The sequence below is a fragment of the Euphorbia lathyris genome, chromosome 10, assembly GCF_963576675.1.
Source record: "Euphorbia lathyris chromosome 10, ddEupLath1.1, whole genome shotgun sequence".
NCBI classification, from domain to species: domain Eukaryota; kingdom Viridiplantae; phylum Streptophyta; class Magnoliopsida; order Malpighiales; family Euphorbiaceae; genus Euphorbia; species Euphorbia lathyris.
In genome coordinates, this window is record NC_088919.1 from 36,967,872 (window position 1) to 37,039,960 (window position 72,089).

At 36.4% G+C, this 72,089-nt stretch overlaps 3 protein-coding genes across 7 annotated transcripts; 2 read left to right on the plus strand and 1 right to left on the minus strand.

The window, feature by feature from the left end:
* Nucleotides 1-3,211: 3,211 nt before the first annotated feature.
* Nucleotides 3,212-32,703, minus strand: LOC136208666 (uncharacterized). 5 transcript variants are annotated; one of them, XM_065999765.1, is made up of 23 exons: nt 32,252-32,703; nt 31,966-32,176; nt 31,761-31,842; nt 30,673-30,946; nt 30,143-30,245; nt 29,919-30,055; nt 28,536-28,709; nt 27,461-27,663; nt 27,209-27,352; nt 27,031-27,119; nt 24,627-24,771; nt 24,427-24,470; nt 15,625-15,680; nt 14,431-14,594; nt 12,461-12,645; nt 11,134-11,194; nt 10,970-11,042; nt 4,678-4,779; nt 4,456-4,552; nt 4,252-4,377; nt 3,938-4,176; nt 3,719-3,859; nt 3,212-3,552 (listed from the first exon to the last, which is right to left on the minus strand). In XM_065999765.1, the coding sequence occupies exons 1-23, from the start codon at nt 32,528-32,530 to the stop codon at nt 3,370-3,372; spliced, it is 3,312 nt and encodes a 1,103-aa protein (XP_065855837.1). In that variant the 5' UTR covers nt 32,531-32,703; the 3' UTR covers nt 3,212-3,369. The 5 variants fall into 5 exon arrangements, with proteins under 5 accessions (XP_065855837.1, XP_065855835.1, XP_065855834.1 ...); XM_065999763.1 differs by having other exon boundaries at nt 12,461-12,648; XM_065999762.1 differs by having other exon boundaries at nt 29,919-30,062; nt 30,147-30,245; nt 32,252-32,702.
* Nucleotides 32,704-36,098: 3,395 nt separating this feature from the next.
* On the plus strand, nt 36,099-39,389 carry LOC136208257 (putative pentatricopeptide repeat-containing protein At5g52630). Its single transcript, XM_065999057.1, has one exon. The coding sequence runs from the start codon at nt 36,101-36,103 to the stop codon at nt 38,075-38,077; it is 1,977 nt and encodes a 658-aa protein (XP_065855129.1). The 5' UTR covers nt 36,099-36,100; the 3' UTR covers nt 38,078-39,389.
* Nucleotides 39,390-52,913: 13,524 nt separating this feature from the next.
* LOC136208287 (uncharacterized) lies at nt 52,914-55,864 on the plus strand. Its single transcript, XM_065999100.1, has 3 exons — nt 52,914-53,191; nt 53,944-54,105; nt 55,467-55,864. Exons 2-3 carry the CDS (start codon nt 53,954-53,956, stop codon nt 55,540-55,542), a joined length of 228 nt encoding a protein of 75 aa, XP_065855172.1. The 5' UTR covers nt 52,914-53,191; nt 53,944-53,953; the 3' UTR covers nt 55,543-55,864.
* Nucleotides 55,865-72,089: the final 16,225 nt, after the last annotated feature.

Consider the following 72,089-nt stretch of genomic DNA (forward strand, 5'->3'; position numbering starts at 1 on the left):
TGGGAAAATTATAAAATTAGGTCAAATGAGAGACCCATTTACTCAACCTACTATATATCTAGATTATGTTTGTGTGACTTTCCCAAAATACTCTTAATATATATATATATATATATATATATATATATATATATATATAACACTTAAAAAAAATTAGCCTTTCGTTTTTCTCCCTCTCGTCTGACTTCGCAGATTTCGCAATATGCAAAGTCTGGGAAGATAATATTTGAGTTAGTAGATGATTTTAATTCGCATATTGTGAAATCTGGACGTGTTTTGCACAAAATTTGTGAAGTGGTATATAACAAAAAAAAAACACAACAATAGGGGATTCTAACATTAAAATCATAACATTATCAAAATTTACAATAAGATTACCACAATAAACTCCTAACAAATCACTTCAAAGTAAATGTGACCAATCTTGACAAGAATTTTCCTCAAAAAAAAAATCTTGACAGGAATTTCTCCTACCAGAAGGAAAGTCATCTCCTCTACATCCCAATACACCGTCTTCCTAAAAAGGATGTTATGTATTCAACCACCTTTAGAAAAATTTAATCGTGTTAGGCAGAAAAAAGACGATTTGGCTTCGCGAAAAGAGGATTCGCGAAATATGCGAATATAAATGTGCAATGAAGATGATGATTTTACTTTGCGAAACGATGATTTCGCAAAGTTTATGAGGAGAAACGTGATGATTTGACTTCGCCAAAACGGATTACGCGTAGTCTGCAAGGGAAAAATCATGAACTTTTCTCTTCGCAGACTTCGCGTAATCCGTTTTCGCGAAGTCAAATCGTCATATTTCAGGCTCGTTCTCTTCGCAGACTTCGCTAGATCATTGTTACGCGAAATGATTTTCTGGAGAAAAACGCAGAAAAAAGAGTAGATACTTACATTTTTCCTGCCTTCCACCATTAAAATCGCCAATAACAATATGATAAACTGAGAAAAACGAAGAAAATAACGTAGAATAACCATTTCTTCGATCCGCACAAGAAGAAAGAAACCAAGAGACGAGCAGAAATAGGAAGATGAAGAGCCATGGTTTCGTTTTCTAGGAATAGGAAGATGAAGAATCAAGAGATGAAGAGAGGGAGAAGAGAAAGACATTATGATGTAGAGAAATTGTGCATATTTCGCGAAATATAAAGGAAGGGAGAAAGATCAAAGGTTTGGGAATCATCTAGGAAAGAGCAACCGTTCAGGAAAGATGAAAAGTTAAGAGTATTTTGGAAAAGTCACACAAATATAGTCTAGATATACAGTATGTTGAATAAATTGGTTAAATATGTAAATAGTTCTCCCATTTTATCCAATTTTATAGTTTTCCCTACTATCTAATCAATAGAAAGGAAAAGTTAGAATAGAAAGGGAACACAATTGTCGGTATACAAGAAAGAAACAGTAGCACCCAAATCATACCCAATTTTAATACCCTTTTGCTGTGTTAAACCAACAACGGATATACATACCTTTAGTTTTGTAAATGGCCAAACAGTATTGACCTTTTCCATTATTAATCCAAACATTATCAATTTTCAATGGATAAGTAGTTTTAGAGTTCTTAAACCTGAACTCAATATCAGGTAAATCAACATTCATCCTTTCTTCTTGTGAATAACACAAGCTAAAATGGTAATCACTTTCATCTATTTGATCCGCCGCTGCGATTTGTTCTTTCAACTTCAGCACAAGATTATCAACAATACCATAATAAAACTCAGAATAACTAGTTCCTGTGGCCATCAATACTCCTCCAAGACCTCCTTCTGCATATTGGAAAACCCATTCAGGTCCTTCCATCTTATCCTCATCAGAATACAACCCCTCTACATCTCTAAAGATGCATAAACCGTCTTTATTGGGTGCTAATGGAGTTGAGTCACCATCAAGAACACTTGCTGTTACACCAAATTGTATTTGGATTTTTGCATTTATTTTTCCTCTATCTCTTGCTATACAATATGAGAACAACTTCGAGGTACCCCAAGTCAGCTGCAAGACCAGCGAACTAGGCCAGCTATTCAACCCCACAACTCCTGGAGTACCGTATTCGCCTAAAGGATTAGAATTGTTATACCCACATCTGAAAATTCCATCTTTAATTGTAAAATTCCCAAACCCTTCAATATCCTCAACAAATGTGAAAACATCTTCGCTGACTATGCCTAGTAAGCCCCGTTACTAAATGATAGCCACATTTTTGAAGAGCATATGTGCATTTGTCATTCATACCCAATACTGCTGATATGTAATCAGGTTGCTACAAAGGAGAGCTTTATAAGTTGTGGATTTGGTTGGATCAAAATAAGGGATTCTTTGCTTGTAACAGTTAGTGCAAGGAGAACCACACTGTAGCCAAATGAGATGGCTAGCAGTGTCAGGAATTGCATAGGTATCAAAAGGTGGAGTTCCCACACTAAGTTTCATTACATACTCTCCGTCTCTGAAGGTAACAGGAGAAACTGGCCATTTCCCTGAATAATTACCTGATAGGATGTTGTTAATGTGTTTGGATCGAGCACGAGAAGCGTGTACAGATGCTTGAATCAGCTGCGCAGGTGTGGCATTTGGTTTGTAATAGGGAGATTCAGGGGATGACCAGTGAAGGAGAGGTGCTGTCAGAGTCACCCCTTTCTCTCTTGATTTTGCTATTACTGTGTATGCAATCACAAACATTAACAACACAATTGCAGAAAATGAAGCCATTATCTGTTTGTAGTATGCTATGAATTCGTCCAAAATCCACAACTTCTTATACTACTGCTTGCCCAAAAATGGAAAAACATATAATATATTGAATCGGAGATTCAGTATTTGTTTTGTAATGAATTGTCACAATTCAAGATTCTTACAGAAAACTTGGAAGGATATTTTACAACTTTTCTTCTAAAATTGCTTCTACTTAATACAAAGATTTTCTTTCCTGTTTTTTTTTTTTTTTTTTTTTTTTTGGTGTTATCCATAACAATTAGAGGAATCAATTAGTGACAGACAAAATTTCCTTTTGTTTTAAATCTAATGAGTGATCATTTTTCCTTTTTTAATTATTACATGTGCATTGAACCTGGAGTAACATTCACTTGGACTGACCAAATTCATTTGGTCACTCAGGTCCATGCGAACGCTATTAATTGAACCTTATATATAAAGGAAATAATACATGGTATTTTTTTAATCATAAAAATACTAAAGTTCTATCCAATAAGCAAAACACAACTCTGCAACTCTATTGACCATATGCAAAATTTACATTAATTTACAAGTATGATATTAGAAAAAAAAAAATTGAACAGATACCAAATTCTGAAGTAATTAAAGTGAAGAACATGATAATCTTCAACCTAATCCTATTAGGAATGTTTAGGAACAAGTTATGCATGCCAACAGCTGCTTGCATACCTTTCGCAAATCACGTGACGTGTCTGAAGATGATATGCCTGCAAGAACTTGTCTTGCTTCCACCAATCCGCCTGCTATGCTTCCTAAGATGGCTTCTTCACTTCCCATAAGCGATGTCATTAGCTTTGCACCACCCATTATTTCCTAATACACAATTGGAAAGCCAATTATAACAGTGAGAATGGAAGACAAACTCTACAAATTCATACAGAAGTAACAAAAAATTCTTTTCCTTTTTTCTTTTATGGGCTGCATAATTGAAAGAAGTTAAGTGATGTGAAGTAAATTGTTCAGGAACGGGATTTGATACCTTCTCGGATCCCTTTTGAAGAAATTTCAAGGAGAGTTTGAAAAGGTCAGCTGAATATGGAAGGACCGCACACTTTAGATGGTACACAGCTGAGAACAAAACTTGCACACAAGCAGCTCTAATCTCTGCATCTGTTATCATCTGCACAATGGAACAGAAAGAGATTAAAGAGAATAGTTTTATTTTATGCATTGAACTCCAACCGATAAGCAAACAGACCTCAACAGAAGAAATCAGCTTTGGAATTGTTCTCTGAGCAAAGGGTTTCTTGACAGAGTCTGATATCTTCTGGCAAGCACTTATAAGAGCATTTGCCATACAAAGTCGAAAAGAGAGAGGAAATGGTGCCTCAAATTCACAGTTATCACCACTTGATACGGAGGCAGAAAATTCATTATTATCAATTGTCAGTTGATGGAGCACATAAGAAAGAACAGAGTTTCTCAATGCATCGTTCCCTGCATTTCAAGCCCAAGGGGTCAATGTCTATATGTTGGTTAAATAGATGGCCATATAAGAGTTAATATACCAACCACAAACACTGCTCTTCCTGACAATGCTTAACCTCTCCGAGGAATCTTGAAATGATTTGAGAGCTTGCTGTTCAGCACATATCATCAATGCTAGGCAGTCAATGCACCCATGCTGAGCTTTAGACACTGAAAATGAATGAAAAATTCTCAGCCACTGAATTTGAAGGAACTGTGTTGCAGTATGAGCAAGACAGGAATTTGTACCTTCATCTCCATCTAATGATGGCCACAGAAGAATTGCTTGTATTGTTTTTCTTATTTGAAGAGTAATGGGATGAGAAACTGAATCCCCACATCTAACCTTCAGAACATGAACATACTTGGAAATTAGATGCTTAAAAATTACAAACGATGAATAAAAAAAATTCAACAGTTCCCATTGCATGAGATGGTGCAACTCTAATATTAACAGCAGAAGATATTTACCACGAGAGAAGTGCAAATGGAAAAGAGACAAGCTTTGATCTGCAATATTTCATGGCATTTTGTAGCACGTTCTAGTACTGAAGAAACAATTGGAAAAAGTATCTACAGAAGAAAAAAGAAAGCAGGGACAGTTGGAATTGTATGTAGGAGTATAGAAAAGTAGAACATACACTAGGAAATACAATGCGACACTACCATAACAATCTTGATGCAGACAACTTAAACTACAGGAAGAAATTAGTTCATTTTGAAATTAATATTTAATACTAATGAATTTATTTTCGTTATTGTTCAGAAATTGTCATTGAGATTTTTAATAGTTATGTTATTCGTATTCTATTTAATACTTAGATTTTTCCTAATATGAAATTCATAATCCTGACAGTAGTGGATTTGTTATATTACTTTATTAACAATGCAGTTATCTTGTTCTCTGAGTTACAAAATGAAATCTGATTTAGTGTGATCCCAATTAAGTTTAAGCTTAGTAGTTCCAAGCTCCAAGCTTTTGTTCATGTGTGCAAAAAAATTCCCGTGAATTTTATTCAATTCTAGAAGAGTTTGTTAAACATATGAGAAACTAGATTGATTGGAGAAAAATATGTAAACCTTAAGGCTATTGCTGCCTTTTTGTTAAATAACAGCAACAGCATAGTTCAAAAAATAAGTGAAAAATTGCCAGCTATATCCTCGTGACTCTTGAGGAGAACAACAAGCAGCTCTGATGCAAGCTCACTCTAGCTCAGCAAGAACACTTTTCACCGTAGGAAAAGAATCCATAGATTATTCTTAAATTGAATTGCATTGGATCCTTAAACATATCTGTAAGTCGTTGTTTTCTATCACTTGCTGATGATGCTGAGTCAACAAGTCAGCATTGTAAGTCGCTGTTGTTTTCTATTACAAGAATGATGCTGGGTAATCAAGTCAGCATAATTGTAAGTCAACCCGTCAGCAAGAGTAAAATCAAGAAGTCGGAATGCTGAGTTATCAAGTCAGCATGGCTGTGATCAGCATGGTACTGAGGTGATAATACAGGTCAACATGGTCTTGCTGTGTTACCACTGGTCAGTAGGTCTTGCTGAGTTTGTACATCTTTGAGTAAGGATATTTTGGGTATTTTCACAACTTTGTAAAGGCTATAAAAGGTCTGGGTTGGGAAGTAGTTTCATACGAGAGATTCTTAGACTAAGTCATAAGTGTACACTGTGATAATCTGAATTTGGGATTGGGAAAACACGAGAGTTTCTGGAAAAGGAGAAAATGTTTCAATCTTGTTGTAATCTCCATTGATTAGTGAAGTTGCTGGATGTAGGCAGTTAAGCCGAACCAGGGTAAATTCTGTGTGTATTCTTTTGATTGTTGTTTCAAGATTCAATCTGTGATCTTTGTGTACTTTGTTTCTCTATGTGGTTGATTGATCGTTCGAAGCGTAGTTCAACAATTGGTATCAGAGCTAATCAAGAACAGAGCAATGGGTTTTACAAAGATCGAGATCGAGCGTTTCAATGGTAAGGGAGATTTTGCTCTATGGAGACAGAGGATGAAGGCAATCTTGGTTCAAATGAAGGTTGCGAAGGCTCTGAAGGGCGAGAAGGAATTTCCGGCGACAATGACGAAGGAGGAGAAAGAAGATCTTCTTGAATTGGCTTACAGTACGATCGTCCTGTATCTTGGCGATAAAGTGCTAAGAGAAGTTTCGAAGGAAACCTCAGCTGCTGGGGTTTGGCTCAAGCTTGAACAGTTGTACATGACGAAGACACTTACCAATCGGGTTTATCTTAAGGGAAAGCTATTCGGCTTCAAGATGAACGAGGACAAGCCAGTTGAAGACTATCTTGATGATTTCTCAAAGATCATAATTGACCTAGAGAACATAGAGGTAAAGATTGAAGATGAAGATCAGGCCATAATGATCTTGAATTCTTTACCCCAGTCTTTCAGTCATTTTGTTGAAACCATGAAGTACGCTAGAGAAACACTAAGTCTGGAAGAAGTTCTGATGGCGCTAAAGTCAAAACAGATTGAGGCCAACACCAACACTGAAGCTGCAGAAGGATTATTTGTTCGTGGAAGGTCTGAGAAAAAGGACTTTCACAAGCCAAAGAATAAGAACGGGAAAAAGTCCAAGACTCCACCCTCAAGTAACAAAGAAGGCAAGGTCTACAAGTGTTTCCAATGCCATAAGGAAGGACACTTCAAGAAAAACTGTCCTGAGAGGAAGAAGAGTCAAGGTCAGCCTAAAGATCAAGGCGAAGCCGCTGTGGTAGAAGAAGGTTATGAGAGCGCTGAGGTCCTTGCTGTCACTGATAAAGATCCAAACACTGACTGGATCTTGGACAGCGGATGTACGTTCCATATGACTCCCAACAGGACGTGGTTCGAAGACTTTCAAGAGGAAGGTGGGAGGGTTCTTCTAGGCAACAACAAGTTGTGCAAGGTACTGGGTCAAGGCTCCATTAGGCTGAAGATGTTCGATGGTCAAGAAAGGATTATGACCGGTGTGAGGTATGTGCCAGAACTGAAAAGAAATTTAATTTCTTTGGGTACGCTTGATAAACAAGGATACAATTATAGAGCCAAAGGGGGTATCATAAGGATATCTAGAGGACCTTTAGTTGTTATGAAAGGTACCATGAGTAATGGCCTATACACACTCCTAGGTAGTACTGTGTTAGTTTCTACCGCAAATCTCACCGAGTCTAAAACTGATAGAACCAATCTTTGGCACCTTAGACTAGGTCACGTGAGTGAAGTTGGTTTACATAAACTTAGGAAGCAGGGTTGTCTTGGTAAAGATCACATAGAAAAGATAGATTTCTGTGAGAACTGTGTCTTAGGGAAGTCTAGTAAAGTCAAGTTTCCTAAGTCAGCAATACATAGAACCCAGGACATTCTTGAGTACATTCACTCTGACCTATGGGGGCCAACAAGAACTAAGTCTCATGGTGGGAGAACCTATTTTATGACTCTTATTGATGATTACTCTAGAAGAGTATGGGTTTATATTCTAGCTCATAAGAATGAGGCTTTGCAAACGTTCAAGGATTGGAAAGTGTTAGTGGAAAACCAAACAGGAAAGAAAATCAAAAGGTTGAGAACCGACAATGGTTTGGAGTTTCTTGACAAAGATTTCATCACTTTGTGCAAGAAGTCAGGTATAACTAAACATCATACCGTTCCTGGAACTCCACAGCAGAATGGCCTAGCAGAGAGGTATAATAGGACTATCCTAGAAAGAGTTAGGTGCATGTTAATCCAATCCAGTCTCCCTAAGTCTTTCTGGGCTGAAGCAGTGCAAACTGCGTGTTACCTAATCAATAGGTGCCCATCATCTGCTATAGGTTTTAAAACACCTATGCAAATGTGGTCTGATCACCCAGAGGATTATGAAAAACTTAGAGCGTTTGGTTGTTCAGCTTTTGCACACGTTAGACAGGGAAAATTAGAACCTCGGGCTCTAAGATGTGTTTTTATAGGCTACCCTATAGGAGTCAAGGGCTATAAGTTGTGGTGCCTAGAATCTGGTTATAAGAAATCCATAGTCAGCAGAAATGTTGTGTTCAATGAGATGGATTTTCCTTATCGGAAAAACCAAGAAAAAACTCAGTTAGAACCGAGTAGTCCTAAGTCCATTCAAAACCTTGAGAGTGTTAAGAATGAGGTGGAGCTTGAAGAAAATAGTGAAAACACCCGTAAAACCGAGCAAGAAGTCAGTGATGGTAATGATACTGAGTCCAGTCAAAGCTATAGACTTGTTAGAGACCGTGAAAGAAGAGTCCCTAGGACCCCGGTTAGATATGGTTTTGAGGACCTTGTAGCTTATGCATTTAGTGTTGCTAAGGAAGTACAAGAGTCTGAACCTGTAACCTATAGGGAAGCTGTGAATTCGGTTGACAAGGAACAGTGGCTTAACGCTATGAAGGATGAGATAAAATCCCTTGATAAAAATGAAACTTGGATTTTGGTAGATAAACCTTTTGATAAGAAGTTGGTCGGTTCAAGGTGGGTGTTTAAAAGAAAGGAAGGGATACCTGGTGTAGAGGAACCTAGGTTTAAAGCTAGGTTGGTGGCCAAAGGGTTTACTCAGCAGGAAGGTATAGACTTTAATGAAATCTATTCACCGGTTGTTAAACATAGGTCTATCAGGATTATTCTCTCTCTTGTAGCTCGTTTTGATCTAGAATTAGAACAGTTAGATGCCAAAACAGCTTTTCTTCATGGAAACCTGGATGAGGTCATATATATGCAACAACCAGAGGGTTTTGAAATAGGAGATAAAGACCAGCGGGTATGTTTGCTTAAGAAGTCTCTATATGGTCTGAAACAGTCCCCTAGACAGTGGTACATGAAGTTCGATGAGTTTATGATAAGTCAGGACTTTCATAGGTCTAGTTATGACTGGTGTGTGTATAGTAGAGACCTTAGTGATGGCTCTAAGATTTATCTCTTGTTATATGTTGATGACATGCTTATAGCTTGTCAAAACAAAGCAGCCATAAATCAGTTAAAGGCACAACTAAACACACGGTTTGAGATGAAGGATCTCGGGTCAGCACGGAAAATTTTAGGGATGCAAATTTCTCGAGACAGAGGAAGAAAGAAGCTATTCCTAAGTCAGTCAGTTTATCTGAGCAAGGTGTTAGAACGTTTTGGTATGACGAATTCAAAGGCCGTTCTCACTCCACTTGCAAGTCACTTCAAGCTGAGCAGTAAGCAAAGTCCTCAAACTGATGAGGAAAAGGAAGACATGGAGAGGGTGCCATATTCGAGTGTTGTAGGCTGTCTAATGTATGCGATGGTCTGTACACGTCCAGATTTGGCTCATGCTGTGAGTCTCATCAGCAGGTTCATGGAAAATCCAGGAAGAGCTCATTGGTCAGCGGTGAAGTGGGTGCTGAGGTATGTCAAAGGCTCATTGAGTAAAGGTTTGAGTTATGGTGGAGCTGAAGCCCTAGTGGATGATGTAGCAGGTTTTGTTGATTCTGATTATGCTGGTAGCATTGACACCAGAAAATCCCAAACCGGGTACGTATTCACTGTGTTTGGAACTGCAATAAGTTGGAGGGCAAGTCTACAGTCAGTTGTGACTTTGTCAACAACCGAAGATGAGTTTATTGCTGTTACAGAGGCAGTAAAAGAAGCTATGTGGCTGAGAGGAGTCTTAACGGAACTTGGAGTGACACAGATTGATGATTTGAAGATTTACTGTGATAGCCAAGGAGCTATACATCTGTCAAAACATCAAGTTTTTCACGAGCAATCCAAACACATAGATGTGAGAATGCATTTCGTCAGGGATGTGATTAGCACTGGTACTGTTCAGGTGGTGAAAGTGGGAACTGAGGATAACCCAGCCGACATGCTGACCAAATCTGTTTCAAGTAATAAATTTGAACATTGCTTGAAACTGGTTAGGATGGTCAGTGATCCTTGAGTGTATTTTCTTCACTAGTTGATGGAGTGAATAGAAAGACAGGGTGGAGATTGTAAGTCGTTGTTTTCTATCACTTGCTGATGATGCTGAGTCAACAAGTCAGCATTGTAAGTCGTTGTTGTTTTCTATTACAAGAATGATGCTGGGTAATCAAGTCAGCATAATTGTAAGTCAACCCGTCAGCAAGAGTAAAATCAAGAAGTCGGAATGCTGAGTTATCAAGTCAGCATGGCTGTGATCAGCATGGTACTGAGGTGATAATACAGGTCAACATGGTCTTGCTGTGTTACCACTGGTCAGTAGGTCTTGCTGAGTTTGTACATCTTTGAGTAAGGATATTTTGGGTATTTTCACAACTTTGTAAAGGCTATAAAAGATCTGGGTTGGGAAGTAGTTTCATACGAGAGATTCTTAGACTAAGTCATAAGTGTACACTGTGATAATCTGAATTTGGGATTGGGAAAACACGAGAGTTTCTGGAAAAGGAGAAACTGTTTCAATCTTGTTGTAATCTCCATTGATTAGTGAAGTTGCTGGATGTAGGCAGTTAAGCCGAACCAGGGTAAATTCTGTGTGTATTCTTTTGATTGTTGTTTCAAGATCCAATCTGTGATCTTTGTGTACTTTGTTTCTCTGTGTGGTTGATTGATCGTTCGAAGCGTAGTTCAACAATATCTTATAGTAAAGAAGGCAGAGGATATCCTTTCTATACTCTACAAATACTGCATTCATATGATCATATAATTTGCGCATCAGAAAGTAAACCAGTCGCTTAAAATGCCAGCATCAAATATTAATTGGTTCTCCCAAAATTTCAAAGAAACACAGATTAACAGAAGACTCTCTTCCTAGTACCTTAGGGTGAATGCGTCCACAGAGCTCAGCAGCAAGTTTTCGTACATCTTCAAATTCATGCTTGCTAAAAGCCCTGTAATAAAATAAATAAAACTGAATCATCAAATTAATTGTTTATGTAACTCAATGTTCAAGAGTCTTCACTCTTATGATTAAGGATTAACCTTTGTAGAAGGAATGACGCAACACATTCATCAATAATTTTGATATCTCCATATTCTGAAACTGCCACAGTAAATAATGAAAGACATCAATAACGCACCAGTAAAAGAGAAAGATGCATTATGAAAATCAAATAGCTCCTCAACAGCAAGGATCCCAATCCACTATGAACGAATAACTGCATGGTTGAATTTAAAAAAGGCAATCCTTGCCTTGCCCCAAAGCTGGTCGAGATGGGTACAAATTTAAATAAATATTGCAATCTCTGTGTCGCATAAAGTATAAAATATAGTGTGTGATAATATAGTTTCTTTTTAAAACTATAACCATTATCCATTGATCAATAAATCTGTTTTAAGTTTTTTAAAACATCAACTTATAGTGTATAATAACTTCAATTTTCTTAACTATTTATTAAAAAGTCAATTGACAAAATGAGGGCAGGGATATAAGTCGAGAAACCACCTAGTGTCATTGCCATACATGAGTTCAAATTAGTTTCCGAAATACTTTGTCCAAGTGGTATTACATCTATAAAGTATAAAATGAATTTTCTTTTACTAGCCTCAACTTTATTCTTTACTTATAAATCCTTCTTCGGAGCATTTTTTTAGTGTAAAAGTAAGGCTTTTTCTGGCACACTTGATTTTAACAGATATCTTACCACCTATAGTAAAAATCAAATATGTTATATATGAGATTGTGATGTTGATGGGTGTCTACCTCATCATTGCCCCGCGTGGCTAAAAGTAAGCCAAAAGAGCTCAAACTTTAACACAATAGATCCAGTTCAGGACAGTAACAAATGACAACTAATGCAAAGCAAGAATGTGGGACCTTGACTTGCTAAAGTTGCCTATTTTTCCTTGTACACTGGAATGTTTAATGAAAGAGCTAAGATATTCTTTTGAAAGTGTATGAAACACAAAAATAGTTTTATCTTCTTTTAATGCCATTTTCTTTCTCATGTATGAAACAATGCATAGTATTTCAAGTCAGCGTTCTTAAAATTCTTTAGCGTTACCGCAAATCATAATTGTTATGACTTAAGAGCAAGAAACAACCACCATAAAAAAGGTAAAAAAAAAAGATCTAATTAAATAGCATATCATGTAATGGCAAAAAGGTTAACAACTCAGGTGAGCAAGATCAATGCAGATTAGCATGCAGTTAAAAGAATATGAGAGCACAAACAAATGACTAGATTATGCACTTGAAATTGAACTTTAAATATATACTAGTAAAAAAGCAGTACAATGGACTCATGGAACTTTGTATTACGAAAGGAATAAAGGATAGAAAGAGATTTAAGTCACAAAAACAACATACCTTGAGTAATACCGTCAATGGCACCATGCATGCTATACAAATTTAGGTCACTAAAAACTTTCAGTGGAAGTAGCCGTACTACAAGTAATGGAGAAAGTCGCTCAAATAATAACTGCTTCATTTTCATAGAGTCCTCACTCATGAGGGATCTGCTCTCCCATCGAGAAATTAAGTCTTCACTAATCCTGCTGGAGGTGAAAGACAAATGGTTTATCAACATGAAAAGTGTTTCTGAAAGTTAAAAGAGAACCCTGAATAGTGTCATTAAACTAAACCAACAAACTGCAACAAGCTACAAAATGTGATCAGCAAATTTTTTCCTTTCGTTCCAGCACGTCATCCAAAGTGAATAGAAAAAATTTTGTTTGAGGCCTTTTTAGCATGACGCAAATATAACTGAGCCTACTTTTCAGAATTTGGAGAGGAAATGGATTCATCACTCGGTCCTCTACATGTTAAAACTGATCTTCCAATTATTTTGTTTCATATCTTTCTTTGCAAGCTGCAACCACTGAAATTCTCTATCCCTCTCACAGCATGTTCCCCAAAAACTTTCTTTAGAAAACTGAATAGACCAAACAAAATAAATCTAATGCAGTAAAAATACGATTCCTACTTCAAGAACAGGAAAATGTAAATTGTTATTCAATAATCCTTCAACGAAAAAAGTGTTTCTGAAAGTTAAAAGAGAATCCTAAATAGTGCCATTAAACTAAACAACCAACAAACTGCAACACGCTACAAAATGCGATCAGCAATTTTTTTCCTTTCGTTCCAGCCCGTCATCCAAACTGAATAGAAGAAATTTTGTTTGAGGCTCTTTTAGCATGACCCAAATATAACTGAGCCTACTTTTCAGATTTTGGAGAGGAAATGAATTCATCACTCGGTCCTCTACATATTAAAATTGATCTTCCAATTATTTTGTTTCATATCTTTCTTTGTTAGCTGCAACCACTGAAATTCTCTATCCCTCTCACAGCATGTTCCCTAAAAACTTTCTTTAAAAAACTGAATAGGCCAAACAAAATAAATCTAAATGCAGTAAAAATACGATTCCTACTTCAGGAACAGGAAAATGTATATTGTTATTCAATAATCCTTCAATGATAGAAGTGCATTCCACATAGAATGTCTTCTAGAACAAAGGAAAAGAAGTTAATTACTGAGCCTGCATGAGGCGGACGTCCATACTAGAGGTGGAGGAGCTGAATAGAGATCCTGGCTAGCTCAGTGAGCTGAAACCATCTGAGTTTTTGTTTTTCCAGTTCCGCGTGCTGTGTGGGCAGGCATGCTGTTCTCCCTGTTCTGAGGATCCGTGTGCAAACTTTTGCTATGAGCATGCCAAAAGGACCTGATGACCAGAATTATATATAATGCGATTTTCTCACTTTAATCTGTTCCATCTTTGCCTTTTTCTTATTTCTTTTACTTGCTTTTGTTTAGGAGTTTTATTGTAATTGTCTTAAACCTAAAAGAGGGTATAAATGCCTCCTTTTCTCTTTTAGCTCTTGAACATCATTTTATAAAAAATAAAGGTGTCTAAACCTAGAAGTTGGGGATTCTCCCTTGAAGCTCTTTGAAGCATGTTATCACATCTTTGTTGGTTTAAGGTTAAAAAATTTAATCTTCCGTCTCTCAATCCCTCCCTCTCTGCATCACCGCAAGTTGTTGGTGATCAAATATAAAGAACAAAGTTGAAGAGATTTACGCATGCATCGTCGACCACATTCCAAATGAGGCATTAGAACTGAATCTGCCTACATGCATCCAACCCGGTCTATATCAAATATGGTATGGTCATACTTCCCATAGTTAAGGTGACATAAACACTTAAATAGCATCCAGTTGATGAGAACAGAAAATTCTAACAGAATTTGATGTGGAAGTAGCAAACAGTGAATCCAAAAGCAATAGGTATTTTATTCAAAGTATGTAAAGTGCAAATACCCAATTCTATCAGTACTGACCTTTTTTGTGTTTTCATATGCAACAGGACATGAGAGAGAACTGTCTCAGCAACTTCTGCTAAGTGTTCACTTATGCAGCTCAGAAATCGTATTATAGTGGCATTTTCTGGCTCAGCAAACATCTTATTAATCAGGGGTCCAACCAAGGAGTTCCAGTTTTGAACCTATATATTTCATAAAACCCGACATAATGAATATAGAGATATATCGATTCTTAGATCTCAACAAAACACAAGAAACAGTATTATAAGTGAACGTTGGACGGTAATACAAGATATCCAACACTTGTTTGCATTATCAAATAACACAAAATTCACAGGGATAGTTAAAGGCACCAAATTTTTTGTTTGATCAGCTGGACCCAGATATGTTGTTGTAGTATAATAAACATGGAGCATGTTCACAAAGGGAAGAGAAGACTGAAGATGACGATGGGGGAAGCAGTGAGAAAATTAATAGGCTCCAAATATTATTTGAAGTTGTGTAATGAAGGAAAGATAAATTGATCCATGTGGTTGACCCAACCTCGGAAAATGCATGGTTGAGTACAATAAAAGAAGAATAGATACTTTAACCAGCTACAATAAGGTTGAACCAGAAAGGGACAATAAACACAAGTAACTAATGACCTACTTAGAAAGAACCAAAATATTTGGAAAAGAAACATCAAACCAACCTATTGTCTGACTATATTTCAAAAAAAAAAAAAAAAAAAAAACTATTGTCTGACTATAATTAGGATAACCATGTGTCCCTTTTATCCCTTTATTGCCCTTAATTCTCATATCGTATAATCTATCACATTCTCTAGCAGTGGCTGAAACAAATGGGGATCCTGAAATTACAAAAGTTTACAACATTGACTCTCATGTAAAAATGTCTACATTTCTTTTCATGATAGAAAACATTTAAAAGAAACACAGAGAAACTGTTTGACTTATTCTAAATACAATACAATCAAAATTCTATTGCTTCAAGAAATCAATTATAAAAAGGTAGAAATAAAGTTCACTTTCATCAAAAGCGAAACAGGGACACAAGATGCAAGCACATTAATGCACATGTAGACAAAGTTGCATATGTAAGCAAAAGAAAGTGCAATCCAGTGAAGCTGCAATGTTATGTCTAGTTAATCACAAAATAATTTTACGATATATCATATCATATCCAAGTAAAAGCAGCCATGAAACATACACTTTTGGACCACTCTGGCATTAACTTGAATACCCGCTCAATCGCCACCTTAGATCCTGCAACAATTTCAGAAATGATTATCTCATATGCAAATCAATTGTCTTCTAGGGAGAAACTCACTGAAACAGAATGCACATAAAAATTACTGAGATACTAGTAATTACACAAGGATAAAGCAAGAAATATCCAAATACCTTGGTACATTCAAGACAAATTAAAAAAGGATAAGATAGTACCAATGTTGGCAGCCAAGAGCTATTTTACCCAAATGGTAGAATTATGCTCCTAACATTGAAAGTGAGGTCAATTTTACCCCCAAAGTTGGGCCAATTTTCAGTCATCATTAACGAAACATTCTATGCAGCCATGAATCAGATTATCTTTACCCCATTTGTATCAAGTTATCAGTCATCAGCAATAGATCAAAGACATGTGTTCGGACATGAAAAAGAATAAAAAAAAAATTTAAAAATAATGTAACACGTGAGATTTTTTTTTTAAATTACATGTGTCTCCCCCGCTGCAATCAGAAAGGTCATTCACCCGGCCTGGCCATTTGAAACGTGGGGCATTGACATAGTAGGCTCCTTCTCTGTAGCATTCCAGAGAAAATATTTGATTGTAGCCGTCTATGTTGCACGGAAACAGAAACTGAAACCGAAACGGATACTGGGAAACCTAATTTTTGAAAAACATAGGAAACGGAAACGTGGGGGAAACATACAAATATTAAAAATATAGGGACATATTTATAAATATTAAAAATATAATAATACATTAAAAAACAAGATTGAAGAACAGTATGAAGAAAGTCCAAGCTCAATCGAGATTCAAGAAACAATGATTATAGGAGAAAGAAATATGGGTAAGTTCTTTAAATCGAAGCATACAATGAAGGAATTATCTCTCAAATAGGAAATTTCAATTTTCCTAATTTTAGATTGAATAGGAATTGCAAAATAGAAAGTTTGAATTTCTAGAATTTTAATCGAAATAAGTAGGGAAACTGAGAAACGCGTTTCATATTTTGGGTAATTACGGAAACATGCCCCAAAACATTTCGTATCAGTTTCCGAGAGTTTCCGTTTCCCACATTTGCGCGAAACGGGGAAACGCATGTCATGATGAGTTTCCGTACATCATAGGTAGTCGTTGATCACTTCACTAAGTCGGTCGAAGCCAAAGTAGTTTCTACAATCACATCAAACCGAATCATCGAGTTCCTAATAACCATAGTTGTTAGAATCGTACGAGTCACGAGTCGATTCGTACGATTCGATTCGATTCATAAAGAATTCGAGTCGTATCTATGGTACGACTCGGAAGCTTCATGAATCAGCCGAGTCACTACCGATTCGGCTGATTCATCGAGTCACCGAGTCACCCGAGTCGGTCAATTCAGGCCACCATTTAAAAAAAATCAATTTTTAACAACTAAAAAATGTACAGCAGAAGAAGATGACTATCCAATTTACAAAAACAAAACAAAAAAAAACATACACAAGTTATGAAACACAAATAGTTTCAATTAGATGACTCTCCACTCTACAAATTCCAAAACCTTCCCTCTTCTTTTCTATTTATTTATTATTATCTTCTTCTACTCTTTATTCTTTCTATTTTCCATGTTCTGTCTGTCTCTACTTTCTTTTATAACTTGATATAATTTCTATTTAGATATTAAAATTGCATTTTTGGACTAATATTTAAAGTTAAATATGATTAATATTTTATTTTTTTATAGCATTTTGAATTTGATCCGAATCTTACGATTCGATTCGATTCGATTCACGAGTCCCGATTCGTAAAATGAGATTTCGAGTCACGAGTCGAATCTCGATTTAACAACTATGCTAATAACAAAAAATGGCAAACAGTTCGACTGCCAGGCATTCAGAACCTAATGTGAAAAACTGTGCACCAAGCTTCGGTTCTCCTCGGTCTCTGATCCTCAAACCAACGAAATGACTGGGGCAATGAACCACACCATTATACATGGGATAAAAACAAGATTGGAAGCACGAGGAACTTCTTGGGTAGATGAATTACCCAGTGTCCTATGGGCCTAAGGAACCACTCCCGGATCTGCTACGCGAGAAACATCTTTCTAAAGTGATCGTACTAGTGGAAAATGGGGCATCCACCCCAAGGTCAACTTTTTACTTCAAAGCAAAGGAAACTTACGAGAAAATAGCCAGCTCACGACAAAAGAGTAAAACATAGGCAATTCTTTCTCGAGGATCTGGTACTCTGAAATACCAAAGCATCCCAAGCTCGTGAAGGCAATGCAAAATGGGAATGCAATGAGAAGGATCGTTTTAAGTAGTCGAGTGCGTAGGTACTTACACCTACCGCTTGAAGGACTTAATGGGTGTAGAACAGCACAAACAGGAAAGAAACTCTCATTCATACAATTAGATTTACAGCATATATATTTATATATACTAGAGGAGTCCGAGTCCTATATTAGTGCTAAGTAGAATGCTATATTGTTGCTATATTACTGTAAGTAGAGAGCTATATTACTGCTCAATATATCAATAATCTAGTTACACTAATTATAGTTGTAACACTCCCCCTCAACCTGGAGCATAAATATTGATCATGCCCAGCTTGGTAAGGCCTTGGTAAACAAATCAGCTAATTGACTTCCGGTTCTAATAGCTGCTTCATTGTCACAATACAACTTCATAGGTTTTGTCTGAACAAACCCAATTTCACCAAGTAGACAACGTAACCACACAAGTTCACATATGGTCTGTGCCATAGCTCGATATTCAGATTCTGCACTGGATCTAGAAATTACATTTTGCTTCTTACTTTTCCAAGAAACAAGATTTTCCCCAACAAACACACAATACCCAATAGTACAGTGCATGTCTGAAAGATCCCCGGCATAGTCTGCATTGGTGAAACCTTCTGCAACATAAAGTCCATGATTTTGATATAGCAAGCCTCGTCCAGGAGCTCCCTTCAGATACCTCAGGAAATCAATGACAACATCCCAATGCATTGTCCATGGTGAGGACATGAATTGACTTACCGCACTTACCGGAAATGAAATGTCTGCACGAGTGATTGTGAGATAATTCAGCTTGCCAACAATTATTCGGTATTTTTGAGGCTCCTTGAGTAAGTCACTATCACCAGGTTTCATCTTCACATTCGGTAGCATTGGAGAATCACACGTCTTTGCGTAAATTAGACCGACATCTTTTAACGCATCTAAGCAATATTTTCTTTGAGTTAAGCAAATCCCTTTCCGATTGCGATATACCTCTATTCCCAAGAAGTATTTCAACGGACCAAGATCTTTTGTCTGGAAGCAAGTACCAAGGAACTCCTTCGGCTTTTCAATCCGAGCAACATCATTGCCCGTAATTATAATGTCATCAACATACACAATCAGGAGGATGCATCCAGAAATAGAATTGAAGTAGAAGACTGAAGGATCGTATGCACTTCGGCATAAGCCGAATTTCATCACTGCAGCACTAAATTTTCCAAATCAGGCACAAGGAGATTGCTTCAACCCATACAAAGACTTTCGTAATTTGCACACCTTCCCAGACTCCCCCCTGAGCAACAAACCCGGGTGGTTGCTCCATATAAACCTCTTCATGTAGGTCACCATTCAAAAAGGCAGTTTTAACATCGAGTTGGTGAAGTGCCCAATTGTAAGTGACAGCTAAGGAAATGAACGGGCGAACAGAAGTAAGTTTGGCAACAGGAGAGAACGTATCAAAATAATCAATACCATAGGTCTGAGCATAGCCTTTAGCAACCAAGCAAGCTTTGAGCCCATTTTCAACCAATTCGCTTCTTCCGTGTCGGCAGAGGAACAAGATCCCAAGTCTGATTCTGTTCTAGTGCCTGCAATTCTTCTTTCATTGCTTCTAGCTAACCAGGGTGAGCCATGGCTTCTAAAATGGGTGATGGAACAATAGTGGAATCTAAAAAGGCTACAAAACACTTGGAGGAGGGTGATAAGGCATTATAAGAAACAAAGGAAGAAAGAGGGTAAGTACAAGACCGTGTACCTTTCCGAAGGGCAATAGGAAGGTCAGATGAAGGTGGAGGGTCTAGAGTCGAAACAGACAGGAGAATATTGATGTCTGGTTTTGGAGCAGGTGCCTCAACTGCAGGCTGCACACGTCGGGAATAAACGTGACGAATAACAGGCCGAGAGATAACCTGTTCACTTACAGTATATATCAGAAAATCATAAGTAGTGTTATCTGGAGATAAGGTTGGTGAAGATGGAGATGAATGAAAGAAAGGAGTACTTCAAAGAATGTGACATTGGCAGAAATAAGATAGCACCCCACGGGAGAGTAACAACGGTACCCTTTTTTACTTCGAGAATATCCCACAAAGACACACTTTAGAGATTTGGGATCAAGCTTGGAGACTTGAGGACGCATATCGTGAACAAAACAGGTACATCCAAAAATATGAGCAACAGAAAACAAGGATTGAGAAAGAAAGAGAATATAGTACGGAATCTGACCTTGAAGGAAAGAAGAAGGGATATGATTGATGAGGTAACAGGTAGTGGAAACAAAATCTATCCAAAACACTCTATAGGAACTTGCATTTGCATTTGAAACATTATGGCACGGGTGACTTCAAGTAAATGACGATTATTCCGTTCAGCCACACCATTTTGCTGAGGCATATCAGCACATAATGTTGGATTAATAATGCCATGATGTAAAAGATAAGACTGAATATTGCTAGATAAGTATTGCTTCGCATTGTCACCCCGCAAACTGCGAATATTTTTACTAAATTGAGTTTTAATCTCAATATGAAAAGCACAGAAAATAAATTTGATCGGTACTTCAAAGGATAAAGCCATGTTACTCGAGAAAAATCATCCACAAAAGTCACAAAATAACGATAACCAAGTTTAGAAACAACAGGACATGGACCCCACACAACAGTGTCTAAACCAAAAACTGACTCAACACGTTTATTTAGGCGACAGGAATACAATATTCTATAATGTTTAGCAAAACTGACACACTTCACATTACAAAGTATATTCCCTGGAAAGACTCGGACACATTTTCTGTAAGATAGGGAGAGACTGATGATCAAACTGATAATAGAGCTGTAACAGATAGGAGCTTGTGCAGGCAATTGGTCTTGGCACCGCTTTAGAGGAGTCAATAACGTACAAGCGATTCACCACTTGCCTGCACAAGCGATCTCAAAGGGAGTCAATAACATCAGCATTGTTTTCATCATCTACAGTGAGATTTGGCTCAGGAAATTCCCTCCGCGCCGGATCTTCATCAATATCAGCATTATCACTCAGAGGGTAAACATTGACCCAGAAGTTGAAATCAACATCGGGTTGCCTCTGCCTTAAACTTCTCAAAACCAGCACACTGTATTTGAGAAAATGAGACGTCAATAGAACCACTAGGTCCTTCAACGGTCTCCTTATCGGCATTGGAGCTTGGATTATGAACTTCTCGTTCCTTCTCAAGATTAGAGACCCTCATCCGTAGAGCTTCATAATCCTTCTTTACGATTCTCGCCTCGGTTTCTGTCACCCGAAGGCCCATCATCTCCACCTTGAGTTGGTCAAGTTCCTGCTCGGCGCAATATAGCTTGCTTTTGACATCTTTGGCATAACCGGAGTGATAGGATACCAACTTCCTTTCCTCCACCATCTCGATCTCTCAAACGGCCATGTGCTGACTGGATGAGTTCATCCCTCTCCTTCACAACCAGTTCAGCCTCTTGCACCCCCAACCGATGCATGCCGAGCTTTTTTTAAAGCCTCCGCCTCCGACTTCTCAGCTTAATCTAGAGCAGATTTTGCTCCCTTCAGATCATCCAAAGCATCCTTAAGATCCCATTGGAAGGCAGAGATAGTGGCACGAGAAGCCTTAGCAATCCACTACGCGTTGGTTATCCTCCTTTGCTAATCTTGGGCATGTACTGCAGCCTTTCGCAAGGCAACACAGCCCGACATGGCAGCAGAAAAACTTTGGCCTTCGCCTTATCTGCTACCTTAGCCATGGCCTTAGAAATCTCCTTCGCCTTGGCTTTCCCCAAGGCATCAGCCGTAGGCTTCTTCAAGCGAATTTCACTCTCCTTCATGGGCTTCGAAGCTTTCCGCCTCAGGGCATCTAGCTCTAAAAGTATAAAAAGAACTAAGTAAAAAGGACATGGAGTTGGAAGTAGGAGCATAGTTAGAAATCATGATCAGCTACCCTTTGCAGGCTCAGCTAATGCCCAAAGGACATCGATGTGACTACCAAAGGAACGTCCTTTGATGATACCAAGTGAGAGATGGGAAGATTGTCCTCATTGGTCGAATCCAAAATCTCCATACAAGGAGAAGCTCCCGAAGATGATCTCACAACAGTCGAATAAGTGGGAGCAATGTGCCTAGGGGCTCTTACTCTGTCTGTAGTAGAATATTAGGAGAAACTCAGCTAACACATGCAAAGAAACCTTCTTGGGGCTCGACCTGCTTGAGGAGGTAGGAATTTCAGCAAGCAGTACACCCTTCATGATAGCTGCAACAACTAGAGGGTCGATGAGGTTGAGGAACAAGTCCAGCATCTATAGCAGCTTGTCTATGTCTTTGTCTTGCTATCATGAGAGCACAAGCACCAAGGTTAGAAGTCAATCCTGCATCCAAAGGAAGCAGAAAATAAAGTTAAAAAAAAGAAGTTACCTTCAATGATCTCGTTAAAGTGATCTTCAGCTTCTAAATGAAAGGCTCCCTTTTCATCAAGCACCGTGCAAGGAATATTGGAGTGAATCAAATCCAACATATCCATAACCGACGAGGAGCTGGGAAAAGACAATATCACATTCACGAATCTCTCCTCTTTGGTCAAAAAGCGAGGATCTTCCCAGGTTTCTTCTTTGACACGATATGGATTCCAATTAGTTTTAAAATTAAAGTCTTGAGGGTAGGGGCTATTAGGAGATTTCGAATATGGCCCCAGCCAGATTAGATGGAATTATGCCAGCACTACCACAATAGGTCCGGCAAGTGGAAAGATCATCCCATAAGACTAGTGTCGAGTATAAATGCCAACAAAATCCTTGTCATCCTTGTGCAAACCATCACTAATATGCTGAACAGAGCCAGGAAGATGTCTCACCAAAGCCCCAAGAAAAGGATGCTCCGGCGCCAGATCTTTCCGCTGCAAACCTTCTTTCCTTTACGAGATCCCGCTTTTGCTGGGCTTTTTGTGGAACTATTTTCTCACTCTCGCTTGAAGAAGAAGTAGTCTCACCCGAAGACGAAGGTTTACGGGTATTCTTTCATCTCAAAGATTCCATTAAATCAAAAAGAAGAATCGAAGAGGAGAATAAACTTAGTGTTGTTAATGAAAGCTCTTTCACTCAAGTGAAAATGGCAGAAATCTGGAAAGGAAAGGATGAGCACCCCTCAAAACCCTTTTTATAGGCATATGGACAAGCAAAAGGTTGCCATTAAATGAAAGAAATTATTAAAACGACGGCTCACCTTGAGAAACGCCAAGTCTTCTGCCTACTCTTACTTAGCCTGAAACATTGCGCTTACATGTGTAAGTTACTTAGCCTGAAACATTGCGCTTACATGTCTAAGGCTTCAAGTGGAGTCAACAGAGCAGTCAGAATGATGCCTATCAAGGACACAGTTGCACGCCTACTCACAAATATGACATCATCTTGTGTAATGATCCACTATTTGGGAATTACGGATCGCACACCAAAAGACAAAATCATGTTCATTTCTTCCATCAGGATTGAATAACTAAAGCCTTGTAGACATTTCCCGAATGGAAGAAGCCCTAAAAGAGCTTCTGGCGTTCAAGGAAGGACATCTAATAACATGAGAAATAATGTAAGTCACGTGTCACTATCCTAGACGGCTAAGAACACCCAGAGCACTGGAAGTCATCGGATTCAATCAATATGGATATCGCCTTTCCTTTAACACGTGGACCAATAGGAAGTTCTCCACATCCTACTTGGAACATATTCCACCAGATTCACCTAGAATCAAGGAAGTCCAAAACAGGTGGAATCCAACTTGTCTAAACTGTCTTCTGAGGACTCATAGGATGGTAATTCCTTATAAATACGCCTAAATATTCACATAGTCAAGATACATGCTCACATTCTCTGCAATTATTCTCAAATTGTTTAATACTCCATCCATCCTATACATCACTAACTTATACATCATAGTGGAGTCGGCTATCGATAGCCTCCCTCCAACCATCTTTATGTCTTATCTCAAGCATCTGAAAGATCCTGTCGGTCACCGGAGTATTAGTTCACAGAATCCCTGACGTCATATATTAATATGTCTTAGGCCTTTAACTATCAGCTTAAGCTTTTAATTCAATTGGTTCTATGACATGGTATTTGAGCCTCTTTAACCAAGTGATTGGATTTGAATCCTGTCTGTGTTCGCTTCAAGCCCAATGAGCATTCGCTAGTGGGGGTATGTCACATATTAATATGAATTGGCCTTTTAAGTATACGTTCAACTTTAGTTCAAGTGATTCCATGACACCTGATATCAACATGTTTAGTAGTTTAACTTGCCTATGCTCCATAATGTTTTATATATATACTTTGATAAGTTCTGTGTTGATATATAATTAAAAATTAGTTACTATCTAGATAGCAGAATATTTAACAACCAAAAAATGCAAAGAGGAACTATAAGAAATTCTCATCAAGTTGGCATACAATATGGGGTACAGAAATCTCATAATAATAAGAGGTTTTCACAATTTTATAGTGTCATAGCAGAGAGAGAGAGAGATGCACCTTTGCCTTGCTCGTCTGTATGATCTAGGCTATGGCTGAGGTTGCTGCAGAAAGAAGAAAAGACAAGTAACAGATAAAAATGCATCTTATTATAATTCATAATCAGAATTTATATGCACAACTGAAGAAAAGTGGAATGAATGGTTTTGTGCGGTTTTCATTAAGTTAAATTGTTATTGTGGAGAGATGGAAATAAATACCTAAGGCAATCAAGCACCATACATATAACTTCAGGTTTCTGGCTATTATATTTGAGCATTGCAATAAAGGAAGAACTAGCATATAACTGAACTCCATCTGAGGAGCAAATAAGGTGAATTAATGCAGGCAAAACTGATGATGGACCTGCAAACAAAAAGAGAAAATTAAGCAATTAGACACCAATCCAAACATGAATCTCTAGTCACCAATGCAATAAAAGATGTAATAAAAGTTATAAGCAATGCAACATGAATATGAGCATAAATGCATATGAACCTTTACAATTCACTAGAAAGTTTCCGATAGACCAACACACAGATGAATGGAAAGAGTAGTTTATGTTGATTCTCTAGTCATGGAGAAGAACAGTAAGGAGAAAAGAAAAATATAAAAGAAACAAGCTATGAGACACAGCTCCTTTTGGGGAAAAGATTCCCCTTCTCCTAAGCTAATACAGCCAAGAGTCAAGGAACGATACCATCCTAACTCTATTAAGAGCACCCTGCCCCTTTAAAAACAACAACTCTAGCTACACAGATTCTCCATGTGACAAGTGTCAATAGTTGGTTAACTAGTTCCCTAACAAATTTGGTTGGTCAGTCAGTACATTGGTCTCAAATTTCTGGTCAATTCATCTATTTTTTAGTTAATTGACCTTTAACAAATATTTGATTCTAGAATACAAATTTTTCTCAAGTAGATAGTTCAAAATGTTTTTTTTTTTGAATCTAAATTGGGTAAATTACACACATGGCCACTGAATTTTACCAATTTTCACATTATGGCCACTAAACTTCATTTCTTCCTAGTATGGCCACTGAACATTACACTTTTTAACACCCATGGCCACTCAATTTTAACTAACTTCTCAAAATTACCGTTGACGATCGTTAACGACCTCAAAATGAAAATATTCAAGAATTAAAGTTGTTCAGAATGATATTTACCATGAAACCACATTTTTATTTTCGAAAATCACATTTTTTGGAGCTTTCTCTCTCTAAAAATTCACTTTCTCTCTCCTAACTAAACAACACCTAAATGACCTCAAACCGAAAATTTTCAAGAATTAAAGTTCCTTAAAATATTATTAACGCATTGGATTTTTTATTTTTAGCCGTCAACGGTCGTTTTGAGGCGTTGAGTGGCCGCCGGTGTTAAAAAGTGTAAAGTTCAGTGGCCATACTGGGAAGAAATGAAGTTCAGTGGCCATAATGTGAAAATGGGTAAAGTTCAGTGGCCATAGGTGTAATTTACCCAATCTAAATTAGTATACAGTATACAAGCTCAAGTATCCATCATTAAGAATACAAAAGGAAGTATAAAAACATAAGTAAATAATGTATGAATTTTGAGGAACTTAAAAAAATAATGAATTGGTTCATTTATAAAAACTGAATTCCAAAAACAAAAACCCCAAACCTAAAAACTATTGGTTAGTAAACCTATTACTACTCAAGTATCAGTTCAGTTTTCGGTTATTTTTCGACAGCTCTTATAACAAGAATGAAAAAGAGGCTAATTAATACAGAAAAATGATTCTGATCATTTACAGTAGAGTATCATTGTTTTAAATAGATACATCACATGCAAAAGAGGCTTATTAAGACAGCAAAATGATTCTGATCTTTTACAGTAGAGGATCATTGTTTTAAATAGACACATCACATGCAAATATATATATATACACACACACATATAAGCATTAGTTAGAGATAGTAAAATTATTCTTGTAACTTTTACCCATCAAGTCGAATGGTTTTCACATGGTATCACAACTTTATATACCAAGAACTCTAGACTTTGAATTCTAACAACCCCAATTTATTTATTAAATTTTAACACAAGGTATACAGCACACCTGTGCTCATACATGCTTGGTGCTTCAAGATTAAAAGGCAAAGGTGTTAGAAATAGTAAATTATTCTTGGAATTTCCAGTATAAACTCTTAAAACAAGTGGTTCTTCGAAAAACAATGAAGGGGGAAAGTTTTAATTCAAGAGCTAATCCAAGCTCTGATTTTCTCTAACAAAAGTCTCCTGAAGTTTTCAGATTGATGCTATTCAGCAGAGGAAACCTCAATTCAGCACAAAAGAATTACTGCCACTACCATATGGTATTAAGCTTTATTGTGACACATGCTTTCATCTCACAAAGAAAAACAAAATGGGCCTTCCAAAGTCCAATAACTAATCAACATAAGAATTTCTGAAAATATAGTAATCCTGACAATTTTCTCTTCAGATAAGCCAATAAGGCAATGACTGAATATTGACTATCGTATCCATAAACAAATAGTCCGCTTCAATAGCATGGCTTTTCTCTAAACTATTTAAATTCATGAATAATATTTTATGTGTACTAATTTAACTGGAGCGGAAAAGGAAACTGTCAGGACTAACCTATTACTGAAAGCAAGTCAGATGCTTGTTGACAGATTGCTATTTGTTCATCATTGAGGCACTCTAGCAAGTGGTTTGCTATATCTTGCCTGCAATCATCATATCATTAAAGTGTTGGAAAAGACAAAAATGTGAAAGTAAAAGGAAAAGCATGAAACACTTTAGTTAGCTCTTATACCATGCCAAATGGGGAAGCTTGTTTGCTGAGGTTGATGACATGTGAACCAGCTGTGCTACCACATCAATAGCATTCCTTCTCTGCTGAGCATTTCCAGTAGCAAGGCGTTTGAGAACTTCTTTCAGACAACTATTGTTTGCACTTCTGATAAAACATTTACTATTCAAGTCAAGTTTGAACTCCCCAGAAATATAACATAGAATTTAAGTTAAGCTATCAAGTATTTCTAAGTGCACAGAATAGAAAGAATACATGGAGCAATATTCTGATACGAGCATAACAGCAGCTCTAGCTATGCCATCCTGCTCATCTAGAAGGCTAAGCAACAAAGGTAATACAGTATCGATTTGTCTGTCGTCTGCATGGTGATTTCCAGATGAACAATTTGGTTTAAATATAACTTCCTTAAATATGCTAACAGCCCCATCTATCACATCCTCATCGGCACACCGAAGCTTCAGTCAAAAAAGAAAATATAAGAATGTAAGAAAAAAAAACAGTTATATCTAAACTAGAAGATAGTATTAGGTTTTACAGATAGATATACAGAAAAACTAATATTTGTACGTAAAAGAGTCGACAAGTAAATAATTATGCAACTGCAACATTGATACAACAAATAGAATACAAATTATATAATCATTCAGCCATCTGAAATATGCATGATGTTTGACTTTCAAAAATTTGTAAAGATTATGAAACAGCTTTCAAAATCTGATAAACAACCTGTCACTTAATATATCATGGTCACATCACATGGGGAAATATATCGAATATTCATCCTACATCAAATTTTTCAAAAGAATACTAGAATTCACAGGAAAAATTATAAACAATGTGGAGTCCTCATAAATTATTTCTAACTTATTTTACATACAAAATTTCTAAGTCTTGCCAAGCTATTGACCTCGCAAGAGTACAATATTAGGTTGTTTATCTTGCAAACATATACGCAAAATTTATCCAGTCACATGTATGGCTTTTTTACTGTTATATATCCTAAACCCTTGTTCACACACGATATAGCTACGATTACAGGTGGCAACAACCACCACAACCTGTAGAACTCAATAACCTAAACACCAATCAATCTCTACTAGGATTCTTTTTTCTTTTTCTTTTTTTTTTTTTTTGAAAAAATCTCTACTAGGATTAGTTATTCTGTTCGGCCTCATCCAGCTCAAAGTTACAGTCTAAAACAATTTATTGGAAAGATCTAGAGCAGTAGTTGCATATTATATGTAAATGAACTAGTCAAGGCATTCAACAAATATATAGTGAAGTTCTATACTATTACTAGCTTTTTTGTGTTCACAAGGATGTATACCTGTGATAAAAGTATACGTGATATCTGCATACCATATTCTGACACTGTGCTTTCAAATTTATTGCTGCCCAAACGTCCCAATAGTAGGCATAAACAGTTGAGGAAAAACTTGATAGTCTCCACACCAGCATTCTTGTTCTCTATCTGGCCCTCTGCTTGGCTCTCTATATAATACTGCAAATGCATTTGTACTTGATCAACACCTTAAATACTAGATTGTTTGGAGAACAGAAAAAAAGTTGAGCAAAAGAAAACACAAATGCATGGTAACTTGGAGAAAGTACAGTGTTTATACCAAAGAAGCAAAAGAAATAAGTCCATTTGCTACTATTAAATCAAACAAGCTCCCCAATCCCCTTTGCACACGGACCATGAAAAGGCAGGGTATCTCAACAATTTACACCTAAACTGGACATTTCAAAATAAACCTAGAACTATGCAATGCCCTTACCTAAATCATGTAGAAAAAAAAAGATATTTGTTAGATGTTTATTACCTAGACAATTAACTTGCAATAACCATATCCCCTCAAACTAAAAAGATACTTAACCAGTCAGTCAAGACCTCCCATCTCATAGCATATAGATAAAACTTTAAGAAATAACCAAACATATTTTCAAATTTGAAAACAGGCGTTCACATGTTACCTTTTCTGAAATACCCCGTATAAAAAAATACTTATGGTGCAGCATAGAATTTCCATTGGCAAAAAAAAAAAAAAAACAAACAAACAAACAATGTCATCATAAATGAAAGCACATTCTGAGGAAAAGCAAAGAGAAGTTCTAATTCTTCAAACCTCCAGCACTATTAAAAGAAAAACATGTAATATAAGACGAGAGACAGATGTTTCTCTCTCTGTAATATATGTAATATCCAACATTTCTTAAAGTTAAAAAAGATTTTGAAAGTCCAACTCGAAATCAAAATTAATCAAACGAAATGGCAAAGATCCTAAAAAAAACATCAAGTAATTGTTTAGTAACATAAAGGCTACAACACAGATTCATTATCATTCTTAATTTAATACAAACAACTTGAAAGCTAAAAACACTTTTCAGGTTACAACATAGACTTGTTGGAAAAGCCAAAACTTCATTGATATGCTTATGTATCCCAAGAACTCGGATAACAATTTGGTGCACAATTTGCCAATCAACAAAGAAAAGAAATGATTCTTATCCATTTCATGCATAGTTATCTGCTACTAGCAAGTATCCATAATGATAACTTATCTTAGTTTTGTGGACTTTAATCCTAAGGTTGCCCGTCATATTGTCTAAATCACGATTCAAATAATCTAAGATAAAGTACAATTCTTTATTGCCAGTTAAAACAAATAAAGATAAATCTAGAAACTATAGAGCAAGTTAGAAGCATAACCTGGATGCCAGAGATGTATTGTTCTAACAGTTCTTTCCAATGCTGAGAAAATTTATGATCTTCCAAATGCAACAAATTGCTGTAATGCTTCCAACAAGAAGAGAGTAGAAAGGCTCCTGTTCTAGGCATGCTCACACCTGTTTTCTATATTGCAGCGAAAAAGATAATGACAATGACATAAACAGATGTGTAAAATTGTTGGAAGTGCAAATTATGTATAAGACCTGCCTCATCTTGAATGTAACTATACTGCCCTTTTATCTCCTGCAGCCATTTAAGCACCTGCTCCACTCCTTTAGCATGTAATGGCCTACTTTTTCTGCTCCACTGCACATGTCAAATGCATTAAGACAGAAAACAAGTTTTATAATGCATTAAAGGCAGAATACAAGTTTTAATAAATGAAAGAGCCATGCATGAAATTCAATTATTTGGGAAAGATAACTCCAACTTTTAATAGTTTAATATGTTCCCAACATGAGAATAGGAAATTGAATTGATGAATAAAACGAAATAAAAGCTGAATCAACCTATGTTCATATCATACTAAATATTTATCAGGAAAGAGAGCCAAAATTGCAGCAACACCAACAAGCAGACTAGAAAAATGTTTTGTTATCCCATGGCAGATATAGAGACCTATGCTAAAAGGAGAATAATTACTCAGAAAAAGCACAATAACACATCACTTGGTTAGAAGTCTGTATAGGAGAATAAAACAACACAGTCCATGATTTCTTAGTGGAGAACATACGGCAAAGAGTCTCTGCGTTAGAGTTGCTAATTCCTCAATCAAGTTCCAAAGCAAGTTTGAACCATCTAGTGATGTACAAGCTGGTTTCACTTTCTGCTCTCCAACTGCAGCATGGAAAGGACTAATAGACTTATTTAATGAGTTTGACTCCAATGATTTTGGTTTCCGACTCAAAACCTCAGCCTTTTTTGTTAGTGCCTCACTGATAGATATGATACAATCAGCAGCTGATACTGATAGGCGAGAGGGCAACTCGAATCCTTCCTGCAGAGTGCTACAAATAGAACTGGTCAAATTGAATACGAGTTCAGCTTCATGTGAAAGTGTTGTGAATTTCCTCGAAACTTAAGAAGCAAATGAGCCACATTTATAGACACACTACAACATATAAATATTGACAATCATGTAGAACCAAGTCGCAAATGCACATCCTACCGAATCAACTGTCGCATTTAACAGAAATCAGATTTTGTAGAAATGCTAACATCAACAGTTAACGTATTTCTCAAGATATGCATTTTCCTGCATTCAACTGATTAAATGTCTTCTTCATGAAGTTAGCATGAGTATATGCAAGCAACTCATCAATGTAAACACCGAAGATTAGCTACACGGCTATCAGTATAGATATATCTAATATTACCCATTCTTTAAGTATTCAGCATTGCACATCCAAAAAATTGTAGATTAGTGTTTCATAATGATAAATTTTTAATCTTCTGAAACAGATCAGTCTAAAAATATGATGTCACCCAGCTAGCGAATTCAGCACTTAGACAGATAGATGGTAAAAACTATGTATTAAGGATTTGAAAAGCATAAAAAAGTTAAAAATGAAATTTATAGCACAATCAAAAAAAAATTCATTAAACCAAGCATCCATCATGCCCCACTGTAACTCACGTTACCTAAAACAAGTACAACATAACCAAAGGAAACACAACTAGTCCAGCCACTGATTAAAAAAATTCTATTCTATAAATCAAATTGCATGGATAGCCACTAGTGAGCCTTCTGTACATCTGCAATAAATTCATAAAGTGCCAGCACAAATTAACAGTTTAGTCAACAAGAAAAGACATATCTACCTTCCCTCGCATACTATGCGTGACAATTTAGGGACATATGGACAAAGGATCTTCAACAAGGAATTGTAATTGTCCCTTATTCCTGGCAAAGGAGGGGGAAACAATTTAGCAATCACAGCAATCATCATATAATACAAAAGTTCAGAGCAAAAACGGAAAAAATTGTTAACATTGAAAGAGAGAATAGTAGAAAGTTTCTCTTTACCATTTAGACTGTATTGATCCATAAAACTCTCATACTCCACCATGTTAAGTATAAGAATACACCAACCAAGAGCTATATAGCGATCATCTTTTCTTGCAATGATGTCAGCAAGATTTCTGGCGACAGCTTGGAAAAGAAATTCATCTTGAAACAGCCAATTTATAAGTATCATACCTTGGCCATAATGCTTCGAGTCTTTGGTCCTCAATGACTAAAATTCATAAAATTAGCATTTCCCCCATATTAATAAAAGAAAAACCACAAATTATGAAAGTATGAGCAGTACATGTTGAATGATGGGAATGAGGATTTCATCCAATTTCTGGTCTCTCTCAGCTGCGTCTTTAACAAACTTGTGCAGAAACCATAGAGAATCCTCTAAGGAACCAAGAGAAGGTCTTTTGTTAGAGTCCGGAGAGAACCGAGAAATGGAGTCGCGAAGCCTTTTGGCGCGAGAGGCGAGCAGAGTGGTTATAGCTCTGCCAATAGTCACCGAAACCATTGATTCTACTGAATTTGATGACTCTGAATCTGATTTCCACATTTGGGCTTCTTCTTGCTCCATTCAGTGCTTCAGAGGTAAGAGCTCTAACCCAGTTTAGAGTGACTTTGAAGTTTGAACTATCAAAAGTTGGAGATTGAGAACTATTAAGCCCTTTGTTTTGGGAGTTTAGAGGTCAATGGTAGGAGAGTTAAAACGAAAGTAATGGAATGAAAAGGGAAGGATGGGAATGAAATTAAAAATTAACTTTGTTTGCAGTTTTTATAGAATGCAACGAGAGTTAAATTAATTCGTTTGGGAGTTTAATAAAATTTATGTTACTTCTATCAGGGAGAATTACTCAACTAGCCCCCCTAAAAGGGGTTAGTTTACATTTCGGGCTCAACTTTGTGTCTTTCCCCTCTCTCTCTAAAGAACAAAACAATCTACAGAACGACTGCGAATACTACAATAATCAATCCAACTCACAGTTCATATAACAAGATTTCTACAATCATGTAAGTTTTTCATTGATTTTTAGTTTCATTGAAAAGATTTAAAGCTTAGTTCATTCATCGTTAAGATCTAGCAGTTTGTTTCTCTACAACCCAATGTATATTGTTTCTCTTCCTTTTTCATGTTTTTCCTGGTCGTGCGAACTCCAAAAACAATGGCATTGTTGTCTAAAAATACATTTTGGTTGGAACATCAGTTTCAGATTTTTCCCTAACAGTGTCGATATCTGTCAATTTCTGATAAATATCGACAGATATGATGATATTACATCGTATCGATATTGGTCGATATATGTCGATATTGTATTTGATATCGACATATATCAACCGAGGTTATAGTCTTCGATGTCGATATTTGTCGATATCAAATACAATATCGACATATATCGACCGAAGTTGTAGTCTTCAATGTTGATATTTGTCGATATCGACATATATCGACCGAAGTTATAGTCTCAAATGTCTATATCTATTGATATGTTTCGATAGCTTTCTTTAAGTTACAAATAATATATAGTTTATTGTTTATGAAATGCAGAAATATGTCCATCCCGAATTCTTGTTTGTGTATGCTTTCTTAGGATGGAGAATGGAAAAAAGAGGGGCTCATGGACACAATGATATACGTCGGTGGTCAATCGAAGGTGCTCCATTTTTCAACGTCAACTGATTATCAAACATTAAGAGAGAGAATTTACGCTTCATTGAATGTTGATGCAACCTCACATGACATACATATGGCAATGCACACAACATACGGTTTAATCTTTGGAACATACAATTTATTGTCACAGATTTCTTTTTTTCTATGTAAGAAGGTGAAACATAAATATTTTCTTATATGGTACACTATCTTGATGATTTCATTTTTTTGTTTTTTATTTTTACAGATTTTACTTACAAAAGTACTATAATGATGATGTTCTGAAATTTATCGTGTATGTTCCAAATAATATATTTTGTGTTCTAAACCATATTGTAAATAAAAAAATACTATTATAATAAGATTCAAATTGATAATAATATTTTTTATATTAATAAAAAAACATCACAAAATAAAAAAAACATAAATATAAAAAACTAAAATACATAAATTAAATATTGCATCAGCAAAGTCCTTCTTAGCTTTCTCCAACAGCCTTTTGAGAGACTTCACTTCTTTCTTCAATCTTCTCTTTTTATCCTCAACTGACTCAAGATAGTCAGTCATTGATTCACAGACAAAATATGGAAGGAACCATGAAAATCAGAAATGAGTTTATCAAACTCATGAAGAAAAACTGGTGGTGGAGGTGGCGAAGAAGGTGGTGCTTGAGACGCAGAAGTTGATCCTCTCTCCATCTTAAATTCTAAAGGGAAAAATGAAAGTTACTAGAATAAATGAACAGACAAATCGTATATTTATAGAAGAAAACACCAAAATGTTCATGGGGAATCTCAACAGCCAACACAAAACTTTAATGATAGATTGATATTCGAAAAAGACTATTGAACTTCTATCCAAAGTCATCATTAAATAACTGCATTTAAAAACGTCTCTTGCTCTTCTATGAAATATAGTGGACAATTAGGTTGTCGGTATATATGTGACATCGACAATTAGGTTCTCGATATCTATGTGATATCGACAATTAGGTTGTCGGTATCACATGGATATCGACAATTAGGTTCTCGATATCTATGTGATATTGACACATATCGACCAAACACTTACCAATTGCAGATAGGATATCGATTGATATCGACAAATATATGCACGAAAATAGAAGATGTTTAACAAGGAATGGAACTGCAAACCCAAATGAACCCTAACACCAGAAGAAGTAAGCAAAACGAAAGATTCCTTCTCAAACCCAGCAAATATACATACAATACAAGAACCCAGCAAATGTACATACAATAATAAAACCCATAAGTAAAATCAAGTTATTTACCCTCTTTTTCGTCCTTCCTTCTAAATCCGATTCGTTCTCTGAGCTTCGCGTTCTCGCCAGGTCCACTCGAAGTTAGAGAGATTCGCCGAAGGAAATCATCGGATTCGCGCAATGAAACGTCGGTAAGTGAGAGAGAGAGAGAGCGGGGTGTTAGGTTAGAGAGAGCGGAGTGTTAGAGAGATGAAGTTCATTCATTAATGACGAATGCAAAGATGGAAGAATTTGTTGAAATATGTTAGTTTTGAAATTTTTTTTAAAACTGCTAGAAATGTAAACTAACTCCTAAAATGGACTAGTTTAGTAATTCTCCCCTTCTATTAATCCCAAATTTGAAAATTAAAGGAAATATTCTATTAACTTTTATTTACTTTAAAAAAAAAAAAAAAAACAACACATAAACAAAATTAATATGGAATTTAACTAGACCTGGCAATTATCGTGTTCGAGTCGTGTTCGTGTCGTGTCATTTCGGGTTCGTGTCAAAAAGAGTAAACCCAAACCCAACCCAAAAACTTTCGTGTCAAAGTCGTGTTAACCTGTTCGGGTTAGTGTCGATTTCGTGTCGTGTTTTCGGGTTACATGTAATTTTGTTATGCATATATATTAATAATAACTCTTAAAAATATAAGAAGATATGGTACTGTTTTTAAACATTTTATATCATTTTTAGATTAGTATGTTAACAATAATTATCGAAAAGTTCGATAATACCATGTTAGAGGGTCATGTAATGTGTTTATAACAATTTAGAAAATTCAAATCAATATTTGCAATTAATAATTATAATTTTATTATCTTTATTAATAAAGTGACATAAAAAAAACACTAGAGAATATAACAATAATTTTCAATATCCGTGTCATTTCGTGTCGTTTTCGGGTTCACTTATCAACACTAACCCAACCCAAAAATTAGCGTGTCAGTTTCGTGTCAACCCAAAAATGACCTATTACCTATTTAGCTCAACACTAACATTAAAAATCCGTGTCGTGTTCGTGTCGTGTAATCGGGTCGTGTGTCATTTTGCCACCTCTAAATTTAACCATCCGTTACTCTAATTTAGTTCCATTAACTCCCTTTCTTTCATACAATGGCTAAATGTTGACTTCAGTGGGAGAAGTTAGGGCATTAGAGAACAAAAGAATGCGCTGGAAACAAAGTTGCGCTGAAACGACATCGTTTTAGTCTTGCTCCATTAAAACTGGATGTCTTTCTCCCGCCAAATCTCCATAGGCAGGAACTGCAAAATTCGCTCTCGCATGATTCACCAAGCTCCCCAAAGAACCCTAGAGACATCAAAAGCAAGTCTCTCAAGGATCATAAAGAAACTTGTGATCGAGCCCGAGTCTGATCGAGCGATAAAACCCCAACAAAACCCTTTCAATCAATCATCTTCCTTCAACCATAACTCTAAGCACCCACTCAGCTCACCAAGCCAATTCTCTTTTGAAGAGAAATATAGATACATTTGCGATCTTCTTCTATCTCAGACCCGCACTAGATCCCTTCTAAATGGTCTACGACTTCATGCTCACATCATTAAATCAGGGTTCCATGGAATCCCTCTTATCTTTCACAATCTCATCAATTTCTATTCAAAGAACCAATTGCCTCTTCTTTCTCTCAAAGTTTTTCAGGAATCTCAAGAAAAATCTGCCACTACTTGGAGCTCTGTTATATCTTCTTTAGCGCAAAATGAGCTGCCTGGTCTTGCCATTGAATATTTTCGTAAAATGCTTATTAACAATATTCGGCCTGATGACCACATATTGCCCAGTGCTTTTAAAGCTTCTGCAATTTTGGGTAGGTCTGATATTGGGAAGTCTGTTCATGGTTTCGTGATTAAAATTGCTTTTGATTTTGACGTGTTTGTGGCGAGTTCTATGATCGATATGTATTCAAAGTGTGGGGAAATAAGTGATGCGAGGAAGGTGTTTGATCAAATGCCTGAAAGGAATGTGGTTTCTTGGAGTGGGATGATTTATGGATATGCTCAGATAGGTGAAAATGAGGAGGCTTTAAGGCTCTTTAAAGAAGCTTTGTTGCAGGAATTAGATGTTAATGATTTTACATTTTCGAGTGTTATTAGGGTGTGTGGTAATTCGACATCCCTTGAACTAGGGAGGCAGATACATGGGCTGTGCTTGAAAACAAGCTATGATTCATCAAGTTTTGTTGGTAGTTCTTTGATTTCTTTGTATTCAAGTTGTGGTGTCATTGAAGAAGCTTCCAGAGTTTTTGATGAGGTGCCCATTAAGAATCTAGGGATGTGGAATGCTATATTGATTGCTTGTGCTCGACACGCACGAACAGAAGAAGCATTGGGTTGGTTTGAGAAAATGAAAAATGCTGCAATGAGACCAAATTACATCACGTTTTTATCTTTGCTATATGCTTGCAGTCATGCTGGGTTAATTGATAAAGGACAACAATATTTCGAGCTTATGAAGGAGTATGGAATTGAGCCAGGGGCTCAGCATTATGCTACCTTGGTGGACTTGCTTGGCCGGGCTGGGAAATTGCAGAAAGCCCTTGAAGTTATTAAAGGCATGCCCACAGAACCAACAGAATCGGTATGGGGAGCTTTTTTAACAGGCTGCCGCCTTCATGGAGACACCGAGTTGGCAGCTTATGCAGCCGATAAGCTCTTTGAATTGGGTACTGTAAGTTCTGGCATGAGTGTGATGTTATCTAATGCTTATGCAGCTGCTGGAAGATATGAGGACGCAGCCAAAGCTAGAAAGATGCTTAGGGACCAAGGTGTAAAAAAGGAGACAGGGTTGAGCTGGATTGAGGAAAGTAACAAAGTTCATACATTTGCTGCAGGTGATAGATCTCATGAGAAAATCAGAGAAATTTATCAAAAGTTGGAGGAACTAGAAGAGGATATGGTGAGAGCAGGTTATGTCGCGGACACGAGTTTTGTTCTGCAAAAAGTGGATGGCGAAGAGAAAAGGCAAACAATTCGGTATCACAGTGAAAGACTAGCCATTGCATATGGGCTCATTGCCATCCCTAATGACAGACCAATAAGGGTTATGAAGAACTTGCGCGTGTGTGGCGATTGCCATACTGCAATCAAGTTCATGTCCCAGTGTTGTAGAAGAGTAATAATTTTGAGAGATAATAACAGGTTTCATCGATTTGAAGATGGGAAATGCTCATGTGGGGACTATTGGTGACTGAAATAAGAGAGTTTTGTTTAGCCTGACTACAACTTTATCTATCTGATTATGATATACTAGAAATTGGCAGGGGAACAGGAAAGAAGGTTTCTTTTTCACTTCCACATATTGCATCCCCTCATTGTTCAACATGGTTAGAAGAAGATTCTAAGATAAGGCCTGTTTTATGATTGCTTCAGCTTCCTCTTTCTCTATCCAAGCCAAGTGATTTGCATACCCATCATTGAGTACACTTGTTAGATTTTGAAGTGAATTTTAAAATTAAGGCCCCGTTTGTTTGGGGGAAAATATTGTGTTTTGGAAAATTTTATGGAGGGAAAATATTGTGCAGGAAAATAAAATATTTTCCTGTGTTTGGCAACAACACTCGAAAATATTTTTCTGTGAACACTGGAAAATATTTTCCAACCACTAAAAACGTGAAAAAACACAAAAAAAAAAGTGAAAATTTGTTAAAAAATACGAAAATCACGAAAAGTAAAAAAATATTAAAAACATGGAAAAAAAATGGGAAAACACGAAAAATATTAATGTTAAAAAACACGAAAAACGTTTTTTCACATTTTCGGCATTTTTTGTGCATTTTCTCGTGTTATTAACGTTATTGTGTTTTTTTGTCATTTTTTCGTGTTTTCACATTTAGTTTTTCGGTATTTCCCTTTTTCCCGTTTTCTTTTTTTTCGCATTTTTTTATTTTTCGCATTTTGTTACTTTTTCATGTTATTCACGTTTTTTTCGTGTTTTTCGTATTTTTCACGTTTTCGTGTTTTGTTTGCATTTTTTTGTCTTTTCATGTTTATCGCGTTTTTCATTTATAGCATTTTTTGCGTTTTTCGTATTTTTTCACGTTTTCGTGTTTTTTGTATTTTGCACGTTTTTGTATAATTCGTGTTTTTTCATTTTTTCGCATTCTTCATGTTTTGTGCTTTTTCAATTGTTTACTTCTTTTTTTTGCGTTTTTTGTGTTTTTCACGTTTGTTCACTTTTTCACGGTTTTTGCGGGGTTTTTTCATATTCTCGTGTTTTGTAACGTTTTCACGTTATTCATGTTTTTTTGTATTTCATATTTTTGTATTTTTATATTTTTATATTTTTTAACGTTTTTCCCATTTTTCTCTAAACGCGTATGTTTTGGGGAAAATGTATTTCTTCCTTCCTTTTTTATTGACTTACCAATTATTTTCCTTTGACTTATTTTCCTGTCCAAACAAACACTGGAAAATTGGAAAAATATTTTCTTGAAAAATATTTTCCCCCAAACAAACGGGCCTAAGTTTGAAAATTTTATCTTTCTATGGAAAATGTATGTTTCAAATTCTTTCTGATATACAGCTTACTTTATTTTAAAATTATCTCAATTTAGTGTGGAAAGTTTTATTGAGAATATACATGTAACTAATTTATATGCTATGGAATAAATGGAATTATGCAAATGAAAATATACAGTAGCTTCACAATTAATAATCAAGATAACTTATGGTTATTTGTCTGAAGATTATTTAGAGTTACTATCACTAATGAGATTCTACGTGGCATTTCATATTGGACCTTTAATGTTATATAAACTCTTTCATATATGATGTCTTCAGATACGAATAATACTCACGATCAGGCTTGAGAAGACCTGAATAGGGAGGGGTCGGAGTTTGGTGTCCCCTCTCTGATGCTTAGTGTAATTTTACTGAAGTGTGATAACTTGAAAGCAGTATGTAATTGAGAGAATGAATATGCACCTTATGATGTTTGTCTTGAGGGTATTTATAGATTTGTCCACATACCTGAGGTTAGGTGTCTTTCCACATGTAAGCCACTGATTGGCTTCGGCCTCTTTCTCTTTTAACCATTATGTAATATACGACGTGTTCTTAGAAATAGGAACATATCTTTGAAGTTCGAAATGCCCATTGGTTCACGTGTCTAGTTGGTTAAGCTTTATTCTAAAGCTTCTGGTTGCTACATATGTTAAAGCTTATTAGCTTGATCTGGTGTAGGGCTGGGCACAGTTCGGTCCAAGTCGGGGATTCATGAATCTCCAGTATTGGATTGAAATTCGGAGATTAATAAAATGAAATCTCCAGGATTGGATTGAAAGAATAAATCTCCAGAATTGAATTGCCCCAAAATTTCAGTCCAGTCCAGTTCGGGAATTCGGAGATTCAGTTCCGGTCCAATCCAATATAATTTTTCGGTGATTCGGATAAATATCTAATAGTTTAAGTCCTAAAAAATAAATTAAAAATTTAATTTACAAGATAATAAAATATAAAATTTTATTATCTTACATAACTTGAAATAAATGATATACAGCCTCAACTTAGGGGACAACCTCTCAACCCCCTCAACTTAGGGGACAACCTCTCAACCCCCTCAACTCTCTAAAAACATCACATACAGCCCCTTACACCAAACATTCTTCAAGTGACTGATATCTCCCTTCTCTTATATGCATAATTTCACGAAGATTTCCTCCATTTTTTGTAGCTTTACAGGTCCCTTATATTGATGTTTATATTAGAAAGTGTAGGTAACGTTTGAAGTTTATTGCTTAGCTATAAGACCCCATAATACCTGATTGAATAAGAGGTGATGAGATGGGAAAGGTGGGAGTGGCTGTCTAGAAAATTTTCCATGGCTGAAAAACCAGGTGAAGAAAATTTTCCTAATTGATTTTCCATGAGAGGAAGCTTCTATGAATTAATTAAGAACTATATCTAATACCCTAACATATAAAACTTCAAATATAACACAGAACATATAAAACTTCAAATCTACACAATGTACGCAACACAGAGTTTAGAAATTGAAATATAAAAGTTCAGAGTTTAGAAAACTTACCAGAGTTTAGATCGGTAAAAGGTGGAGGTGGAGGTGGCGGTGTGCAAGGTGGAGGTGGCGGCGTGCGAGGTGGTAGCAGCGATGGCAGCGACGATGGAGTGCAGTGGAGGAGATAGAACCCTAGAAAAAAAATCGAAGTAGAGAGAATGGGGTAAAGAAGCACGAGATTCTATTTTATAAAATGTTTAAAAAATTTAATATTTAAAACTTCTAATATTTGTTACTTAATTAAATGGTTAACAAGAAGTAGAATTGGTTCAGATGGTTAAGGCGATTTCCATTTGATTAGGTGTTCGATTCTCTATGTCTACATTTTAGGTAAATATTTTTTATTTCATTTTATAAACGGGAACTAATCGGGATAATTTTTTTGACTATATAATAATGTTATACCTTATTAATAAATTATAAATTTATATTATTGTAATTATTTTACCAAACCTTACAAAATATATAACTATATATTATATAATATTTCTCTTTATATAAAGTTAATGTATAAAATATAAATTTATTATGAGGAAATTACACCATTAGTCATATATTAGATATATTTTATAATTAAGGTTGATCTTTTGTTGGTTTTTATCAATCCTTTATTTTCTATTAATCAAAATATCAAAACCCCAATTATTTTTTTATTCTTTTGTCACATTTAACAGTTATTAATAAAAGTAAACTGTTCCATAAAAAAAAATAAACTGATCATGAATTAAATTTTCAAAAATCGAATGCTAAAATATGGAAGTTTTGAATAAGTTTCAGAATTAAATTTTTACAGTCATAGAAATAAATAACAAGTTTTCTAATGCTATTAAATTTTAAATATTAGATGAGGATTTACGAATTATTATCTAATATTTTCATTTTCTATTTCTATTGAAGTTGCAGGTTTTCTTTCAATGGAGGGTTTTCTATTTTTTTTAAGGAATAAGTTTCCTACAAAGTAGGAAAATGTTATTTCAATAATAGTTTATCAGTATTTGACACAATTGGAATTAGTTTTCATGTTATGAGTCTTATGTATTATTTAATAAGATTAATGAGTTTTATGTAAAGAACCCATTTATTATTGCTAAACTTTCGGTTATTTCAGTTCGGTCCAATCCAATCCAATCCAATCCAGTTATCGGTCCTGGATAAATTTCGGTCCAGTTCGGTCCAGTTCTTTGACGAAAAGTCAACGGTCCAATCCAGTTCGGTTCTTCAAAAAAAGTCAACGGTCCGGTCCAATTCCGAAGTTTTTTCCTCGGATATTCGGTCCGGTCCAGTATCTCCAGGATCCGTGCCCAGCCCTAATCTGGTGTAGGCTCATTCACTTATTTTGTACTATATCAGAACCCCCCCCCCTTTTTGCTTTTATGAAAGTTTTTAGGGCTTTACCTTTTTAAGAAAATGGGCCCACTTTTAGACCGAATTTCCACTTGACTTTTCCTTTAGCTCACCCGTCTTCTGTCGCTTTATAATCTGTAATTAATGCCTTAGTGTTTGAGAGAATCGAAAAGACTTTTAGGCAATAATTACAAACTCTTGGCATTCTTCTTCTATATCTTTGAAGAAGTGAGACTTTTCCATTCACTTTTTGCTTCGCCTTTCCTTCTGCAATCTCCTGTAAGTTTTTTGTTTCTTACCTTCTTTTTATTCATTTCTGTTCTTAACATTTATTCTATAGCTCCAAAATAGCGTAAAACTCTTCAAAGAAATCCTATATTTCTTCCCCCTCGAAAAACCCTAAGAAATCTCTTGTCAAAATTCGCAAAGTGAAATTAAGAGTTCCTACCCAGCCTTCGACTATGACTCAAACTCTTCTTACTGAGATTGTGAACCAATATCCTTGGCTGGAGCAGATGACCGCTTGCTTGCCCCTATAGAACAAAAGAGCCCATCAACCTCCTTCCGACACCCTGGTATTTTTACCCAATATTTGGAATCGGAAATGCGATTTCCCTTACCCATAGGGGTTGCGTTCTAAACGAGTACAATTTAAGCCCTTTCAAGTTTCGCCTAATATCTGGCTTGAACTACTTACCTTTGACAAAATTTGCACCGATTTAAATGTTAATCCAATTGGGCCTTTATTTCAGCACTTCTGGCATCCACTTAAAAATATGACGAAGACATGATATATTAGTTTATCCATTTTTCATGACGTCCTTTCTTGGAAAAGAAAATGCAAAGTGTAAAGAGTTTTAAACCGAGGTGGTTTTGGATAAAACCGAATGGTATAGACCCAAACTATCCATATATCTGAGGATTTCCTTACGCTACAAGGTGGAATGAAACTCTAACCAATCTGGCCTCTTGGAAACCTGCAAATATGGATGGAGCAACGTTGCTTAAAGCCTACATCATGTGATGGAATTATCGCGATCTGCTGGGATTAATTCGTAGTGATGGCTTTTTCTGCTTTTGTGAGCAAAAAAGGGAAAATTATGTTCCTCGAATCAAAAAGATTCAGAAAAGTAGAATGTGATTTCCTTTCTCTACTTTTTATTTTTTATTTTTGCTGGATGCATGTGATTATGACAATATGTCTATTCTCTCTCAGTTCGTAGCCCGAATCAAAACGTTGAGTGCTTCTCAGAAGCCTTCGGGAACTCCTACTGCTTCAGCTATTCCCGCAACTGCCGAAGAGACGAATGCAGCACCTATTATATAGACGAATCTGGGAAGTATAACTGAAGTAAATCCTCTTCCCGAAGTCCAAACTACACAGCCTCAAGATCTTGAAGCTGAAGTTCCTCTTACCACTATTGATGTCATACCCCCTCTGCCTTCTCCCATTCAAAATGAACCTATGGAGATGAACAATGAACCTCTTACAGCTCTAAATGAGTGTGCTGACATTCCCCTCCTCATTAAAGAAGAGCCAATCTCAGAAAATCAAGTTGTGATTTCGGTACCTTCTTCACCAAAAGTTGATCATGCAATTCAATATCCTCTTGAAAACATCATAGAAGAACAAGCCACATGCTCTAAGCAGCTTTCCCCTCAGAATAATGAAATTGATGTGCATCAATTTATCCGCATTACAAAACTCTGTGACTTCTTTCAACAAATTATCTCAACCATCTTCCATATATGCTTTTAAGTTAATTTTCACCACTTCAATCATAAAGATAACATTTCCTAAATTTTGATCATTTACTCGTAGGATTTGTGATAATTCATTTGTCATTCCTAAAATATTCAACATCAATTTTGTAATAAACACAAATTCAAATGTGACCATTTTTGCAAGCACATCCCCAGCACTCCCTCGACTTTTCTCATCATAAACATCGACATGTATATTTCTAAGCACTTCTTCTATTGAATCCCACATGTCAAAAAGACGGACTAACGTTTTATAATGGGAACCCCAACGTGTATCACCTGGTCAAGCTAAATTGATTTCTTGATTCTTGCTCTTTCATGTAGAAATTTCATGGTTCTGTATTTTGTTTACTACCTTCTCATGATGTAATTTCAGAAGAGAATCCTTCCTTTTGCACGAAGCTCCAAAAATATTCACAATCAAATCATGTACTCCTTAATCCGTTTTGTGCTGCAGCAGCCACAACAATTAATTGAAGTTGGTGAGCAAAATAATGAATTTAAAATGCATGCTTGTTTTCATTTAAAATGAGTTTTTTTAGGCCATGAAGCTCGCAACGCATATTAGAAGCCCTATCATAATTCTTCCATTCCCTAGTCCGATTTAGTTCCTGCATATTTGTACAAATATGAGATCCACATCCGGTATCAAGTACCCAAGATTCAGACTATGAAACTGTATTTATTTCAATATAAAACATACCAGATGTTGAAGCACCGCCCTTTCCCTTCTTGAGGGAGGCTAGGTACTCATTACAATTCCTTCTCCAATGCCCGTCTTTACCACAGAAGTGGCACTCTCCTTTGGGCTTCTTCACTTCCTTTCCCTTAGCTCTAGTGGGCATGGCTCCCTTGCCTTTCTTGGGATGTTTAGGATTGGGAAAATTCTCTTTCCTCTTCTTTGATCCCTCTATGACAAGAGCCGGTATTGCCTTGTCTTTCTTCATATTGGGCTCAACTGACTTGAGCATATTTGCAAGCTCTTCAAGAGAGGTTTGCAAGTCATTCATCTGGTAGTTCATGATGAACTATGAATAACTCTCTGGGAGGGATTGAAGAATTAAGTCTATGCTTAGTTCGTTATCCATCGCGAATCCAATACTAGAAAGCTTGGTAATATAGCCAATCATCTTGACACAATGTGTCATCACAGATGTGCCCTCTTGCATCCTGCAACGATATAGCAACTTGGATATCTCGTAGCGTTCGCACCTAGTCTGTTTCCCAAACAGCTCCTTTAGGTGCATGATGATGGAATAGGCATCCATTTCCTCATGTTGCCTTTGCAATTCCGGGGTCATCGATGCAAGTATGATGCATCCCGCATGATCGTCATCAGCTGTATGCTTCTGGTAAGCATCAATTTCTTCGATGGGAGCATCATCAGCTGGGATAGGGGGTGTCATTGTATCAAGTACATACCCTATCTTATCGAACTTCAAAACGATTTTGAGGTTACGAAACCAGTCGGTGAAGTTTGAACCTTTCAACTTGTTATCGGTAAGTATATTTTACAAATTGGTTTTAGTCATGATTTTAAGAGTGTTTTAATATAACCTGAGAGTGAGAAAGAGTAAACGTACGTTTATTCATTTGCTTTAAAATACATCAATCTAAAATTATAGGCCTTTTTTTATTTTAGATTGCTCCCACTATTTTGCCAAATTAATAGCCCTCCATATTAATTCGAAGAATTTCGCAAATCCTTTAGTGAGATAGGATCCTAACTCCTGAGATTTCACCTTGAGTTTGCTCAACAAGCTAGTCTCATTTGTTAGGTAGATTCATGCAATCAATCACATCTTTGATGTGATTCCTAGGTTATTGGGTTACTAACCACATTAGTAACTAATATGCTATTCACATTAATCCCAACCATATTGCCCATTAGTTTATGACAACATGAGTTTGCTCATCCAATTATCATAATCTAATTTAAGTATTACCCCATATTCATGAAAGAATGATTTTCGATAATTCAGGTGTTACCATAAGACCCCGAGCTTGAGTTTGCTCAACAACCCAAAGGCCCCCAGTACTGCCGGCTGAATTATAATATTAGGGAGGGGCAACCGATTTTAATAACTTGCTTATTTACTTAACTTTTAATTAGTGAGGGATTTTTATTTTAAGTCTCATAATCTAACTTAGTCTTGATTTGCTTTAGCATACATCAGACACATACATTGGCGTTATGGACATATCATCTAAATTATTCCGTCGAGCCAGAGACGGAATAAAAGGCCAAACCTAGGGAAATACTAACTATTACATATTTCTCTTTAGGTCCTCCGTCTTCTCCATGGCGCCTTGAAATTACATATTAATTTCTATTCTACTAAAGAAAACTTCAATTAACTTGAAGGGAATTAGATGAGAGGAGAAATTACAATAGATAGTAGAAAGGCATTACTCACAGGCCCTATTTCAAAAATACCAAAAGACTAAAAGAGGGTCCAAATATGTCCATAACTCCAAACATGCATAGACTCAATTAAATAAATTTAATTGGTTGATTACATAAATACTTTATGTAATATTTAGGTTAATCACATTAACATATCAAATTAACTTTCATCCAATTTTAATTCTAACAGTTTCGTATCTTCTATATTAACCTTTTAGATTAATACAACTATACAAAACTTTAATTATGCATGTCTCAATTATTTTGATTTCAATTTATTTAATACTTTTGATTTACAAATAGGTAAAACAAACTTTTAAATAAACTTTTCATTCGATAATCAAAACAGAAAACTATTAATTTCTGAAACATATATATATACAAATATATTTAAAACTCAGTTTTATTTAAAAACAATTTTTAATAAAATAGAGGTCCTCTCGTGTCGGCCCCGCAAAAAGGGGCCCGAGACTCACGGCGCCGCCGCCGTTTGGCAGCAGCGCCGCGGCTGGCCGCCGCTGCCTTACGGCAGCGGCGCCCAGGCGCCCACGGTTGCTGCCGCGAGGCAGCAACCACGAACAGCAGTTCGGGTTGCTGCCTCGCGGCGCAACCCGGACTGCTGTCCGTTTTTTTTATAATTATATATATATATCAGTTTTAAAACGGTTTTAAAACGATTTTCAGAAAATAAGAAAACCTATTATAGATTTTCCGTTTTATCTTTAGAATCAATAAAATTAGCTTTTATCAATCTAACTATAAAACTAATAGATTTTGTTATAATGATTATCAATCGAAATAATTAGGAACATATGCACAAACTATTTTGATTAACAATTAATTAAAACTTATTTATCTTTAGAATTAATTAATCAAAATAGATTTGTTAATTAACCTAACTATAAATATTTATTCAATCTAATTGAAAAACTTCTAAATTTTCATATATGAAATAACGGATTTAACGCAGGCTCTGATACCACTGATGGAAATAAGGCTAACATATGGTAGCGGAAATATAAAATTTTTAACCTATTTCCATTAACCCAAGATCCGTTAATCGTTATTTCATATAAAAAGGGATAGAAGGAAATACCTTTATGAAGTTCTATCTACCGTTGCAATCGAATTGCCTACAACTCTTACTCCGAGTTCCCGAGCACAAGACAAAACACAACCCAAATCAAGTTAGATAGCAACCGTATTAAAACAATCAAGAATAGATTGTCTCTAATAAATCAACACAAGATCAAGGATAAAGAGAAAGAGATGAAATCAATTGAATCGGTAGGAAGCGGTGGATTATTTCGTCCTCGACTAGGGGGGTCGAAATTCTCTCTCTCGGTTGCACTTGTGTATTTCAAAAATCACATGTAGGGGGTATTTATATTTTCTTGTATTTAAACCCTAGTTAGATAGAATTAGGTTACTGAATAAGAATTTAATTCGGAATATAATTCTTATTTATTATCTATAATTATATCTTAAATATAAAGATAATAATAGTAACCTTATAGGATAATAATAGGACCAATTTAATCTAATTAAGACTCCTAACTTATTTATCCTTTAATTAATTTAATTCACAATTATAATCTAATTAGAATTGTTTAAGAATCAAAATAATTATTCATGTAATTTCTTACATGAAAATCGCCCCCCTATATACTGGGCCTTAGTGGACTCAGTTGGGCTTCCATTAATTAGTTAACATCTGTTTCTCTTTTGGGATCCAAGTCTTATGTGTGACCCATTAGGTTCTTATTGCTTCTAGCCGTATGCAACTATTAAATTAATTTTCACAGAATTATATTTAATCTTTGCATAACGGAATGAGTACGCGAAATGTGATTAGCAAATCCGAAACATTCCCCCAGAGCTATAAGAAGACATGTTGATTCTGTCGTTGACCTTTCCGTATTAGTGACAGTATAATTCGATCCTTTATCAACTACATCCTTGAACTGAATCTTATGACTATGGATAATGTCAAGTCACATATAGCGAGACGTTCGTTTTACTTGTACAGGCCGAGTCAACTCCAATTAGATAGGTTAAGTGAAATCTGTATTTCAAGTCTTAAGCTATCACCTTGCAAGGATTTAAAGTCGAGTCTTCCACAAGCGATCCATGGACGTATCTCCCATTTATCGGGAGTGACAAATGCTCAATCCAATGTATAATTATCCTGCAATTACTTTCTGTGATACCCAACGTCTGTCGTTCACACCCCAGAGTCATCTCTGTTATGGATCGTGTTACAACAGGATCAAAGCATCACATTCCGTAATCCAGAATCACTAATTAACATTCCTTTGAGTCTGAGGATTACTTATACCTATTAATACCAATGAGATGAACATGTGACAATGATGAATCTACTCATCCTGTTATCTCAAGTCGGGTCCCCAATCCTAATGAACTTCTTTTCATTGGATCCATGTAACTGTCCAGATATCTGTATATATGAAGCTTGTGAGATCAGCTTTCTGCCTCGACAGAAGACATTGTTACATGCAAGTCTCAGCAGCGATATGTCAATCCTAAATATATTACTTGACTTGGGGTGGTTTTAAGTTTATTAGTTTATCATAAAGTTTCGTCTCACTTCATGCTTGTATGAACACTTTATAATCACTTTAAACAAACTTATGGATTTCCTTTTATTAGACTTTATTTAGTTCTTAAAAAGGGATTGCCTTTATATAGTTATGAAACCATATCTCATTAAAACAAACGATATAAAGAACACTTCATTTACATTAAGTTTGTATCCTAGAACAATTGTCTATAGGACATTAAACCCCAACATATATTTTTCCCATATATATATATATATATATATATTGTGGGAAAATTATAAAATTGGGTCAAATGGGAGACCCATTTACTCAACCTAATACATATCTAAACTATTTTTGTGTGACTTTTCCAAAATACCCTTAATATATATATGACACTTAGAAATTTTTTAGTCTTTCTTCTTTCTCCCTTCCGTACGACTTCGCATATTTCGCAATATGCGAAGTATGCGAAGATAATATTTAGTTCATAACATGATTTTAATTGGTCATGTCCCCGAAAAACAGAGTAAATAATAATTTAACACATAGTAACTAATTGAGACAAATAAATATATAATATACAAAGAAAAAGAGAAAGAGACAAAAAAAAAATACTAACCTCAATATATCCTTCTTGCCTTGAGAGCTGAGTTGAGAGAGAAAGTTGAAGCAAAAAATTTGATAAAAAGAGAAAGAAGGCGAAACAGAGACACAAGAGAAAGAAAAAGAAAAAGTTAAGTTAGTATAAATTATAGTTGGGCACACAATTTGTCTTTCCACACAACTTTTTTTTTTGGCATGTGAAGGACCAAAACGACGTCATTTTGGTCCTTCACAAGAAAAAAAAAATCTGGCCTAGTATGGGCCTAAGTTTAGGCCATTCTCGACCAATTATGATACACTTGCGGCAGCTCAGTGTTTGCCCGCCTCAAGTTTGGGGGTGCTAATTCAACACCCCCACCTTAAACATATGGGGACAAGGGGCCAGAACCACCCCTAGTTAGGGTGGTTCCGACGGCCGGAGGGGCCTGGCCCCCGTCTCCGCCACTGCATGTTATTGATTTTGTTTAATGCAATTTATTCTTTGATTGGCAAGTGTTGTTCATTTTGTTTAGTTTTTGATTGGCAATTTGGGTAGTAGAATCTATTTGTCTAGTGCAATGTTTATGAAAAAGCATATTATGTAATCTGTTTCTCTAGTACAATGTTCATGAAAAATCCTATTGTACAATATGTTTCTCTAGTACAATGTTCATGAAATATCTTGTTATATAATCTGTTTCTTTAGTGCAATGTTCATGAAAAATCCTATTACTGTATGTAATTTGATATTTATGTCGTTTTTGTTTTTTGAAGTTGGATATGTCTTTGATGAATTTGTTTTGGTGTCATTTAATTTAATATTTGTGTCATTTTGATTTTTGAAATTAGAGTTAAGTTAAATTTTGTGTCATTTTGACTTTACGGATGTTGTTGTTGAAGTGCAACATCAGACAATGAGTTATGCTTCTGATGTTATTGTTTTTATATACTTAATAGTTTGGTTTTTGAAGTATGCTTATAATAATTATATATATATATATATATATATAAATATTATGGGAAAATTATAAAATTAGATCAAATGGGAAACCCATTTACTCAACCTATTACATATCTAAACTATTTTTGTGTGACTTTTCCAAAATACCCTTAATATATATATGACACTTAGAAATTTTTTAGTCTTTCTTATTTCTCCCTTCCGTTCGACTTCGCATATTTCGCAATATGCGAAGTATGCGAAGATAATATTTGGTTCATAACATGATTTTAATTCGCATATTTCGCAATATGCGAAGCATGCGAAGACAATACTATTTCGCAGAATAACTTTCATTTTCGCAGATTTCGCAATATGCGAAGTAAAAGACGTTCTTTTAAACAGTATTATCTTCGCATACTTCGTATATTGCTAAATATGCGAAGTGGTATATAACAAAAAAAAACATAACAACAAGAATACAACAATGATTTTAACATTAAAATCATAACATTATCAAAATTTACAACAAGATTGCAACAATAATTCATAACCGAAATCCTAAATCCCAGAAGCGAAGAAAAATCGGTGGAATAAGCGTCCTTTTTTAGATGATAAATGGAACCCAAAGTTTGTGGTGATTTTTCTTTTCTTTTCAGAAAAGAATCCAAGAAAAATCGGCAGGTTCCCACCTCACCTCCCCTACATCCCAGTACACCGTCTTCTTGAAAGGGATGTTATGTATTCAACCTCCTTCACAAAAATTAAGTCGTGTTAGGAAGAAAAAGGACGAATTGGCTTCGCGAAAGAAGATTCCGCAAAGTCTACGAAGAGAAATGTACAAGAAAGAGGACGATTTTACTTCGCGAAAGAAGATTCCGCGAAGAGAAATGTAACAGAAAAAAGGACGATTTTACTTCGCGAAACCAGATTACACGAAGTTTGCGAAGGTAAATCATGAACATTTCTTTTCGCGGACTTTGCAGAATCTGTTTTCGCGAAGTAAAATCGTCCATTTCAGCCTCTTTTTCTTAGCAGACCTTCGCAAAAATCATTTCGCGAAGTGATTTTCTAGGAAAAACGAAGAGAAAACAATAGATACTTACATTTTTCCGCCTTTTACCATTAAAATCGTCAATAACCATATGATGAACGTAGAAAAACAATCAAAATAACGTCGATAACGATGTCTTCGATCTGCACAAGAAGAAAGAAACACGAGACGAGAAGAAACAGGAAGATGAAGAACCGTACCTTAATTTTCTAGAAATAGGAAGATCATGAATGAGGAGAAAAAGAGAGGAAGAAGAGAATGACATGGTGATAAAGAAATTGGTGCATATTTCGCAATATAAAGGAAGAGGAGAAGATCAAAGAGCGGAGAATGGGAAGGGGAAGAGAAACCTTAAGGAAGACGAAGAGGAATGAGAAGATAAAAGATTGGAGTATTTTAGAAAAATTACACAAAACTAGTCTAGATATATAATATATTGACTAAATTATTAAATATGTAAATACATCTTCCATTTTCATCCAATTTTATAATTTTTCCATATATTATTTAGGCAAAAAGCATCCTGAGGCCCCTGATCTTTCATTGTTTGGTGCATTAAGCCCTCGATCTTTTATTTAGACACATTGAGCCCCTGATCTTTCACCATTTGGTGCATTAAGCCCTCGATCTTTTATTTAGACACATTGAGCCCTTGATCTTTCATATATGGGTGTATTAGGTCCTTCCATAAATCAATTAATATATAGATTTATTAAGGGCATGTTTGGTGTGACAACAAATGATGTTCTAAAAATAACAAATTCTAAAATAAAAAATATATTATACAAATTAATAAAAATAATTTAAATAAAAAATAAAAAAATTTATTGAACACAATAAAACCTTGTTTTTCGATAATTATGTTCTAAAAATAAAAATAATGTTAAAATTGAAGCACATTTTGTGGAAATAAGAAGGTTAATTTTATCAATAACAAGTAACTACAAACAACTGTTAATGAAAAGAGATTTTAGTGAAAAGCTCCAAAATGTTGCAATCTCCAGAGAAAATGCGAAACGCTGCAGTTATATAAACCTAACCAAACATGCCCTTAATAAACCTATATATTAATTGATTTACGGAAGGACCTAATACACCTATATATGAAAGATCAAGAGCTCAATGTGTCTAAATGAAAGATCGAGGGCTTAATGCATCAAATGATGAAAGATCAGGGGCTTAATGTGTCTAAATAAAAGATCGAGGGCTTAATGCACCAAACAATGAAAGATCAGGGGCCTCAGGATGCTTTTTGCCTATTATTTATCAAGTGATCTTTATCCAACTACAAGTTTGGTTTGATGTATTGTACGGTTCTGACAATATTGGTTATTAGGTTAAGATATATGAACTCAATTTTTTTCTTTTTCTAAATTTTACTAACTCTATCGACTCTCAGTCTCTCATCTCTCCGCGCGACTGCGCCCCTACCAGCTCCACCAAATTTCTACAAATCCCGATCTGCCCCATCACCGTCCGTCGACTTCCTCCATCTTTGGTTCTTCTACCTCTCCCTCTCCCCATCCATTCTGATTTCTTGCCCATATCTCATCCATTTTGATTTCTTCTCCCATACTTCTAGAGAGCTTCTCTCTGCTGATCTTGTTTCTAACGAATCTTCTACTTCTTCCAGGTATAAAGAACTCTAAATCCCTAATTCATCTCTTTTGGGTTTTCCTTTTTTTTAAGTATCGATGTTTCTGTTTGTTTGGTAAGAAAAAGAAAATCATGCATGAAATAAAATCATCTCTTCTATTAATTAATTAGTAGCTGGTTGCTGATTTTGAATACACAGTAAGAATTCACTCCCCTTGAAATATTTTCCATAAAGATGCAGAAGACTGGACATACATAAATGACATTCAATATTTGGTTTGAGAAATCTGTGATTAATTGGAAACATGTAGAGATTAGACACAAAATCGAGGTGTATATTAGTTCTAATTTAATTATATAAATTAGTTTTTACACCCCGTTTACATCCCTACCTCAGCTGCTAAAGCTAGATACTCTATTCAATTTCAGGTAATTGTATTGTTTTTCCTAATTAACTGCTTCAACAATTGCCCCTATTTCTCTTTTCAGCTACACAAACTAGTTTATCATTAATTACTAATTTCTCATTCTACAACGCATAGTTATTATACTTTTCACCTTTTTTCCCCCTTTTTTCTTGAGCTAGTATACGAAATATGCGAATCTATTTTGTTTTTCTTGCTTTTGTTTGTAGACATTTTTTGGGGTTTTTGAGATTCTTAATTTGGAGTAGACTCACTGTTCTCTATGATACCTTGGCATCAGTAGTTGGTGTTGTAGTAAATCATTTGTTCTTACTTGCATGCTCATTCTTCTCTAACTTGACATTCTGCTTTCGCTGCAATTTAGGGTTTTCGGAATGGGTTTGACCAACTTTATCCTCACGGTGGCCGGTGTCAGCGCTGTTGTGCTTCTGCTGAGGAGCGATGTTAAGCAATCGGCTTCAATTTTCCGGCGAAACATCAAGCAAATCCGTGAATGGGTCGAAGCAGAATCCACTGCTGCTTCCAAGTATGCTCCTTTTTGTACTCAATAGCATGTTTAATTGCTGCTATTTCATTCGGAATTGAATGTGGTTCCATTCATGAGCGAAATTGTTTGTATGTCAATTTGTTTGCTTATTCCAGTAGAATCACATCTATTTGTCAGCAGCATATCTATTGTATTGCCTTCTACAATTTATTTATAGGGGTTTCAAATTTTTATTTATTCTAAGACATAAAATTGGTTTTTAGTACTAACAAGGTCTCAGTCTGGATAAGATTATGTCTGTTATATAGATCCTTATTTTTCATCCGAGCTTTATATTGAGCTGCAATGCAAATTGGATTCCGAGCGCGATTGGCAGTTGTTTTGTAATACAGTTCCCAATTTCCTTGCATGAATTGGGATGTAAAACAAGTGTAAAGTCTAGCATTGGGGTATCCACTGTTGTATTTCATTAAACTAATAGAGTTGTGAATAAATGATGAGAGTTTAGGGGTTGGGGATTGCATAACGTAGCTGATCTTCAGTAGTAGAGTTATTGGTTTGCTGGGATGATTGCCTTAATTTTGTACTTTATTTCTGCCAAAGTCACTTTCTGATTAATCTAAAATGGACTATGTAAATGTGCCTTATTAGGCTTTCTATTTTTCATGGTTGGAATTTGTAGGAATTTTCAGGTAAATTTGCAGCTCATGGTCTTGAATTTTTTTACATTAGAAGTTTGTATGATCTCTGTAGTTGGCTGTCAAAATGAGTATCTCTTTGGAAATATTGAAATGACCATTGTGGTTATTGTTATATAATATCTCCTAATTTAATTAGATAAAGAAGAAATGTTGTCATTGTTATGATTTTCAAATTTTGCAATCGTCTCCAACAGTATATTCAAGGCTAAGGGTCAGCTTGTTTTGGGGTTAGAGGAGGTTAATTAAATGGAGGTTATTTTTCTAACCTTGCTTGGAAAGGAGTTTAAATGGAGGTGAGAGTTAAATGAAGGTTAGAAAACCTTGAAATAACCCCAATTTCAGTCCCACCAAATTGGTGGGATCTGGAGGTTCACTAAATAACCTCCCCTTCCATACCTTTAACGAACTTTGTCAAACCTTCGTCCAAGCAGACCCTAAGGGTTCAGCTTTGAAACTGTTATGGAATCAAATTGAAAATTTTAAATGATAGCATATTTTTTATCAACCTGGTTGTGTATTGTTTATTGGTTGCCTTCTTGACATGAACGTAAGTGCTGCATTATCATTATTAGAATTCCTTCTTGTAACCCGTCTTATTAACATGTTTATATTAGCCTGCTTATGAATGGCATTTTCTCAACTTCTGATTGTAACTTGATTCTTATGAAGACTAATATGTGATTAATGTATCTTATTCAGGGCAGAGAAGGCGAAACCAAAGGAACTGGATTCAAAGGTTCCTGAAAAGGAGCACCCCAAGGAGGACAAACATTAGTAATGCCTATATGAATAGAGATTCTGGTCATTTCTTTCTTTTTTTGATGAAGATTTGATGCTTTAGTTATAATAAATCTTGATTAATAGTGTCCAGGAATTCTGCATCTTGAATTTCTTTATTCGTCTAGTTGCAGCCAGAGAGATATGGTCCTTTTAGTAAAAACAGAGTTATACAAGCCTTTCTTTGGTCTTTAGAAGTAACTTCTGCTGTTTTTATCTATTGATCACAAGATTAGCATTCACATAGATTTTGTATTTATGATCGTTTTTAAGATAAACCTTCAAGTTTGATTGAAGTTATAGATATTCTGATTGTTTCATTGACGAATTACAATGCCTCCGATTAAATTTTAAAACTAAGGAGTTTTTTTTTTTTATTGAAAAAGATAATTGTTTCATTCATAGAAAAAATAACTTCTCTTCGCCTTGGGAGTTTCACGACCAATTAGTCGTTACAAGTTAAACTAAAGAATTTATTTAAAAGCAATGTTTTCTCCCCATCAGGGAAACAAAAGCAGAAAAAAAGAGAATAACTGAAATGGACAGCTCCAAGAAACGAGAGAGATCAACAAAATCGTAAATTATGGCCCTGTTTGGTAAAGAGCGTTTTGGGATAAAAAAAGCGGTTTTGACCAACTTTAGAGGTTTGACCACTGAAACCGCTAATTGGAGTGTTTGGTGGAGAGAGGTTTGAGAGATTGTTTTGGGATGAAAACGCTAATTTAGAAAAAGCTCTTAAAATGAGCTTTTTCAATTAGCGTTTTGCAATATTAAAATTAATGGACTTCTTTAACCCTAATAGATAGACTCCCTCTTCTCCTGCGTCAAAATTAATGCCCTTATTTGTCTTTTTGCACAAACCGCTATTATCAATCAGCTAATTTTTACCAAACAGGTCTACACAAATAGCTAATCAGATCAGCTAGTCAAATCAGCTAATGTAATCAGCTAACAACTAATTCCCAAACAGGGTCTACACAAATAGCTAATCAGATCAGCTAGTCAAATCAGCTAATGTAATCAGCTAACAGCTAATGTAATCAGCTAACAACTAATAGCTAATGTAATCAGCTAACAGCTAATGTAATCAGCTAACAACTAATTCCCAAACAGGGCCTATGTTTTTGAGGTTGAAGAGCAGTTTTTTCCAGTAAAATGTCAAATGGCAGAACTATAGAAAACCCACTGTTGATTAAGATTCATTAACTAAAAAGAATGCAGTCACAAAAATATTAAACAATTAGAAATGGAAACAGCTCCAGAAATTATATGTTATAGGGCTAAAATAGGGAGTGTAGAAATTAATGAGAGGAGAGAGATCTTAACTTGTTGATATAGTCATAAAGCATGTACAACAACGGTCATAGTGGCCATACCATAAAAACAATTAAAATTTAATAGCTTTTATATTACGTTTTGAGGTTTAATGTAAATATTGTGCAAATGAGCAAAGTTCAGTGGCCACTGGCGTAAATTTACCCTATGTGAGCACGGACTTTTTTGAGTCTAATGATGAAATTAAGTTGCATGTGTTCAACATGTTGCAGGTGGACCTGCGTCGCACGTACGGAATCACAGACCGAAATCCGATCTTCCGAATTGAATTTTGAGAGGTCTTAATGAATCCCATCCCCTGAGAACGTCATTACGCACTTTTCCGGACTCGATTTAGAGGTCAAACAAAGAAGTTATGACCATCTGAAGTTTCATGATGAAAACCTGGGACGAAAGTAGGGCAATAACCTTAAATTGGGACATTTTTAACCCTGGATTGTGAACACAAAAGTGCCAGTCTCGTCGAAACGAATCCAACGGTATAAGAATCGTCGATATCAGAGGTTGGGAAGGGCATTTTCGGGCCTCAAAACAACAAGATGGAAGAAGGAGAAAAGGGCAAATCTGCCCCTTTAAACATGTGGCCAATCGGCTACGTCGTCAGTTATGCGAATTTTATCATAACTTCCTGTATTCAGCCCCACTTCTTGGGCAGTTGATGAGAGCGGTTAGGATGTGAATATACATGGAAAAATTGTCAGTTTTCAGGGGGAGGGAACATTTTTGGGAAAAAGAAATACAGAGAGTTAGAGAGAGAGAAAGTGAAGATTAGCTCTTTTCTTTGATTTTCTAAAGCAAAACATGAAATTTCCTAATTAATCTAAGAGGTAAGAAAGATCAGAATTGAGAGAAAATTAAGGTATTTGAAAGCTTTTCTAGAGTGAGAAAGTGAGTGAAAGTGAGTGATCCCAGATTTCTCTTACTGATTCTTTGGGTAAACACCAAACCAAGAACACTAATCTTTCTAAAAAACAAGGAAAGGGTTCAAATCAGACATTTGAAGCCATTCCAGTCCTGTGCAGGTCCAGATTCACCAATTCCTGCACTGTTGACAAGTTTCGGTTGCGGTTCTATTCATCTGCGTTCGAGACCATAGCCCATAAAGTAACACTCTAAAAGGTTTAAAAGCCCCCATATGGTGTGCACTTGTGTTTAAATTCGTGTCTGATTGCTGTTTTTTTCGGATTTTGGAGCAAAATTCCTGATTTTTGAAGTGATTTTGAAATGTAATTTATAATTCTGAATTTATTTATCTTTTTTCTTTGGTGAATGGATATAAACTGAAAACAGATTAGAAATATTCAATGTTTTAATAAGAAGTCAATTGTACACATTTATTAATCAAACCATTGGAATGTTTAATTCGCGAACTTATCTCTGAAGAGATGACATAATGTGAGCGCATATGTAATCTATTTTTATATTTCCGGACATTAATCCCAGGTGGCGACTCTGACATATTGAATTAGTCTAAAAACATGATAAAAAATGCTAGTAATACAAGCACCGAAAGGGACCCGCCAATCATCTTCCTAAGACAATGTTAAATGACGGTGTACATTGCAAAACAGACCTTTCAAAAAGGGTCTGACTCTCACATCATAGTTATTAAAGGCATGCCTCAGCTAAGGCTCCAGCCTTAGCGCCTCTGGAGCCCAAAGGCGGGCGCGGTCAGTCAGGTGCGCGCCTTGGTGCGCCTCAAGCCAGAAGCTAAGAGCACGCCTTGGCGTGCCTCGGCTACCTTAGGGTATTTTAGGATTGAGTTGAGGGTATTTTAGGATTTTGAGAGTATTTTAGGGTTAGGGTATTTTAGCGTTTTCTCAGTTCAGAAAAGAAAAGAAAAGCAGGCAGAGTTTTACTACACATATCACAACAGGAGACATTTTGCTCTCCTCCTTCCATCAACGGTGCTTGCATCTTCCATCTACCAGGTATGTCTTTCTTCTTTCTCTCTTCTTTCTTCTTTATGTACTCTTCCTTCTCTCTTGTTTCTTCGTCCTGTACTATGTTTTCCTCTTCTTTTTCTATTCTACTCTTTTTCTATTATTCCTCTCTTCTTGCTCTGTTCTTTCTATGTTCTCTGATTCTTCCTCTATTCTTCTTTTTTTCTGAATTTATGTTAGTGTCTTTTTTTCAGTTTTTTGTTTGTGTTTTTTTCTTTTTTTAAGTTTCTGAATTTATGACATTATCTGTGTTTCTCAATTGATTTTAATTTAAAGATTGTATCTATTGCCTAAGTACTATTTATATAATTACATATGTAAATTTTTTATATTCCTAGACACCCAAAATGGAAATTGTTGGCAATCAAAATTACTACTCAATTAGAGTTTGCTAAGAAAGGAAGAGGAATGGATGGAACTTTCTTCCGCTTGCGCCGCTTCTCCATTTTCTTCACCAACCTAAGATTTTCTCAGCTTCGATCCAAACAACTAATTTACTCTCTTTTTTCTGCCTCTCCTCTCCAAACAACAAATCCACGTCAAAGATCAAAAGCTTGTAGATCGGTTTGTTTAAGTCTTAACTTGTTGTCCTCCATTTTCTTACTATTTCGAAGTTCCTTATCTTTCGGGTTGCTCCTACCTAGTGGAGGAGGAACTTCCTTCTTCCTCCTCCCACCATTTTTGTTTTTCTAGTTTTTTTCCTTTATTTGTTCGTTTTAGCTTTTTAAGTTGGATCTCATATATTTTACCGGATCTCTTAGTTCGTTTGAACTATATTTGTTGTTTATGATCTTTGCTTCGGTAATCTTTTCTGATTTGGCAAAAGCAGAAACGATAGATCTTATATGTGGATCACTAAATCTACATGGTTGCAAAAAAAGGACCCAGCTCCAAAGGTTCAGAATGGTTATAATGTTGAAGATTGGATTACAGTTACTCTTGCGAATTTGGAGTTACGAGAAATATATTTTCTATTTGTTGTTTATGTTAGTCGTACCTTAATGGTCTTTTCTGCTTTTTGTAGTCTTTTTCCTGTCTTAGTGGATCACATATTAGGCATAGCCTATACGTATGTGAGGTTTTACTCCTTACCGCTTTCATGTTTACTCTCAATATTCTTATTTAATAAAACATTGACATCATTATAAAAAAAAGGGTAATTAATTTATTAGTCCCTATATTTTGACAAAACACACTGTTTAGTCCTTGTATTTTCAAAAACACATGATAAAGTCCCTAACTTTTTTCTCAATGAACTGTTTAGTCCCTAACATTTTTCTCGGTGAACTGTTTAGTCCCTGCCGTTAGACTCTCATGAAGATTTTGTTAGTCAATTTGGATTTGCGTTCTTCTTTTCATTTCCTTTAAACTCTAATGCATCTGAAATCAACTTTGAATGTTCTTCTTCTTGATTTTCTTCTTAATCGTTCAAATTCGTATGCATTGGGTCTTTTCTTTTTCTTGTTCTCCATACAAATAACTTCTTTTAAATTAGACTTTCTCTTCTAAAGTTTGAAGGTAAATAGTAAAGGGTAATTTAGTCATTTCTGAAGTCATAAACGGTAAAAAAAATATAACAAACAGACGGAAGGACTAAACAGTTCATTGATAAAAAGGTTAGGGACCTTACCATGTGTTTTTGAAAATACAGGGACTAAACAGTGTGTTTTGTCAAAATATAGGGACTAATAAATTAATTACCCTAAAAAAAAGGAAGAGGAAAGGCTATATCCAAATTCCCCCGAAACATCACGTGCCCATTTTATGCTGAAATTTTAGTTAATATACATAGTTTTAGTGATGCAATTAAACGAGGTGGGTGGGGAATGCATTTCCTATCCCCGTTCTCCGACCAATCGAGGATTCTCTATCCCGATCCTCACGAGTTAGACAATGATATATTTGTCCTCATCCTCATCCCACGAGGTATCCTCATCCTTGTGGGGATCCTCATTCTCCGTTTACAGATGTTCTAAGAACCTTATCCCCATTCTCTGTTCCCATGGGGAATTACCGTTTATATCTCGAAAAAAATGAGTAATAAAGTCTAAAACTTTTAAGAAGTAGTAGTTAATAACAAGGTTATCAAACCCGGACCGGTCCGGCCGATCCAACCCGGTTCGACCAGAACCGGTCACAATTTCAGGTCGCAGGTGGTTCGGTTGTTAAATCCTTGAAAACCGTTCAGACCCGTTCAAACCGGATGGTTCAACCATGAACCGATTGACCCAGGCCGGTTAAGTGGTTTGGTTCGGTTTGCTTTTAGACATGTTTACTTAAAAAAATATATAAATTTTGACAAAGGTAGGATTTGAACCTTGGACTTTTGGTCTATAGACTCTAATACTCACCACTACACTACCATTTCACTTATGTCTATTATTAACTATTTAAGAATAAATAATAATGTTATAACTTAAATAATTAAAATATGATTTCGTATTATTATTTTTTATTTAGATAAATATCATTAAAAAATTATTATATTTTCTCAATATTAATACAGTTTAATTAGCATTTAGATTTTAAATATATACAAATAAATCTTAAAAATCTAATAAATTTAAATTTAAGTTGAATTATAAAATGCATATCTTATTAGCATATTTACATGTTAGTTATTAGTAAAAGATAATCACTATAATTTTAAAAGTATATATTTTCTTTAATTTTTATATTTATTTGTGATGTTAAATTTATTAATTTGATATCGTGTTTTGATACTAAATAAATGTTATTATATTAGTATAATTTTTATGAATATAGTTGATATTATACTATGTTATAAGATTAAATATGAATAAAAGTATAATTTGCACATGATTTTTTAATACCAGTTGAACCCCGGTTGGATTCCGGTTAAACCTCAAACCCTTGACCCTTTGTCTTTTCCGATTGTTTGACCGGTCCGGTTTTGACAATCATGGTTAATAATACCAAGCATCAACAATCATTCTCAAATTTTCCGAACCACAAAAATCTAAAAATTGAAAACAACTAATTATCTAATCAAAATGTACTTAAATTATCTAAAAAAAATCAATTATCAAGGGGAATAGTCAGGAATCCCCATCAGGAATCAATGGGACGGAGACGAGGATCTTAGAAACCTTAATATTCACTGAGAATATACGGGTCTTGATGAAGCGTAAATTAGTAATGGATCTAAACTTTCGATTGCACATCTTGGTAACTCTACTATTTCTCTTGGTCCTTCGTCCTTTCAATTAAGTAATATCCTATTTGTGCCAAAATCTGCTTATAACCTTTTGTCAGTTTATGCTCTAACGAATTCTAGCCCTACCTTTGTTGAATTTTTTTTTATGATCGATCTATATATCACAGATTTGGCAACGGGGAAGCTTCAATTTCGAGGCCAGAACAACAATAGACTATATTTACTATTTCTTTCTGTTTCAAAAAAAACTAACTGTTCTACTAATTTAGCTAGTTTATCTGTTTGGCATGATCATTTAAAACATGCTTCTTTTCCAATTGTTAAATTTATAATAAAATCGATGTTTCTAATAATAAACATTCTTTGTGTCCCCTTGTTGTTTGAGCAAAAGTCACAAATTTCCATTTGAATTGTTTGATAGTGTCTCTTCTACCCACTTGAATTGATTTGTGCTAATGTTTGGGGCCTTCATCTATTGCCTATATGGATATATATTGTTACTATGTCTTATTTCTTGATAATTTCACAAAATACAAATGAGTTTATTTCTTAAAGCATAAATTAGGTGTACATGACGTGTTTGCTCAATTAAAAATTGGGTCTTTTACGTAAAGATCAGAAATGATAAAAATATTTATAATTTAATCAAATTAATAATTTTATTAGTATTATATCAGATATATCATTTTTTATTTTAAAATTGTCAAATATTTTTGAATTTCTATCATCTTTTAACATTCTCTAACCATTTCTAACCAATCATTTATTGATAACTTCCTAATTGACAAAATGCAAAATATGATTTGCTATAACTGTAAATTACTTTTAATAAAGGCTTTTCTGTGTAATTTTCCCTTAAAAATTATGGTTGAAAAGTTCATTGCCAAACCTATTAAAATTCGTCAGTCAGATGGTGGTAGTGAATTTATGAAATTAACTGATTTCTTTCGATCCTACACTCATGAACAAAATATGTGTGCTGAACAAAAGCATCGTTATATGGTTGAACATGAATTAGCTCTCCTTAATCGTGCAAAACTTCCATTGAAATTATGGACTCATGCCTTTGACATTATCACTTATCTAGTAACTCTTGGCTAATCTAAAATTTGCTACTCCTTTTCAACTGTTATGTGGTGAAAACCCGGATTATTTATCACTTCGTGTGTTGGTTGTCTTTGTTTTCCTTGGATCCATCCATATGCCAAATCCAAATTTGATACCCATTCTAAAATACGCATGTTTTATGGGTACAGTAAACATCACAAAGGTTATAAATGTTTTTATCCAATGTCCTCCAGACTGTGATCCCGGCTTGCCTAATAGATTGAAGGAAAAAATTTACCGAACGATAATTAGAACTGCATTGTTATTGTTGAAACACTTTTCCACAAGATTTTGATTTGACAAAATCATCCATGATTAAGAGGCAATTAAATTTAGATGCTTTGATTTAATTGTACTAATATATTTGTTAAATTTTGAGTGCAAAAATATATAAAGTAAAGACAGGTCAAAAGTCAGCATAAACGAAGCTGAGTAGAAACGAAACTCAGCATGACAGAATAGAAGCTGAGTGGAGTTAAAATTGAAGCAAAACGAAGCTGACTAAAGTTGAAGACTTCTTCAGGAGCGGTTAAACAGTACGGAGCTGACCTTGAAAGAACTCAGCATGAACGTTGAACATTCGAAAAGAACAAACGAAGCTGAGTAACAATCAGGACAGCATGAAGGATCCGTTCACTAAAAGACAAAGTCTGCCAATCTTCTGCACCAATAATTGGAACCTCGAAGACACCTAAAAGACTAATTCCAAGAGTCATGGGACGTTGGATTATTGAAAACAGACAACTGGCACAAACAGACAGACCAGACGCTAGAAGACAAACCTGACGCCTGAAGAAAACAGAGAAAGGGAATGGAGGTGCAGTCTGAAGCTTTCCAGAAATTATTCCCCAAAAGAGCCGTTTTGATGTTAACGGTTAGGACATTTCAAAACGATCAAATCTACAGATTTCCTTCTATAAAAGGACAATCGAAAAACTTGGATAATCACTGAAGCATCGAAAGAAAAATACAAGAGAGAAAGTTTCAAAAGCACTCAAATACAAAAAGAATCTTACACCGACTTTTCTATTCTATGTGTAAATGCTAGATTGATTTGTAATCATCTAAAGTGTTCTTTAGTTCAAAAAGAACAAGTCTGTGATCAATAGGAATATTGAGAGTGAAAAGCTGAGTGCTTGGCTGTAAGCATTTCAGTAGTAGAGGGTTGTAGCACTTAGTAGGAGTTGAGTAGACGAATAGAGGAAGGTACTCTTGCATATTCAACTGCCTTGTAATTGGTTTGTTCTCTACCTTTAAAGAGCTCAGTATTGGATTCAAAAAGCCCGGAGGACTCTGGGGACTAGACGTAGGCAGAGAGGCCGAACCAGGATAAGTGATACTGAGTAATCTCTAAACTCTCTCTTATAATTGCATGTGTTGTTTGCTTTATTTACTCAGCATATAAATTGCCTAAGCTGATCTTGAGTAAATAAGTGGTGCTGAGTTAGAAGCTGACCTCCAAGAGTGTCAATTCCTAACTCTCAAGAAAACAACTTTGGTCAACATCTGAGTAAAGCTGTCCTGAGATATACCTCACCAAGTGACAAAAGGCTAAGTTAATAAACTCTCAAAATAACATCCAGTCAGCTTAATTAAAACGCGAAAAAGTTATATTAGTTCCTAACCCCCCCTTAGAACTAATTACCAGGGACCAACAGTTATATGGTACGGAGTGTTGGGCAGTGAAACACTGTCACATTTATATATAAGATGTTGATGCGTACGTTGAGATGGATGTGTGGTTATACGAGAAAGGATCAGATGAGTAATGAAATAATTATGACAAAAGTAGGGGTTACATCTATTGAGAATAAAATGAGGGAAAACCGACTCAGGTGGTTTGTCCATGTAAGACGAAGAGCGCTTGATGCGCCAGTTAGGAGGACTGAAGAGTGACAAAGGATGTAATGATGAGAGGTAGGGGAAGACCTAAGCAAACTTGGAAGAGGGTGATCGAGAGTGATGAGTTTATTTGGGATTGAGGAAAATATGGTAGTGAATAGAACGGAGTGGGGTGAGAAAATTTATGTCGCCTACACGACTTGATTTCACGGTTTTGTATAATGGTTCATGTTAGCGATCCCGAATCATTTCGGGACTAAAACTTTGTTGTTGTTGTCCTCCTCCAGACTGTTATGTTTTATTTGATGACTATGTTTCCCAGTTTGATGTGATCTAGTGAGTTGTCTACGGGAGTCGCTACACAAGATTCTTGTGCAACCACACATTACTATTCCCTTTCCTAATGAAATACACATCTAGTACCCTCACATGCCATTAAATCCTACAATAGAATTAACCTCCAAATGACAATTCAGCTCCTTCAAGCCAATGTACGTTGCATGAAATTGAAGCCTCCGCAACAAGCTTCCCATTTCCTCCACTACACCCAATCTCGTCACTCACCAAATGCCACACCAGATTCCTCCACATCCCACCAACATCAACCATACCCACTGCCCCTACTTCCTCTATCCAAACCCCACCTTCTCCTCACATTACTGCAGACCTCTCAGCATATGGTCCATTACCTTCTGCCGATACCAACACCCATGGAATGGTCACAAGGTCCAAAATAGGCTCATTAAAGTCCAGGCCAACTCGAGGTTTGATACATCAGCTCCCTCCTACGCCAACAACCTATGCTGCAACATCAAAGGTCTCAGAATGACATCAAGCAATGTTGGAGGAGTATGATGCTTTAGTAAAAAAATTGTACATGGCTTCTTGTACCACTTGATGGTTCCATTGAGTCGAATATAAGCTGGTACGTCCAAACATTGGTTTTCTTGAGACATACAATCCTATGTGTCAGCATGTACGACACATTGATGACTTGTGGAGAATTTCCGATTAGCTTCCGTCCCTGTGGGGGCGTCGTTGGGTTCGACGGGGGGAAGCTCTGATGCCAAAGTCAGTATAAAGTATGGAAGAGTAAACTGAATTGACAAAGTAGGGTTTCTAGGATTGTGTGAATGTGTACCTTGATAGCTTGAGATGCAAGCTATATATAGTCATGAAGTTGTAACCTTTAGTAACTAGAAAGTCTCCATTAATGCTTCATTAATGGCGGTTACTGGTTTCCTGTATGTCCGTTAGCTTATTAATAGCTCATTAATGGCCTTTATTGTGGAATCGGCTCCGCTGCTCAGCTGGCGGACCGAGGGGTTATGGCGGATCTCCACATAGGTTTGACTGCGGATCTCACGTGGCGGAGTCTTGGTGATCCACATGTCGGATCTCCTCACTTGATACGCCATGGCATTCCGGTATCAGGTGATCAATACACGGCCGATCTAGGCGAATATCTCCTTTGATCCTTTGGATAATATCCCAATGTTATCAGAAGCCCCCCTAAAGTTCCTTTAAAGTCCTTTAGGGCTTTTGAGCTTCTTCGCGCGCCGTCATAATGACTTGCATTGATGGTCACTCTGTTCGATGCCAATCGATGGGTGACACGTGTTGTAGGCGCGCCGCTCGAGGAAAGAGAAAACGCCTTCTTCCTTCCTCTCTTTCTCTTTCTACCCCATTTGCATTCCTCTTCCATCTTTCTTCGAGTTTTTTGCCTAGAGTTTCCAGGAGTTCAGAATCCTCAAAGCCTTAACTCCCATGTAAGTGAATCTTTTCTTTCTATTTCTCTGAATGTTTAGGAGTTCTTCTTCATCCTCCGAGTCTACATTCAAACTTTTTAATTTGACCACTTCTTCCGAAACCGTAGTTAGCTGGACTTCTTCTTCTTCGGAAAATTCTGATTCTTCCGAAGGTATTGTCAGTTGCGACTTAGCTGAGTTACGTAACTCGGCGTGTAATAGCAATCGAACTCGTTCAGGTAGGATTCAGAACTTTCCCGTCACCGTTACTTGTTGTTCTCCGGCAATAGATTCTAGGCGGCTTTCGGGGATGGAGGCATCTTCTTCAACCCCGTCTAGGAAAAAGGCGCCTCGTGCGGAATCCACTTCCTCCCGTATGAGCGCCGCGGATCTAGCGAATCTGGCAGATCGCTTTCCTTGGATAAAAGAATACGAGACTAAATTGGCGGAAGCTCATCAGCGACCCGCCTGTCTACCAACTGGATATTTGTCTGTGTACAGTTGTCACGTAAAAAGAGGGTTCCGGCTTCCTCTTCCTAAGATGATGGCGGATATCTTAGCTTACTTTGACATGACTGTTAGCCAGCTGCATCCAAATGGCTGGTTAGATCTGGCCCTGGATTGTTATTTAGCTTCAAACTTAGGGATAGTTTGTAACCCTCGAGTCTTCCGAACACTTCACAAACCGACGAAACGAAAGGCCGAGTCCTTTTACACCTTTGCTAAATTTGGTACCTATTCACCATTCTCTGGCAAGATGTCCAATGTCCATCTCTGGGATGAGAAAGTTTTCTATGTAAAGATAAGGGAGGGCGAGTCTCTAGGCTTTCCGTCGGTTTGGAACGCCAAACCTTTGCATATGGCTGGAGACATGCGTATACTGACGAACAGTGACGAGGAAGTGGTGGAAATCATGAAAAGTGTCAAGGCGGAGGCCTGGACATACGCTGACGCCTTGGACTTCATGATGAATGATATTCCCTTAATCCGCCAGGAAGGGAACAAGATCACTTATGTGAAGTTTACAGAACTCGATGAAGGTAAGTTTGTTTTTCCTTGAACCTTGATTATTTTATGGTTCTTTTGTCAGGGGTTTGTCTAAGGCCAGTCACGCTCTTGTAGAGATACGCAAGAAACTGAAGGAGGATGAAGCTCGAAAGAAGGGGTAGGTAGTGAATCCTCCTAAGAGCTTGGAGAAGCGCCCTGCTGGCGATATGGTTGATCCTCCTCTTCCAAAGAAGAAGAAATCTGTATCCACTAGTGGAGGAAAGCTAATGGCGGATGCCATGCGTGCCGTGAAACCAACGGCAAGACTTGAAGAGGTACGTTGATCGTATTATTTTCTCTTCTCTTACTTGAATCTTACTTTTTACTTTTTAATGTTTGCATAGTTGGTGAAGCCGGACCTGGGAGGTTACTGGTTCGCCAAGTATGGTGACAAAGGATCTCTGAGAAATGAATCCGTCATCAATGACTTGGACGAAGCTCTTGGCCAACTTGGGGAAGTTCGGGAGAGCCAAAATAAGATCTCGTGATCAGCCCATGTCCAGATGGGAAAAACGGAGCTTCTTACGGTAAGTTCCTTCTATATTTTTTCGCATTTTAGGATGAAAGAGTGATCTCCTTTAGGGAGAGTTTTGTTGTTGTTCTTTCGCTTGAATTGGCTTTTGCTTTGATAGGTATATACCCGTATGCGTGCTATGGAAGCGGATCTCCTTCAAGGAGTGGCGGATAAGGCAACTATAGAAAGGTTGGAGAAGGAGGTCGCCGCTGCCAATGCGAACGTTGCGTCCGTCATTTCCCTAAAGGATGCTGAGATCCTTAAATTGAAGAAGCAAATGGATGCGGATGCTAAAGAACATGAAGCTGCTTTAGAGGACACGGAGATCTTGGCAGGGGAGCGAGCTTACTACTATGGCGAGTGGATCATGGCGTATGTCCAACTGGCGCATCCCGAGATTGATTTTACAAATCCAGAGTTCGTGGTTCCTGACGTGGATGTTGTCCTTAAGTATCACAAAATTCCAGAAGTCAAGGACTACATCCACGATCACATTCGCAAGGTGATGAACGGATCCACCGAAGAAAGCAAACCCCTTGTTGACCTTGAGCCAGAGGACCCCGATAAAGTTCTTCCGAAGGCGAGTGACCAGAGTGAGGAGCTGATAACTGATTGTACTATTCCTCAAGAAGGAGTTGTTTCTGTAGAGAAGGAAACCCCATTGGAGGGCGCATCTGGTGTAAAGGATGCTAAGGAGGATGCTCCTACAGACGTTTAGTTTTTGTTGTAAAACTAAGTACAATTTTTAATCCTCATGATAACCATTTACTTTACTTTATGCCTTATAATATTTTAGCAAGTAAATTTATAGGCTTTAGGATTGATTTGAAGTAGGTGGCCAGCCATACCTCGTGGTGTGAACCTTTGTGAAGGCTTGAAGCTTTTATTCCTTTTAGAGGAAGTTAAGCTGCCTTAGGTGATCAATTTTCTTCCTATCTTTGAGGTGAATCGATCCGCCCTTAGGACTTTGAACCCTTCTTTGGAAAGGGTGTGAGAGAGTGTAAAGATCTCGCGTCCGAGAAATGTTTTAACTCTATCTCTAATGGTGATCCTTTAAGGATTGATCCGCCCATGAGATTGTTCTCCTACCTTTGAGGAGAAAGTAAAGAAAGTAGCTATGTCGTGATAGCATTGAATGCGTTTGTTGGCCCCCCTTCTTTTTTAATCTGGAATATTTATATTGCTACAAAACAAATACTTAAAAAAGAATTGATAGGACAAAAATTGCTTCTTATTGAATGGCGATGTGCCTTATTATAGCAGGTGGGTCTTATATGTGAGCCTCATTAAAACCTTTGATAAGAAAAACCTCATGGGATAAAAACTTATCAAAGGAAAAAGAGTACTCAAGACCGTGGCAGCGTATTTCCCTCATTTTCTTGGATTTTAAATGTGGCGAATCCAATCTTGGTGACTATTCGGTACGGACCTGTCCAGGTGATCCCCAACTTTCCTTTCCCCTCCGTAGATTTGATTTTGTCTGCTTTTCGGAGCACGAGATCTCCCACATTCAGATTGACTAGCTTTGCATTTTTGTCATGATAAGCCGCGATCCGCTGCTTGTAGGCTGCCATGCGTACATATGCCTTTTTCCGCTTTTCTTCCACTTGATCAAGACTTTCTTTCAACCTTTGATTATTTTCATCCTCACAATAGAATGCAACTCTGTCACTTGGGACCTGTATTTCGACTGGGATTACAGCTTCCACACCATGAGAAAGGGCGAATGGTGTTTCACCTGTGGCTGTTCTGGGAGTAGTGCGATACGCCCATAGGACGCTCATTAATTGATCCGCCCACTTTTTGTCATGCTCCCCCAGCCTTTTCTTTATTCCCTTAACGATTGTCCGATTTGTAACTTCGGTCATACCGTTAGATTGAGGATAATAAACGGAGGCGAATCTGTTCTGAATGCCCAATTTTTCACAGAAAGTTTTGAATTCTCCACAGTTGAATTGCGTTCCATTGTCAGTGATAATTGTGTGGGGAACTCCATACCTTCCTACGATGTTATCCTTGACGAACTCCACCATTCGTTCAGCATTGATAGAGGAGACAGCTTCAGCCTCTACCCATTTGGTGAAATGATCTACTGCCACTACCACATACTTCCCCTGTCTTTTGACAGGAGGAAAGGGTCCAACGATATCAATTCCCCAAACTGCAAAGGGTCGACCTTCGATGATGGGCCTTTGAAGGTGTTTAGCTGTGTGTGACTCATTTGCATGAATCTGACAATTATGGCAAGACTCCACTAACTTTTGAGCATCAAGTTCCACTGTGGGCCAATAAAATCCTACTAACCTAGATTTCTTCAAAATGGAGGCAGATGCCTCATGGGCTCCACATGTGCCTTCGTGCAACTCCTTGAGGATCTGCTGTCCCTCTTCTGGCACAATGCATTTCAGCCAGGGATGGCTGAAAGACTTTCTGTATAGGCAATCATTTATCATGGAGAAATAGGCCGCCTTCCTTACTATTCGTCGAGCTTCTTCCTTGTCCAAAGGCAAAGTTCCATCTATCAGATATTGGCGGATTGGTGATCTCCAATCACTCTCCACAGACGTGAGTAAGGATACCATCTCCGAGGCGAATGCCGGTGCTGTCTTGACCTCAAACGGGCACTGCAGATCCGCCCAATGCTCCTTGCTTGAAGCCATTTTGGCTAGGTGATCGGCCTCTGTGTTAGATCCTCGAGGCACATGGATCAATTCCCACTTGGTGTCTTTGGCTTCGAGGTGATTTAGCAACTTCTTAACCTCGTCGACATATTTGGCCAGAATGTCATCTTTTACCTCAAAATTCTTGATCACCTGGTTGACCATTAATTTTGAGTCACTGTAGATCACAATCTGTTCAGGAGTGATTTCCTTTAACAGGCGCAGTCCCAATATCAAGGCTTCGTACTCCACAGCATTGTTGGTAGCGAGGAAGTCCAGTTTTGCAGCATAGTGCAGTTTTATATATTGTGGACCTTTGATCACGATGTCAATACCTGCGCCTTCCGCCGAAGAAGCCCCATCCGTATACATCGTCCATTCCTCAATTTTAGATTTGGGGAGATTCATACCTTCATCAGTGAATTCATTCACAAAGTCTGCCAAGACTTGACTTTTCAGGGCTGATCGGCTTTCATAGCGAACATCGAATTCCCCTAGGCGGATTGCCCATTCCATCAATCTCCCCGAGGTTTCTGGCTTTTGCAACACTTTCCTCATGGATATGCTTGTGCAAATTATGACTGTATGAGCCTGAAAGTAGGGCCTGAGGCGAATTGACGTGGTGACGACGGCCAGCGCCATCTTATCCAGCTTGGAATATCGGGTTTCAACATCTTTTAATACTTTGCTCACGTAATAAATTGGATACTGCTGGCCATCTTCTTCCCTTATCATGACCGTGCAAACGGCTTTATCTGTAATGGAGACATACATGTAGAGATCCTAACCTTTCAAGGGTCGACTCATCAGGGGTGGTTCCGTGAGAAACCGTTTGATCCCTTGGAAGGCTTTTTCACAATCCTCGCTCCATTCGAACGCCTTTTGCTTCTTGATCACTTCATAAAAGGGTTGGCATCATTGAGCTGAACACGAGATAAACCTGCCCAAGGCTACGATACGCCCGTTAAGACGTTGCACTTCTCTAATATTCTGCGGCGTTTTCATTTCCAAGATAGCTTTGATCTTGTCGGGGTTTGGGCTTACTCCCCTCTGGATGATCATGAATCCTAAGAATTTTCCATACGTCGCTCCAAAGGTACATTTCTCCAGATTCAATTTAATGTTGTGATGTCGGAGTACGCCCAGTACCTCCTTTATATCATCCGCATGC

What these genes read in the sequence shown, in the direction of transcription:
- LOC136208257 (XM_065999057.1), top strand. Translation starts at nt 36,101, where the DNA reads ATGTCTTTCTCCCGCCAAATCTCCATAGGCAGGAACTGCAAAATTCGC.
- LOC136208287 (XM_065999100.1), top strand. Translation starts at nt 53,954, where the DNA reads ATGGGTTTGACCAACTTTATCCTCACGGTGGCCGGTGTCAGCGCTGTT. An exon ending in GAATCCACTGCTGCTTCCAA is followed by an intron (nt 54,106 to 55,466) that starts GTATGCTCCTTT and finishes TATCTTATTCAG; the next exon opens with GGCAGAGAAGGCGAAACCAA.
- LOC136208666 (XM_065999761.1), bottom strand. Translation starts at nt 32,530, where the DNA reads ATGGAGCAAGAAGAAGCCCAAATGTGGAAATCAGATTCAGAGTCATCA. An exon ending in ATCATTAGATGGAGATGAAG is followed by an intron (nt 4,378 to 4,455) that starts GTACAAATTCCT and finishes ATTCATTTTCAG; the next exon opens with TGTCTAAAGCTCAGCATGGG. An exon ending in TTCAAAAGGGATCCGAGAAG is followed by an intron (nt 3,553 to 3,718) that starts GTATCAAATCCC and finishes ATTGTGTATTAG; the next exon opens with GAAATAATGGGTGGTGCAAA.